Raw genomic sequence first — 72089 nt, 5'->3', positions numbered from 1 at the left:
GATATTTGTACCTGTGTTGTCGAACAGTCATTGGTGGTGTCTTTGCTTTGACCTGATGGGAGGGGTGTTAAGAGTGATTGATTCCATGTACTCCAACCCCGAAGAAAAACATAGTGCTATCATTAAAGATCTGGTACAAGTCATTAGACCTTTGCTGAGATTTAGCTTCAGTGTTATTATCAAAGTTATACTTAATCTATGTAAATTGATTTATGTTAGGTAAACGCAATGGATGTAATGTTACAGATCCAATATGGGGCTGATTGGGTAACTGGAAGGATGCAAAGTTGGAGTGTACAATCTATTCAGATTGTTGGCCGTAGAGATCAGTGAGTAATCTTTGTCATCTTGTTGTTTTAATAGTTTGAATGTTATAAGTTTATCATACGTAAATGGATGCCTATTTGTGCAGCCGGTCATGTGGTGTGATCATGCTACAATGCATTAAGGGTTGTATACGTCGATTTGTCACGAAATTTGAGTTGGTAAGTAACTTTTATTCGTCCTCTACTTTTAATATGATGAAGTTTGAGTTGCATTCTAGATTAATTGATTGGAGTTGGTTGATTTATAATATATGATTGGACTTGAACTGAAACAAGGCGACATGCTTACTGGTAGGCGGGATCTTGTACTTGATGATGCGTTCTCGGAGTACAATGAAATGAAGCCCATGTTCGATGCCTTACTTCCTCGGCCGTTGGTGGTGAAGAGGAGGGCAAGTTCAAAATGATGGTGTTTAATTGTAACAAAGAACTTATATTTTCTAACACGAGACTTAAATTTGGTAGATGTAGCTTTGGTTTTTCTTAACCTTCTAAATTTGGTGTTTTGAGCCTAGTGGTAGGCAAAACTAGATACTTAATGTTGTGTGTTATTGTGTTTAGTTCTAAATTGTCCTAAGTGTTCTAAAAATTTGTTAGTTGCATGTTTGTTAGTTTCCTTTCAAGTATGGCCTTCTCAAAATCAGAAGGCCCATGAACATATGCATGTTTGTTAGTTGCTTTCATTTCAAGTATGGCCTTCTCAAAATCAGAAGGCCCATGAACATATACATGTTTGTTATATAGTTGCATGTTTGTTAGTTTCATTTCAAGTATGGCCTTCTCAAAATCAGAAGGCCCATGAACATATTCATGATCCAAGTTTCCACATGGCCCATGAGCATATCCTATTTTGTTTCTGCCCCCCAATCCTCTTTCATGAGTATAAACATGCAATCCAGGTTAACACACGAAGCATAAGAGCATTGGAAACAACAAAGTAAACATGATTAAAAGGTAAATAAGTTCAGTTAACAACACGCATCACAAGGGGAGACAACACGCGCTCCGTCCTGAATACGATACTTAAACTTAATTAGGCTTAAAGTAGATGTTTAATAGGTTAATAATAATAGCCGATTGAATTCCGATTTAAATATCCGGATTATATATATCATTACTACACCAGCCAGCAGACCGTCCTCCATCTGACAGCTACTCCAACTCACAGCTCTAGCAACCGATCTAGTCGATTGTGGGATCGTCGTAATCCATTCCATAACTCCACCATTTCGTGTCGTCTTCTTGTGCATCCGGTGGCCTACTAGTCTGCTGAGAGATGATCCTCCTTCCCGAGGGATGAATGAGTGACTGCAATTAAAATTTAAGACTATAAGTTGTCTAACACGAATGGTACTTTAATAACAAGAATGGTACTTTCTCAACACGAATGGTATCAAGAATGGTACTTTAATAACAAGAATGGTACGTTTCTAACAAGAATGGTATTCGATAATGTAACGTTAAATTATAAAGTTTAGGGAACTATATGTGTAAGTATAATTAGAGAACTATAAGTGCATGTGATTACCTCGAAGCGGATACCAACGATTTGATCTCGTTCATGATAATTTTTGTTCCCGTAAACGGGATCAATATCCTCGTAAGCCCAGAACAACAACACACACCCCGCACGTCCCTGCCACCCAAATTGCTTGTGCTTGTACCTTCCTGGAAGTTGGCTAGCCACAGTCGGCATAGCAGGCCAATCAACCCGGGACTCGGAAATCAAGACAATTAGGGGATTGAAAGCAGTGTATATCTTGGTGAAATTTTCAGCAAATGTTGAACGGGTAGCTCCTCTGGCGATCCAAAACACGACCCGAGACCCGCGGGGAACATGAAGTACGTCTTCCGGGTATTGTTGGGTGTCACCATAGACGTCAAATTGATGGTATCTAGTCTTCCTTTTGTAGTTGTATTTATGGAAAACATCTACGTTCATGTGTGTCAAAGTGGTGTTAACCTTCATCACATGGAGTGCGTCGGTAAAAGAACCGATGAATATGTGACATTGATTGGCCAAACCCATGGGTAGGCAAAATTCAGGAGTGGCTGTTGTGTCAACTATAGGAATTGGATCTACGACACCAACCAAGAATTCAGGCAAGAGCTCGTCTTCGACGTCGTGGTTTTCCACACACCATTTGACAAACAACTCAACGGCAGGATTTCCCTTCAGATCCTCTAATAAAGACACGTAAGCTTGCTTGACTTTACCGTTCCCGGTTTGTATGAATCTTCCTTGGAAGGATCCAATTATAATCATTGTGCTTTCCATGAACGTTTGAATCACCCGCAGTAAAGGGATGCGGTTCCATAATCCTAGGTCTACATCATTGTCATGATAGTATAGCGTGTTGCTTATGTTGGTTTCGGAAGGTTGGCCTAGTACCGGGACAAAGTAAAGACAATTTTTGGGGTGGTAATTGAAACGGTTCGAGTTGGAGTTACCCACTTGGTTTCTTGAGTGCAATTGAAAAGGGTTGTTCATCTTCGAAAAAATTTGGTAAAGGAGACAAAGAAAATGGAGAGGATTTGAACCAAGAAAAAAAAAAGCTGGAGAGTGAAATTGGGTAATGAAATGGACGAAAATAAACCAAATCTAACTAACTAGAAAACTGATTTAAAGTTAAAGATAAAGGATAAGTACTTACTTTTCCATTTGAGTTAAAAAGTAAACTTTTCCTTCTTTTTTGGATTATAGGTTGTACTTTTACTTGTACTAGGTAATGAGTGGTCCACTAAAAGGCAATGAGTGGTCCAACAAAGAATATTGTCCTCTTAGATTTGATTCTCCCAATATTCAGATTTTACCCAATATTTAGAATTTAAAGTTTTTGTTGGAGATTTTCCTAAAACATCATCAAAGTGATATCTGATAACTTGTACCATTATATGATAACTTGTACCATTTTATGATAACATGTACCGTATGTACGGATAATAAATTAGTGGATAGTATACTTGTGACAATGTGGACTATTTAAGAAGAATAAGTGTAGTAGTGTGGAAAAAATATGGTTCATTCTACAATGTCAAAAAAATCAGAAAAATATTAAACTCAATGGTGAAGAGGTTATGGATTCCGGAAATAACGATTTGAAGGTGGCTATAGGCGACTTGACTATTCAACGTCGTAGCTAGTCGGGCCTGCATTGAAGGCTTTCAAATGTCAACGATTTCTAGGAGTGGGTACAACGCTGTGCAAGGTATAGATTACCATCCCGAGTATCCTTTTCTTAACCCAATGAAGATTGACAACCCCTGTTACTTCCGCAAGGAAGCATACGGGTTTATGTTTTATCTCCTGCAAAATATCAAAATATCTTTTGTTTTCAACATTGAAAAACTCCACACAACATTGGTGAAGTGTAGGACGTTTCCGAGTATGCATCGTTATTTGATAAAAAATTTCGAGCTTACCATGCCCATGCAGAAATGGGGAACAATGGCAATAAATCTACAAGTGGAGGAGTTGGAGTTAAAAGGGAACAAATGGGGAATATTATTACTAGGCCGGAACTTCGAAGGTGTTACACCGAGTGGAGAAGTGCAATGGAGTTCCGTGGTTGATTGGTTGAATTTCTCCACCAACGATCCGATGGAGATATTAGAAATTGACGAGGAGTATTACGTTGTTTTCAAAAGTAAAATGTTTGAGGTCAATGGGATGAATGAGATGAAAAATCTGAACTTAATTTCGGATTATCAACCATCGGACCATGCGTCTTATCCAGGCGATCACTTGGGAAAATTACACATGGCTCAACAAAAACATGATGAAAAAATGTGTGGAAGTGACCTAGATTCGGGTGCCGAGACGTATTCGGATTGGTCGTCAAACGGTAGTGATGCATAACTTAATAGTATTTAGGATTAAGTTACCATTTTCAGTCGTAATTTGTTAAAGGACCCATTGTTGATTAAGCACTAATCATGTTTAATTTTAAGTCCCATGATGTTTTAAGTTCCATTTTAAGTCCCATGTAAGTCCCATCAGTTGGTTAAATGTAAGTCCCATTTATCAATTTTATGTTCCATTTATAAATTTTATGTACCATTGATTTTTAAGCAACTACCATTTCAGAAGTAGGAAAAAGACAAATAAGAAAGAATCAAAATACCCTCCTACTTCTTCACGTGTATTTCAAATAGTTGTCTTGACATATTGAGTTGACATATCAGAGATGCCCTTTTGAGAATAATAAATTAGAATATAATGCTTTTTGGAGTTATCTACAAAAGGGTAATAATTGTACAATTTGGTCTTATCTTGTTCAAAAGGGTAATAATAAAAGGCGTAAATTTTGTTTTTAGCGTCAGTGGTTGTTTTTTTGTCGACATTGGTTGTTTTTTTGGGTTGCATAACTTGGATTAGTTGTTTTTTTGAGTTGGTCACATTAAAAAATTTGTACCGTCTCATTTATCTACCATTTGATTACTTGTTAATAATTTATTATTGTTTATTTGCTAACACGTTTATTATTGTTTATTTGCTAACACGTTTATTATTGTTTATTTGCTAACACGTTTATTTACGTATTAAGTATTTTCTTTTGCAGACAATTCCGAGAAAGTCGGAACTTGTATTAAAATGTTTGGGAAGGCGGTGTGTATGCGTTTCGTGTTAAAGTGTTTTTCCCTTTAGGTTGAATCAGGATGAGTGTTTTTATTAGTGAAAATTATAATTGATGCACAATTGATTTATTATTGGACAATTGAATAACTATTGTACAATTGAATGATTATAGTGTCATTTACATTTGGATGGTTCAAATATTTGCATTGTGTACCATTACAATTGAATTGTGTACCAATTGAAATACGCACCATTTAACTACCCATTACAATTGAATTGATTAGGTCAATATGAGAAGTGCATGGGCGACAAGTGTTGCGTAACTATTGCGTGATCAATCCTTTAAATATTGTTCTTCCATATTATATCTTCACACAAGTATACAAATAATATACACTACCACATGTAAGTGACTACGATGGAAGAAGCGTCTTATTGTTTTAGTGTCAAACTAAACAATCAAAACATGATCCGTATGGTAAGATCTTATTTCAATCATCTAACGTATATTACTATATTCTATATAAGTATTTAGATATTATATTTAATTTTTAATTTATTTGTTCCTTTATTTACAATACAATTACTTGTGTAACCTCTACCATTTGTTTTATGTATATTACCTATCTAACAATTCTCCTCGTTGACTAACTACTTTTCAGCAATCAGCCTGTACCGAGAAATCCAATGTATACATTAGGATCTCAGTATATTTCTACCATAGCAATACAACGGGTGAATACATAAAGGGTGTGGGAGATTCAAATTGTTTCGGATCCTCCAATATCCCCTAACCATAACTTCTCCTATCTACCGGAAGGGAGTATGACATTCCGGGATGGATGGAGTGATTTCATCAGGAGAAATAATTACAGAGTTGGGGATAAGCTGTATTTTCAATATGTGGGAAACACAACATTCAGAATAGATTCATCTAGGGACGGACAGAGCCTTGATAATTGTGTTGTTGGCGGAAATTCAACTACCACAAGGGGTCCAAGACCTCGGTGGTTAACTAATGAGGAATACTCCTTCAATGCGCAATGCTACTTGAAGTATTCAAGACTCCCTAACTTTGCCATTAAGTTAGGCGCAACTTATTATCAGTCCGGCACGCTGGTACGTTATGTCTCACTTTTTGTAGTTAATTAAGGTGGCACAAATGTGTACTTATTGAATTTTTGTTACCTATTTGCTTTGTAGACTATACTCAGAGAATTTGCGAGAACTTACATTAGACCGGGGATGTCAGAAGTTGTGTTAATGAATCGTCATGGTCCTTTTTATGGTGCCAAGTTCCATTTTTACGATAATATTTGTTTGCTCACCGGTTTTACAACTATAACTCAGTGGCCTCGTAATGCAATTCAAGTTGGAGACGTGTGTGCCTTTGAAAAGGAAGATGATTGGGAAGGAGGTGTGTATGCGTTTCGTGTCAAAGTGTTCTCCCCTTTGGAGGGAGACGTTTCACCGTGACCGGAAGAATTGTAGTTTACAAATAAGTTATGTGTTTGTGGTTGAAGGTTTTTTCCTTACCGAAAATAAATTAGATGTGGGAACAATTGTTTTTATTTTATAACATGAAGAAAAATTATTTTACCAATCTTTAATGAAATGTAGTTTACAATTAACATTTGTTCATTTGTAGAATCTACACTAAAAAGGACATGTGACTAAAATGGACAAATTCTGACTCGTCTACATCCACGTAGGTATGACAAAATCAGATATCTAAAACATGTAAAGCATAAATAATTTATTTTTATTTTAAATTAAATTTATTAACTAATTAACTATCATCCCACACCAAATTCCAGTCAAAAGGTCAAATGATATAGCAAAGCCCATTTGACCTCCCATCTCCAAAGGCCCAACTAAAAAACAAAACATAACACTTCCTCCTAACTCACCTCCCTCCCTCCCATTTACCCTAAGCTTGGAAACCCTAATGCTCTCTTCTCTCTCATCGCCTAATACTTCTTTTATCAAGATCAAGAATTTCTAGAAAAATCACGACATGGGAGGTATATTATTAATTTATTTCCAATTCATTTACAGGTCGTTGTTGAATTTCCAGTTGTTCTTACGGTTAATATTCCATGAAATTCGAATTTCTTATGAATTGCTAGTTTAATTCATTGTCGAATTGTTTGTTGAATGTTGTTTTTCCTGAAATTTCATTGTTCATTTTTTGACATTTTTCAAATTAAATTGCAAGTTACCATGTGAAATATTAAAATTATAAATTTGGATCAAGTACGTGATTAACATTTCTGAAATGAATTAATAATACTGTGGAAATTGCGAAATTCATGCTTGAAATTAATTTCATTGTATGTAACATGTCTACTTTTAAAAAGGGAAATCTGGATCTGCACACAAAGGGCATTTTAGTTGTTTAGTATCTTGTGTATTTGGGAACTAATGTGGAAATTGGGAAATTCTTGGAAACAAGGTTGTCAGAATCGGGATTCTACTTTGGATCCATGAAGGGGGGTAGGATCGGATCGGTAGAATCGGATCGTAGGATCGTAAGATCCTACTAAATAATAAAAATAATGGTTATATTATTAAAATGAAATGTAAAATCATATATTCATGTAATCTTAATACTTAAATATCATTTTTAGCTCACATAAGATTAATACTTGCGTAGATTCAAGAGCAATTAATAAGATATGCGCAAGGTTGTTGAATTATATGATTTTTTGTACTTTTAAGTGAATGAGATACTTGTTTTATAACTAATTTATTGATAGAAAAATATGATATTTGTAATGATATGTGATTATGAAGTACTTAGTAATAAAAAAATTGTTATCTTGAAATATTGTATGTTGGATAGGATCGTTGGATCGGATCGTATAATCGTAGGATCGTATTAAGATCCCACCACTCAAAATTTTTATCGAGATAGGATCGTAAGATCCTACACAAATTAAGATCCTACCTAAGATCCGGATCGGTGGCATGTTTTTGGATCGTAGAATCGTAGGACCGTAAGATCCGAATCGGGAGTTTAACAACAATGCTTGGAAATTAAAGGAGAAATATGTTTACTTTGTACGTCTACACAATGAAATGATAGTAATTATTTAAAATTGTTGACAATAAGGTGCTCAACTTATCTGTTGCTAATAATGTTTAATTTTCAAATTTGTTGACAATTTAAAGGGGCTCAACTTATCTATTGGTATTAATGTTTGCTCTGATGGTGGACTTAACAATATAGGGTCCTCAACACCACACCCTCTTTTACCGACTGCGAAGCGTTGTCACTGTTGATTCGTTATGTCCACCATCAGAGCGTGGACTAATGACAATCCGGATAGGAGATTCGTGGCATGTCCTGACTACGACCCTGAAACAGGAAGAAGGGGTTGTATATACTTCCGATGGGTCGACGTCGAAGATCCAACTAATTGGCAGACACAAGTCATCCACAATTTGATAGCCGGTAAGGAAAAACTGCAACGAGACCTGGCTTCGTACAAAGGGAACATTGTTGAAGCAAATTCCACTGCCTGAAAAGTACAGACCCAGTACATCATGCTTAAGATGCAAAGAACCGGCGGAGGATTAGGTTGTTGGATATTCGTGCCCTTCATCTGCACTATAGTCGCTTTAGCAATAACATTGTGTTTAGGTTAAGGTTGGCCAAGGTTAAGGTCATAAACTATAGCTCTAAGTTATCATCAGTGTAATGGTACTTTTCAACTGAAAATTGTACTTGTAACTTATATATGGTACTTGTTATTTTGAATGGCACTTTTAAAATCTAAATGGCACTATATAAGTTATAATGGCACTTTTGAAAATGTAAATGGCACTTTGAAAGTCAAATGACACTTTTTAACTTCAAATGACACTTTTTTAACTTCAAATGGCACTTTTTTAACTTCAAATGGCACTTTTGAAAATCTAAATGGCATTTTTGAAAAATGTAAAACCTAACCGTTTATATTATTCCGTATTTTACCATGCAATATCTACATGCAATATGTACATGGTAAATTATAAATAATTTAAAATGCTAACTGAGTTTGCATGGGGGAACACATTACCATGACCATGACATTGCATGCAATACAAAGCTACGGGTATTTTCTAACAATTTGCCACCAATTTGCCAATGCATGAATCCCAATACATGCAGAAACCATGCAACCAATGCATGAATCCCAATGCATGCAGATATGTTGCGCCAATGCATGTTATTTCCTACCACCAATGCATGTTTTGGCATGGATACAATCCCCAAGTGTTTACGTATTTGTATATATATGAACAACAACCCTCCAGATAGCATCACACAACAAACCCCCCATATCTAACCTTGTTAGTCAGTATTAACAAACACACAACACCTCAACCAAATATGAACCCAGAAAGGCCTCAATCTCACTCCCAAATGTGTGTAGATGTTACCACACTTGAAATGATGGGAATCCTAGATGAGGTTAGGGAATTGCTAAGTGTGGTGGACCTTTGGGATCACTCCCTTAGGCCAACACAAAGGTATGACCGGCTCACGGTTCAATTCTTGTTTTCTTTCAACCTCCGCCAATGCAAACACACAACATGTAATAGAAACAAGGTATGCCTCGACCCAAATGGTCCACCCGAGGACACCCCAGTTGTCGATTTTAAGCTTAACGGTGCATGTTACACCAAGAAGAAATCCTCGATAATGCATATGTTTGGGTGGCAAATGACTGATTGCACGCCAACATCACCAAGACACCCTCAATACAATCAACATAGGTTTTGGGAATCGCTAACCACCCTTCTAAGGTTTGATCCCGAAACAGCTTGCGTAACCCAGATCCATAACACATCCATTAGAATGGCGTACAAGATCATGGCATGCACTTTCTTCGCCCGAGATTTGCACCTCGACAAAGTGTACGAGGAAGATCTGTGTTACTTATTCCTCATGGTCCGGGGCATATTGAATCCAAGGGATTTTACCCCTCCGGACAACACGGCCTGACTTCTTGATTACCTCCATCGGCTACACCAAATATGGCGGCGGAAGTGGCTGCATTGCTCTAACGTAGGTAACGTAGGTCCCGAAATGCTAGCAATTGGTGGAATCGTCACCAGAATAGCACGTCAAGTTGGTATTCAACCAGAGACGTTCACCAGGGAACTTAGGCCTCCACCTCGGCCTTTAAACCTGAATGCCATCCAATCCATTTCGTATTCCGAATTTGGTTACGGTGGAAAGATCACGTGGCTAGTTAACTCTTACCCGTACTATGCGCTCCCGGACAAAGCAATCACTGTTGTTTGGCCTGGCCGTAGTCTAACTCCACCGCCTAATCTTGTATGTTACCAGAATAGGTTAAAGGGTGGTGAGTATTCCGGAGGTGGTCGTCCATGAGGTTGCGTATTTTCAATTTGTATTCCAGTGTATGTTTCTTTTTGTTTTCTTTTTATCTCTACATAATTCAAGTATGTTTCATTTTGTTTCCTTTTCATTATGAAATGACACATTTTATTTTCAAATGGAGATCAAATGGCACTATTTATGTTGAAATGGTCCCTTGATATTGTATATTTTGGTTTAGTTTTTACGGTAAATTGATTCATGACATGGGCTTTGAATCTTTGATGTCATAAAAAAGTATGTTGAACATGGACCATCTATGGCTAAATGGGCAAACATTTCAAATGATTTACAAAACACAATTTTATATTACTGTAATGGGCCAATATGTGCAAATGCTCCCTCCTTCACTTGGCATCCAACCTTTCAATGAAACTAATTAATCGCACAATTGTTCAACTGTTAACAAATACAAGCATACGGATAAAATGAAATTAAAATGTCTGCCATTATTACAACTACTACAATAAAATAAAATGTTATATAACTAAAATGAACAAGTATATAGGCATCATCCTATTTCTCCTTAACACCGGACACAAGATTCCGGATAAACAACGACAAGTGACTACTTACGAACGTCGAAGGACCCGGGGCACCCAAACTCAACCCCTGTGCCATTTCACCATGTTCCACCTCTAGCATCTGCTGTGAAAAAGACAGCACCTTCCCAGGACCAGGTTGTTCAACGCAACAACCACCACCAAGCACGGGTTCATAGAACCCACCTACACCAACGTTCCCAGACCCACCACATACTTCAGATTGGGTTTTTTCAACATAGAGTTGCTGTGGGGCTTGATGTGGGTGAATAAAACGTCTTTGTGAAAGTTGTGGTTGTTCACTATAGGGTCGTTCTTGTGGATGTTGAGGATGAAAATAACATTGTTGTTGAGGATTAAAAAAGGATTGTTCACGTGCTTGTTGTGGGTGACCATAGCATGGTTGTTGAGTTTGTTGGGGTTGAACATAGGGTCGTGGTTCAGATTGTTGAAAATAGGGTGATTGATGAGATTGTGGGGAGATAAGGAAACAAAAGGGGTCCAAGTTATCAAAATTTTCACCATTTAGGGTCCTAGTTTTTTTTTTCCACCTTTTGGGGTCTATCTTCAATTTTCAAGCAAATTAACCATATACTTAACTCACCTTTAACCATACATGAATTTAAAAATAAATATATATTTACTTTAATTAACTAATAATAATAATAACGGTTTTTTCATGAAATGCCCCTGAGGTTTCACGAAATTCACCAAATACCCTTGCGTGTTTTAAAATACATAATATACCCCTATTATTTTCGTACTGTTCACCAAATACCCCTATTTTGACTTTCCGTTAGTCCTCCGTTAAGTCATGTTTATAATTCACCAAATGCACCTATTTATAAACTTTTTGCACAATATACACCTATTTGTAAATTTGTTTGCACCAAATACCCAATTAGCCAGCTACGCCATAACTGCATATAATGATCTAATCAGGAACTTCAGTTACACCAAATGCTCGAGGAAATAAAGGGAGCAATTCCATATCATAATCAGTGTATCCTATGCCGACCTTTGAACTTATCCATTGGCCTTTGTCAGAATCATTTTGGTCAGGTATCCACACTTGAGGATTGTGAGCTTCATCAGGAATTATTATATCCCTGGAATACTCGTGTAAAAATTTGTAATATCTCTTTACAAATGATGGCACCACGAGTGAATACAGAGATTCCAAACTAAGTGGGAAAACCTCTACTTAAGAAACTTTTACTTCAATACTTTGCAGCTCATCCTTATATTCAGATACGCGGTTGCCATAGTAAATTTCATCGGGAAATGGCAAATCTGTAAACTGAAGAATATCTTTCCATTGAGACTCTATCTCCCGAAGAAATGGCAAATCTGTAAACTGAAGAACAAAATGGGCTCCTTCTTCAAACCCAATTACAACCCCCAGAACCTCTAGCTCATCTTGGTAGCCGTAGATGTCAATACCGTGGTAGGAATCATCAATTGTTGGAAGATCTATAAACAGTGAAATATATGCCCAAGATTGACTAGAAAGAATGGATTCACTAGGCCTCTAATTCGAACTTCTAATTTCATGCTAATTGTTGATGCTCATCCTCTACCTACGATGTTGCTGCTGCTATTCCTTCTCCTAATCGCAACTCAAGAACGAAAAATAAAAACAAAACACAAAAGAAATCAAAATCTGAAAACAAAATTCAAAATCTGCAGATACTAATTCAGCTTTCTATTCATCTCCTCTATCCTAATCTATACTCTACCCTAGTTCTAGTCGCTGCAGCTACTCTCCTATATCACGCAACAAAAATCAGACCCCTTATGAAATTGCTGCTGCTTCTTTTATATGATAAGAAAAATGAGTATATACATGTGTTTAACATCAATTATACATGCCCAATTACATTAAACAAATAACAAATTAAAACCCCCAAATTCGAAATCAAGGGTTAGGCTTGCAAAATCGACTCAAAATTCAACAATTTTGAACGAAATCGAGCCAAATTTGAACGAAATTATGTAACGGCTTGAATTTAAATGGTAAGAAATTACTCTCCCACAAAATTTTTAGGTTTAAAGAGAAAATAGAGTTTATGGGATTGATGATGATGATGATGATGATATGATATGAGGAAGATAGTGCACTGGGTTTTGGGAGAAATAGAGTTATGATGATATGAGGAAGATAGTGCAAAAAATTGTGCAAGTTTTTTTTTCTGTTGAAATCATCAAGAAGAAAAAGAAAAAACAGAGAGATGATGGAGAGATGATGGCAGACGGGTCAAACAACAGAGAGGGGAGGAGAGAGAAGAATATTGGGTGAGTAAGGGTATAAAGGTAAAGTAATCCTAACGGAGCACTAACGGCCGTTAAGTCTAGGGGTATTTGGTGCACTTTAAGTTTAAATAGGGGTATATTATGTATTTTGAAACGCGCAGGGGTATTTGGTGAATTTCGTGAAACCTCAGGGGCATTTCATGAAATAACCGTAATAATAAGCAATTTTTCCATTATTTTTTATTATTTTTTTGAGATAATTCCATTAATTGATTACCTAGATTCAACAAATTAGTCAAAATAATGAAAAGGTGCTCAATTCTTTCTCCAACACGAAAGAAAAGATTAAAAAAAAAAAAAAATCTAAACCCACTGCATTCCGAAAGAAACCACCGCTCAAACTAGTTCTTCTACTTCTTTGAGGGCTCAAACTACTACTTCTTCTTCTTTGAGGTGCTCCATTCTTTCCCCTCTTTGAATGGTTAGATTATAGAAATATCTAGTAAATGTTTACTCCAAATTCAGTACTGAGTAAACTGAGTTTCCTGTTTTTTATGTCTCGGATATTAAGTAATTGACAGTATAATACTACCTTTTTTTTTTGATAATCCAGTATGATACTATTGTACCGTGGTATTTACATATCCAATGTATTGGCGGACTTTATGATGGTTGGGATATTAGGATTGCAACTTCAAAATTTCCTTAAGTGGTTAGTTATAAGTTATAAGCTTGGATTGGATTGCACCCAAACGAAATTTACAGTTCTTTAAGTAAGTGTTTCGAGTAATCGTGTGCTTAGTTAAATATTGTTTCTGCTTCATGTACGATTAATGGAACTGACTAATATTTTGTTTTCAATGTTTGTCAATTTTTCTTATAATATAAATTGTTATTTATATTTTTGCAGATGGATAAGTCTACTTAATGTTATTCGTAAAATATGGGTATTTATGGTACTGAAGTCTGCAAGCAGGGGTTGTAGTATCAAAATTACTGAGAAAAGGGTGAAATGACGAGTTGCTTTAATTAATTAGTTAATAATAATAAGCAAATTTTTCCATTAATTTTATTAATTTAGATAGAGTTAGTTAATTAAATTATATGATTATAAAAGAAAGTTAATTAAATTATACATATATATATATATATATATTAAATTCATGTATGGTTAAGAGTGAGTTAAGTATATGGTTTAATTTGCTTGAAAAATGAAGATAGACCCCAAAGGGTGAAAAAAAAAACATAGACCCCAAATGGTGAAAATTTTGATAACTTAGACCCCATTTGTTTCCTTATCTCAGATTGTGGGGGTGGATGGCCAACATATTCTGGAGGTAAGAGGGTTGCGGGCTCAGAAAAATAACGAATGGTTCCATCTAACATTTGTATACCACCAAGACTTTGTTGTAACACCTGCTTATTGTTTTTCAAACATCAAAACCATACGCATATGACAATTAATTTGTAAATAACATCTAACATACGCATATGAGAATAAATTTTAAAAATAACAATACCTGTTGTTGGGGTGGTTGTTCCTGCTGTGTGGGTGGGGGGAGGGGGTGCCTGTTCCGGTTCCGTGGCCTTCTTGCCCTTCCTGGTAGCTGCCGGCTTCCTTGGAGCTGCTGGCTTCCTTGGAGCTACAGGCTTCCTCAGAGCTGCTTGCTTCCTTGGAGCTGTTGCCTTCCTCGAAGCCGGCTTATCCAAGGTCGGAGGGTGTTCACATGGGGTGGCATCATCATCATCATCATCATCATCATCATCATCATCATCTTTAACTTCAGTTTGGGTTAAGTCACAAATGAAATCACCTTTTCGATTGATCTGTTCTTTCGTTGGAGGTCTCCTTGGAAACTCAATACATGACCTATATCTGTAACTAGTGGTCCGGTGAGCAGGTGCGGGAGGCTTAAAAGGATCCAAAAGGGGAACACTACCCCATCTACACTACCAGACGGAAAACCATGCCCATCATTACTTCCACAATCAAGACCAGGAAATTCTAAACTTCCGGGAACACTATCAGCACCAACACAACTACCTTCATGCTCAGTTCCAAGTGGGGAATCGAAGACAGCAATACGTCGTCGTACCGGGAGCAATTCACCCACAGAAGAAGGGGTTACCTCAGTCGTACCCTTCTCTAGATATACAGAAGACGGGGTTCCCAACATGACCTCCTCACTTTGGGTAACATCGTTTTGCCTATCAAGCATGGATATCTTCTCATCCAACCGAATATCCAACAACTGAAATATATCAACCACTACATCAATTGTTTCTTTGCAACTCGACGCCTTCTTGCAAATGGGATCAAAAAGGACCTGCAACTTATCATACCTACACACAAGGCCAATACACAAAACCAATATAAAATCACCTACCCTTTACTAATCATATATAACAGGATTCGCAAGATTTAAGTTTGAATTGAAACAATAACTGACCTGCAAACAGCCTCTGTCTTCATGGGGTCATGGTACATTACCTTAACCTTCGTATGTTTTCGTTCAACATCTTTCCTCCAACGACGAAGTATATATTTTTCAGGGACTTCGGTTTGATTATTTAAATCATATACAACCATCATATGCCTACACATGATCCCATGGCATTCGAAGTGCTTGCAATGACAACTTACTTCTTTGGTCACATATTATAAGTCGCAATGTACTTTATCTTACGTTGCGTTAGGACCTCCTTCCTAGAGTATTTAGGTTTAACCCAAACCCTATCACCAAGCTCATACTCTTCCACGGCATCATCCAACATCTTCCTACCAAGACAGTTGACATAAAGCATTTTCGAACATTCTCTTTGAACCTCGTTGAACTTAGCATCGGTATAACATTTCTGGAACACAACTTCAATTGGAAATCCAGTAACAATTTGCCTTATATTTCCCGCCGTGCTTTCATCGGCCTTACTTTCTGCATTTGCTCTACCTTCCATTGCTTCGCAGTAAGACTCCGCAAACTCATACAAAGGCGTATGTTTGTCAACATAACAATCAAAAAAACTGTTAATGCTTTCAACCCGTTGTGTCGTCTTCATTCCAGCCCAAAATAAATGCTTTAAATAAGCAGGTACCCACATATGCCTTTCCTCGTACATATCTACACACACCCACCATAACTAAAATGCATCAGTTCATATCATTCATTTCAAGACAATCAATTCAAATTTCACTAAAACAAGACAATATTAATACTGTCCATTCTTATTTTAGCCAGACCAGAACTAAGGTTGTGTGGGGAGGTCAGATTGATCAGGTGAACATCAGATTGATCGGATCAGTCTGGTCAATCTGTTGAGTGCATTTCAGATTGATCGGTTGCATTTCATTTTAACATAACAATTTCACAATAAATAAATTCAAGTTTGCCAAAGCATATACTTATGTTTCTCAAAATGTAATAAACAAAAAAGGGTGCCAAGCATACTTATGTTTATCATAATGTGATAACAAAACATGAATGCACGCATAACAAAATCAGACTTCAGCGTCAGCTTATATGCACGCATAACAAAATCAGACTACGAGCATCAACCCAAAGAACATCTAGCAAGCGCCCATCCTCAGCTTGCCTAAACACGTGAAAAATTCAGGATTATCGTCTTTCATCTTCTCAAAGTAAGTAAACATCGCCCTAGCATCTCCCCCTTTCGACTTTTCCTTTCTCAGCTTAGCAGCATAATCCTGAAGATCCTTCTGCGAAAAGGGCATGTGCGCTTTACCATTCCTCTTCGTTGACATCAAATTATACACTTGGTTTGGCCGCAACCCAGCCTTCCTGCACACCTCAAATTCCTGACCAACGTGCGGATTATCTTCAATGAAATGCTTTCGGAAGGCAGCAATTGTTCGGGACTTACCCGGGGTTGTGTGGTGATTTGCATGTCCCATGACTGATCTGCGTATAACCCACTGCCCTATCTCATTTACACTAGCAAATACATGAACAGGACATTCACATTTCCTAGACTTGCGTACACCACTGCCAACAAGAACCATCAAATCAGAACCTTCATCACAACTAACCTTCCGCTTCCTTTCCGGTAGACCATAGCACTCACATGTCCACATAAAATTACGCTTCTGTTTAACTACTACTCCAATTTCAGAACCATCATGTGACAAGCTACTGCTAGTACATTTCTTCAACGAACCACAACGACGGACAAAACAAAATCCCTTTTGCCTCCCATACGCCTTCAGATGAGTATCAATCCCCTCCCAATCAGGGAAAACCATACCCTGCTTCACTTCGGGCACTTCCTCTTCCTCCCCATACGAAGTCACTACCAAGTTCTTGGAGGGAGTTTTGAAACCATCACCCCCATCCTAAATTTAAAACCACATACATAAATATCCATTGAAAATGAAGAACAACAACTGGTCATTTTTGCATTTTCATGTACATTATATGGCAAATTAAATTTCACTTGCATAATAAAGATTAAACGGGTTCATAATTCCAATAACATCAACTTATATACCAACTACGATCAATCATTAATAATAAATAAAAATCAGAGTATTAATTAAATAACATTACATAATTAGTATTCAATAAACATATTTATTATTCAATAAACAGGGGTGTTATTGAATAAATTTCATTAATTCCCTCCTGATAAAACACAAAATTCCTACAATTTCGTCTGTTCTAACCACATCACTACAGCAAATTAACAAGAACCTAGAAATCAGAGCACAATATTCATAACTACCATTTATTCGGTCCGAATCAAATAATATTTTTCGTGAATTTCTTAAATTCATACCAAATAACTACAACATTCAAATCAAAACAAAAATATCGTAGCAATCAAATCGAACAAATTAAACATATTTTACACCAAATAAAATACCACAAAACCCTAATTTTCCCAAGAATAACATTAAACAAAGCCTCCATTTACCTCAATCGGATCTTGTTCGTCATCGGAACACAGCGATTTCCACCTCCATTCATAAGGGCCATCTTGGTCGTTTAGTAAACGCCTGATTCTGGATCTATTTTCCTCGAAGTCATCTCGAGAGCATTAATCCGAGCTGTCAAATTTGTTTGTGGTTGCACTCAATTTCTCCTCAACTCTATGGTTTGTGTTTGAGGTTCATTCCTGGTTTGTGAATTGAAGAACCTGGGATGAGAGTTGGGGAAGAAAAAGACGATTTGGGGAAGAACATGACCAACTGAGACAATTTGAGAAAGCTCAACTTATTCCACGTAACCAGGTCTAACATGGCAGTGTGGCCATGTGTCTTTCACTATTCAATTTCATTTTCCCCCCAAAATCAGATCCCAATTTAATTTTCCTTTTTTTTGGGTCTGATATGTGTGGGGTTGCACATATCAGACATGTGCAGATACTTCCTCGCCGATCGTGTCCTGTGGCGATGGTTTAAAAGGGAACCATGTTTTCATAGGTTGGCGGCTTGGCGCTATGTTTTGATTTAAACTCAGAAACCAACCACCATTGCCGATGCCTTTTCTTCTTCTTCTTCTCTCTTCTACAAACCAAGCTTCATCGCCATGAACAAAGAAAACGAGTTGAATTCGCCGATTCCGCGAATTGAAGAAGATTCACTAACACCCGAACAAAGAGCTCGAATTTCCCTCAGGTTCAGAGCTGCTAAAGCCCTTCTTTCTCGCAAGAAGCCTCGCTTTTCCACTCCTCCTTCTGCCCCTCTCAAGTAAGCTTCTCTCTCCTCTTTTCGCATTTTAATCCATTTCTGTTTGCCTTCGATTGCTTCAATTCAATTTTTACTTCGTTGTTCCATTTCGTGTTAGGTTTTGTAATCGGTTTTGCTGATCAATTGTTTTATGAAAATGAACTTTTGCCCTCGGGCCGTCGATTTTAATGTAATTAGGATTCAGTGCTGGATGAATTGGATGTTAAGGAAATAAATTTTGTTTCACCATTTTATCATATAATAGTTGTGTAGAGATATTAAAGCTAGAGAAAGGGTTTGACAGTGTGAAAATGTATGGGGTTGGATGAATTCCGGTTTGCAATGCGGCTTAATGAATTGCATGATAGGGAAAATCAGTGTGTGAGGGAATTAAGGAAGTGGTTGGGATTATAAGAAGCTTCTAGATCGTGAATTGTTTTCGTTCAGTCTATGTAGCATTGTAGCTCGAGCGTTGTTCCTGTGAAAAATGCTAAGAGAAAATGATTTTATCTATGTGTTAGAAGATAGTGTAATGTGAATGTATGATTCATGTGATTTTTTTGACTTATTGTAGGACTTCAAGTAAAATCGGTAACAACTTCCCAACTTGGGCTCCTAAGGTAGAGAGGGTTCCTCTCAAGGAGATAAATTCGGTGTGTCTATCTGCATCAAGGGTATCCGAAAGAAGTGCCAGTAAATATGTTGGAGCTTCTTCAACTGTGAGTAATTTTGGGGATAGGTTATTTGATAGTTCTACTACAAGCGAGAGCAAGGGGTGCTTCAGGGATGAGGGGATATCTACTCCAGTCATTGCACAAGTGCAAAGATCTGAATTCTTTAGTATAAATCAGTGTTCCCCAGTTTCTTGTTCTCTTGACGACGATTTTGACTCTTCAATTTTTGAAGCAATTGATTTGTTGTGTGATGGGACTCATGGAAGTTCAGTTAAAAAAATTGAGAGGGGAGTAGATACCAATCAGGATCATATCCCGAACAATGAAGCTGATGATGGGAATGACTCCAATGCGAGGTCCGTATCTCATACCAAGCTTGAAATTCCACAGGGTGTTCAAGGTGATGTTTCACAACATCTCATAAGGAAAGAAAACATAACACACGCGAAGGAGTTCTCAGGCATGCCAGAATCTTATTCTAAATATTTGGAGTCACTAAATGAGGATCAATTGGACGCTGCTTCTACTGATGCCTCAACACCATTGATGGTTGTTGCTGGTCCAGGAAGTGGAAAGGTCTGTCGCAATCTTCTTCTTTTCACTTTTTTAAATTTCTCATTTCTAATTAGGTGTTCTTTCTTGTAGTTATTGTAAGCTGTCTGATTTAGGTCCCTTTTAAGAAATGTTAATTTTTTTTTTTTTTGCTATGCGAGTGTTTAATTTGGCTCTTAACATGGCCTTGTGTGATATTGTTCCTACTTGCAGTAACTCTATTTAATTAAAATTGAACTGTATGAGCTAGATAGATACGAAGTATTTATTCTCCGTTGGTTATTAAATATGTTTGTTTCCGCTCTTTGCGAATCGTCTGGTACAAATTTGAGAAAGGAGCGATTGTAAATTTGTCTTTTATCTTCTCCATGTTGTAAGGAAATTTCTTTCTTGTAGCATGCATTCTTTCCTATATTGTCTTTAAATGGTACACCTGTTCCTATAATCCTAACTTACCTTTTAACTTTCTCAATTCTCAGTATTCATTTTTTGATGACGGTTTCCTAAAATCTGTAACCTTCAAAGATAAGAACTTATTCTGGAATGTGGGAAGCATAGTTATTTGCTACCACTTTAGCTACATACTTTGTGTTTACAAATCAATTTAAATCATGTTTTTTTCCCCTGTATCAGACGTCGACTATGGTTGGACGTATATTGATGCTGCTAAATCAGGTATTGCACTCTTTTTCCCAAATTAATAGCTATGACTTATAACAGAACCGAGTCTCAAAGAAGACTGTTTGAAACGTTTATCAGCTTGCTTACTTCTTGGAGAACTTGTTTAGGGCATTGGTCCATCCCACATTCTGTCAATGACTTTCACAACAGCAGCGGCTTCTGAAATGAGAGATCGAGTTGCAGTAGTAGCTGGAAAGGAAGTTGGCAAAGCATTAACCATCAGCACCTTTCATTCATTTTCTCTGCAACTCTGCCGTGCTCATGCCGATAAGTATGTCTGAAATGCTTTTTCACATCTTTATATGGATTTCAGTGTATTTTAATAAAGTTGACAGGTTATTGAGCAGATAAAAATTTGTTAGAAATTCAAAGTACTCCACTATTATTTGTTTTAGCAAAAAGTGTAGTTACAATTTCCATTCTTCACCTGGTCACATTTCCTCCATCACCATCACCTATCCACCACCACAGTCACCTATTCACCTATTCACCACGGCACCATCACTTATCAGTTACCATCCTTCTCTTACTCCTATCGTTTTGCCTCTCTTCTCCCAAATTAGTGGATCTACCAGCACAGAAACCAATTCCATTAACAGACACCAAGAATTTTTTTAACAAGTGGTTTCAACAACAATTGTCGTAATTGCAAATCAACCCAAAAGAAATTTGAGCAATTGAATAAAGGAGAAGTATAAAGGAGAAGGAAGAGGCCACCAATAACAAATACAATTCATCGGAAAATTAATTTTGCATGGCTGGTTGCATGCTGCATCTCCTTGGGATTTTATCACCGGTAAATTAATTTTTATCATCATCAATTTTTTCGACACCGTACCTTCGGAAACGACAACCATAAACTACCTTCTAAAGCAAACCCAATCATTTTCTCTCTCCTCAATATCACCTTCCTTACTTCAATAAATTAAAACACTCAAATACACTGAACCCAAAATCACAAGTTGTCACAAGTTGTTCATAGTGGATTATTGCTGTGAGCTTGTGACCATTGACTAGTGTTTATGCGGTAGATCTTGGGTTGAGAGTGTGGTTTTGGAGGGTGTTCTAAGTTTTTCATGGTAGTTATGGGAAAAGAGAGTCCATGGTGCCTGGTGGAGGTGAGATAAAAGTCACCATTGGTGGAGAAGAAGGAAAGAGGTGACCACCAGGAAGAGAGAGAATATTTTTTTACATGGATAAGTGGTCTATTTCTACTTTCAGTAGGGGTGTTTTTGTCCGGCTAAAGTCCCATTAAATGAGCTTTTCAGCTCCACGAGAATCCGTTCAAGAAGCTACAAATTGTGGCTTCTGTTTCTGTTGTCTCCAGAAGTTGTTTTGGGCTTCTAGAGGAGCATAAGCTGTTTTCTTAAATTCACCTGTTTGGACCAATTTTTACTTTTCACTCCTAGAAACTTGCCCAGAACATACACTTACCATCCTTTGTCACTTGGGGTTGGTATTGGGTGGAAATTAAAATCTATGAAGGAAAACAAGGATGGGATGAAAATGCATTACCATGGACATTATGATGTTAATTTCTTTGCCAAATTATACTTAGATTCATTCCCATTCCTGCCATCTATTACCGGCTACCAAACAGGCTGCTAGTGTTTAGGAGAATTTAGGTATATAATATACCTATTCTTGTTTTTATAGCGAATAGTTAAGTTTCCTGAAATAGAAGACTCTATTTCCATTAAATAAATAGAAACTTTTCTAGTATGTTTATATCGAATTTGCTCAAGGAGCTTCATGGTGTAAAATTCAAGGGAAGAAATTAATACTGTTAAGGTGGTTCTTCTGTCGACTTAGAAAATGAATATTGAACTTTTCAATGCATGATATGCACAAAACAAGTTTTTGAGCCAAAATATTCAGACGTGTAACAGGTTGCATGGACGAAGTCGGATAAAGTCGAAATCTATATGCAGACATTTGCTTAAAATTGATTGAACTGATGTCCTAGGGGGAATTGCCATTTTAATAAGATAGGGTCAAGTGTTATGGTAACAAATTAGGAAATGGCATGGTTGAAAATGGATAAGTGGAATTTACGTGCTGTTAATTGAGTTTTAGAATAAATCTGGTGACCTTTTAAGTTCCTGTGAGTCATTACAATCTAAGTGATGTATTCTATGTCAATATGTTGTATGTGAAGAACTGAAGACTGGTTTTTACTGCCTTTTTGGGTTATTGGGCTGATCTGATAACATTGCTTGACTGAGCTGCTGAACAACTACTGTTTTTACCGTGTTACCATAATTCTGTAAATCCTGTCCGAAATAATGCTGGATTTTAGATGGTTCTCATCAAACTTTATTTCCTACAAAATGACCACTGCAGGTTGGGTCGCACATCAGAATTCTTAATTTATGGGCATGGGCAACAAAGAAGAGCTGTTGTTGAGGCAGTTCGTTTAACCGAAAGCAATAGTGGCATACAAAGTCTTGACAATTGTGAGAAAACGAACTCTTCCGTGGATATAAATATCAAGGATTTCAAAGAGAAGTCCCAAAAATGGCAGAAATTTGTGACTCAGGTATGTGGTCTTGTTAGCTTCTGTTTTCTTCTTTTCCATGTTATTACTTATTAGTCACCTTGAAAGTTATAACACAATGAAGCTTGTAATAGTATGCATGCATATTCTTGAATTCTATGGTCAAATGTTTTTTTTCTTCTTCTATAGTTTCATGATAGTATATAGGAGTAGTACGGTATATAATATCTTTTCTTTTTTCTTAGATTTGGTAGGTGCCTCATATATATACTGGTATTAATTTATTCTCTATATCTTACATACTGTAGATCTATTGATTGCTCATTTATATGTTAATGATAACTTTATAATATCTTTCTTTTCTCTTAAACTTAGTAGGTCGTAGGTGACTAGGTGCCCCATTTACGTACTAGTATCAATTTATTCTTTGTCCTACTTTACGCTTATCTTTTTCTTCTTAGAGTTTTAGGATATAAGAACTTGTAAAAAAATCTATTTGAAATAGTAACACGAAGTATAGAAGAAAACAAAATATTGTTTGTACTACACTACTACACAGTTTATGCAAGAATAAAAATAAATATTAGGCAAGTTATTGTGAAGCAAAAAACATAATATATCAGTGGAAGGCCTTCATGAAGGTAGCATGAATGCTTAAAGTTACTCGACTTCTTAATTAATGAGTTTCGTATAACTTAGAGAAATTCTGTATTTCTGCAAGGACAATGTCATACTTTGTATATGACTTATAAGTGTGCATGTAATCATTTATGCATCGTATTTTTACCTCATATCTTGGAGTAAATTCTTTGAGACATATAATTCCTGATATAGCTTGGAAGCCTCCACATTAAGTCTTTGGACAAAGCTAGAGCTTTAGGAGGAGGCATTATAGTTCTTGGGAAGAGGCCTTATCGTCAGTAGTATATAATTCGAGTTGAACTAAGATTGACACAAACCAAAGTGAGCATAGGATTACTGTAGTTGTCACACTTAGTATCTTGAGTGCTTTTCCCATTCTTTGAACTCTGGAGGGAGGCCTTATAGTCCGTGGTAGGAGGCGTTATAGTCAAAGGTATTTAAATCGAGTAGAGTGTAGAACTAAGATGGAGCATTTCAATCAAACTTAATGTGATGAACTGCCTATTTGGAGCAGAAATTTAATGGCATAAATTATGTTAAATTGCTTGAATGGATGAAGAACACAAAAGGGTTACAAAAGTAGTAGCTTGAGGCTACAAATCTCCAAGTTTAGTGACTTGAGGTCACCACTCTCCAAAGCCTAAGCTTTACTAATTTCTCAACATGCCTCTCATAACCTAATGTGCCCTTATTTATAACCATTCTAGTACACCTATCTAATTTGTCTTCTTTCTAATATTACTCACTACCTATTATGCCCTTCCCTTACACTTAATGTTCTTCTAGCACCACCACGCTTCCAGCCTTATCGATGAACTTCGTCGGAGTTGCTCTTCGCTACCAGGATGTTGGTGAAGAACTAAAATGTTGCATCACCTGGCCCTTCAGTTTGTGCCCGTCATTAAATGGCAGTCGCCGGTGTTTCCATTCGAACCACCGCCGTGCATCGCCGTCAAGCCCTATGATGACAACCTTCAACTTCTCTTCCTCATTCAATAGAAAAAGTTGGAAGAACTCCTCCAATTGAAGGATCCAGTCCTTGAAATTTCTACCATTGAACTCGTGAATTTGAAGCTCTTGTCAGATTTTCCGCTTTTCTTCTAGATCTGAAATTCCTCGATCTCTCTTGCTTGTGATGTAGGAGAAATCCTCTCTTATCCACATTTGCATTTGTCGTGCTGCACATTCTATGACCTCCATATTTTTTTTTGAAAATCAGAAAATCCGATCAACCCAAAACTGTACCACTCTGATACCAAGTGTGATGAACTGCCTATTTGGAGCAGAAATCTAATGGCATAAATTATGTTAAATTGCTTGAATGGATGAAGAACACAAAAAGGGTTACAAAAGTAGTAGCTTGAGGCTACAAATCTCCAAGTTTAGTGACTTGAGGTCACCACTCTCCAAAGCCTAAGCTTTACTAATTTCTCCACATGCCTCTCATAACCTAATGAGCCCTTATTTATAACCATTCTACTACACCTATCTAATTTGTCTTCTTCCTAATACTACTCACTACCTATTATGCCCTTCCCTTACACTTGATTCATTACACTTAAGTAATAAGAGGAGTGTTGTAGATGTCACATTTGACATCTTGGGTGTTTTGCATCACAAGATGATGCCCTTACCTAAGAGTAAATACAACTGGATGCCTACAAGCCTATTTGACTAGATTTTTCCTCATGGGTAGTGTGTTGAAAATCAAGCAAGTTGAATTCATTAGCTAATTCTAGCAAACATAAGGGTGTAATGGTAGAAAACATATTGCTCGTTTCAAATGCTCAAACTTTGCAAAACTCTCCCACAAGGTCGTATGGCGATTGAAACATTTTTATTATTTGAAGTACTAAAAAGTGCATTTGTAGTTGCATTTTTGACAACAGCACGAGTTAGAGGTGTTAGTATTCTGCCCAAGTCTGCCGGAAAAGATAAATAACTAAATGGATTATTGGGAAAGGTTCACAATTACTAAATTGAGATCTATTTCATATTTTTTCACTCTATTCTCGACCTTTTGTCTTTTTACTCGCACAAAATTTTGTCCCATGAGCCATTGGCATCAAGTCTTTGTAAGTCGCATGATCGATTACTATTCAACTTGAACATAGGAGCACAGGGGTTTTCTGTTTAACAAGTGAGGCTATGGTTACTTTTTTTCTCCCTTAATACCTCTTAGGCTCTTACCTTAGATCATAAGAAATTGAAGAAAAAGAATAATAAGTGAAATTTGGTCCGGAAAGATGCAATTCTTTTGCAGTGGCAAAGAGAGTGAACAAAGTTCGTTTTTATGGTAAGCGGAGAATATAGTTCCTTTTAAAATTTCATCAATATTGTTTTTCAGAATTTTCTAGTTTATGCTCCTTTTTCAAATTTTTGATTCTGTTTCTGTGCTGGTGTGCTATATTGCTCTGTCCCACAATTAAATCTGTATTTAATTTAAACTAAGATAAAACAGTTTTTATACTCATACTGATTACTGAAGAAGTGAAGAGCACTAGATAAAAGGATGATATATATGCCGTAGACGTCTGCTACATTTGAAGAAAGGCAACAAGGCAATAAAACCACCCGTACTAATAAAAGCACGTGGAATAAGTTGGTTGTACTTATTTCTTCTTCGAATTGTGATGCAGGCTAAAGCATCTGGTAAGACGCCAGATGAATGTCGTCAAAAGGGTGATCAATTTGGAGTAGGTTCACTCTTCATATCCTGAATCCGTATTATCCTTTTCCTTTTACATTTTCTCATTTCTGTCCTATAAAACATGATACTTTTGATCTCATTTGAAACAGGCTACAGTCCTGAGCAATTACAATGACATATTAAGATCTTGTAATGCTCTAGATTATCATGATTTGATCAGCTGCTCAGCTAAGCTGCTAACTGATTATCCTGAAGGTTCTTTTCATCTCTAAGAACTTGAGAGAATACGATAATAATATTCTTTTTAAACACAACTTTCTTACGTTTGGTTCTTTTCTTAGTCCTTGAGGAATGTCAAGCATCATGGAAAGCCATCATTGTAGATGAGTTTCAGGATACAAGTTCTATGCAATATGGCCTTTTGAAGCTTCTGGTATCCCATGGACAAATAACTATTGTTGGTGATGATGATCAGGTCAACTCTTCGTATATTTGTTTGCATTTTGTCCTCCCCTTTATCTCTATGAAAATAAAATCTCTCCCCCCCCCTGTGTGTGTGTGTGTGCATATTTGATTATCTGTGTTTCTCTGTGTGTAAATTGATTGGAAAGAGGGTGATATTGTAAATGAGGCCTATGGATTTCTGCACATTTATTTCCCTATTAAATTCAGACTATAATGGAATTGACACTCGTTAAATTGCTTACTGCAGTCCATTTTTAGTTTTAATGGGGCTGACATTTCTGGATTTGACTCATTTCGAAAAGATTTCCCCTGCCACAAAGAGGTTTGTCTTGCAATTTGTCACATGTAGTGTGCAACTGCAGATCAGATTTTGAATAACTGCTATAAGATTTATGGTTGTTCTGCATCTTGGAATAGACCTTAAGTGCATGTTATACTGTAGGTACGGCTAAAGAAAAACTATCGATCTACTCGCTGTATTGTTGAGGCTGCTGCTTCTCTAATTAAGAATAACGTAAACCGATGCCAACTGAAACAAGCACTTACGGATAATTCTTCTGGTTCTAAGGTAATTTATTCTCACCTAGTCACTTTTTATATGGACATGGGAAAGCCACTTCTTCAAGTGGAATTTTAAATTCTTTTTTCTTCTGTGCCTGTTGGTCTATTGATACTTGTCATATTTTCAGATAACATTAAAGGAGTGTTACACTGAGAGTGCACAATGTGCATATGTTGTAGATAAAATATTGGAAGCTGTGTTGAATTCTTCAGAAACTAAATGTTCTTTTGGAAATATTGCAATTCTTTACAGGAGGCAGGTTACGTTTATGCTATCCATGAATTTCACTTATTTCATTTTCTGCTTCATTATTTACTAAGAAGTCTTACTCCATAATTTATAACAGGTCTCAGGCAGAGTATTCCAAGCAACCTTCCGTGATAGGAAAATTCCTTTTAATGTCCATGGTGTTGCCTTCTATAGGAAAAAGGTTTGACAATGTTCAATGTTAAACTAATTTTTTTACAGAAAGTAAGGGCATCTTTCTTCTATTGTGAATGTTTGACTCAACAACTAGAACCAGGTAACATTGATGGCTAAATAAAAGGAATTTTTTGCCCACATTAACCTAAAGAATAGGTTGATGATGAAGAGTAAGGTAAAAAAAGATGAAACACTTTTTTGTCGAAATAAACATAGACAATTCTGTGACATTATGATTGCTTGAAATCAACATATATACCTATCATGCTTGTGCCAACAGGACATAACCCAGGTATGGACAAGGCATGACCGAATCAAGCTTGACTCCTCTATATACAAATCCGAAAAATAATACCACATGGAGCTGATGAGCCATTGATTACATTTCTTTTTAATAAATAAAAAAGTAGGACTCTATGTCAGGGATAAATACTCAGAATACTACATAGGAGAAGAAAATAAAGAAAAGAAATGTAAACCCGACAACATAATTTGATGGAAGATTGAGGTGATTTGTAAAGGGTGTGGAAACTAAGATCAAAACACAGTTTACCTGGTAAGGGAACATCTGAAATTCATCAAATCTAAGCCAATAGGCTGGGAGGCTAAGTTTTAAAAGGCGCGAGCCGCTCCAAGGAGCAAAAGCCCCTGGAGCTTAGGCGCAAGGCGAAGGCGCGCGCCTTACGTAGGCTAGCCGCACAACTTTTAATCACTCTTGTGGTGTTCAATTTATGTAGAAAAATCAAAATACTATTGTTGTTGCAGAGAGGTAGAAAAGTAATTACAGTAAAACTAAAGTCTTTTGTGAAAGAAAAAAAGGAGGAAAGTTGGGGGAGGGTTGGGGAAGGTTCACGTGACATTTTAATCACGCGCCTTTTGTAGGGCGCCAAGAGTTGCGCCTCACTGCACCTTAGCACAGGTGCGCCGTGGGCGAACTTTTTAAAATTAAGCTCGGAGGAACACTGGAATCTCCCAAATAAACAACCCAAAAATAAAAAGTTATTGTTACGTACGAGACAATGAGCCTAAGGGTGTAATGAGCTGAGTCTCTGGGGAGTGGGGACCTCAAGCTCGAACATGGCCAAAAATCATTTATGTTTGTTTATTTAAATAATTAGCCGAGCTTGAATATGTATTTAAACGAGCTTGTACACACATTTTTACTCGCTATACTAAAACTGACAAATGTGTATGATCAAGCCTGTTCGTTTTCATTAAAATTCTTGTTTTCTTTCATTTAAAGCTTGTTTGTTGTTCAAATTTTTTTTCATACATAATATTTTTATTCCTATTTCTAGATATAATCATACCTAGACTTTAATTTCCTCAATATAATTTGTATATAAAAAAAAAACTTCCCGTTAGAAATGAAAGGTATGAACGGAGCCGAACATCAACCAGGTTCTGCTCAGTTTAACTTTTTTAAGTAAGCTCGAGTTTTAGGATCAAGCTGAACTCGAATTATATTGATGAGCTTGAGCCTGGTTGAATGCAATAATTGAGGTTCGAGTTACAGTTCAAGTTCGAATTCTGGTGGTAACTTGTAAGAAAACAACATGTTATGATGGTCAATCTTTTTTAAAAAAAAAACTTATGTTTTTGCTATGTTCCATTCCAGATTTACGAGAGGACTGTAGCCTAGGTGATGCTTCCACAATTAATTATGAAATCTGCTTAATCCTTGAACAAGAGGCATCCCTTTGAGAATTTAGATGTATAAAGATAGGCCATGTTACACCATAGTGGTGCATCGAAGTATCCCTTCTTCCATGTTAATACACCCAAATATTTATATTTAGATGTCCCACCTAGAGGGTGGAAGGCTCAATATAATCTCAGGGGAGCATTATACTTGGCCTTGTTCCGGAATTCCATATTTATACACCAATGTGTTGCTTCCTCCTATTTGGCAAGACCTAGAGGTTTGACTGCTCATTAATACACACATAACTATGAAGACCGTGACCTAGCAGGCTAGCAGTAATTGAATTTCTCTTATCTAAAAGATTTCTTGTTTAGTCCTCAATGATGGCCATGCCTATAAATGCTTTATTATCATGCTACTATTATTACATGCTGATTGATTACATTTTGAGAATTTTGGAATTGACTATTTTCTGTTCTTGATAGGTAATAAAAGCAATCTTGGCTATGGCTAAGACAGCTTTGCCTGGGTGTGACGATTGCCCGTTTCGCCAAGCATTCAAAACTTTGTTGCCATATGACAAAGAAGAGAAAAAGAAGGTAATACTCTTAGTTTCTTTGTCTTACAGACTTACAGTATTTTTTTTCAAGGGTTTTTAATCACTTATTTATTGATTCTGGTATTGGTTATTGTTTATCTTGCCATTCATATTGATACATGCGATCCTTGTTTTGACTGTTGCGGGTATTATTCCCTAGGTTATAGAACACATTGATAAAATATCAACTATAAGGAAGTGCAGCTTTATTTCAGCTGCTTCAGACATATTTAATGCAAAGATATCGGGTACCTTCAAGAGGTTTTTATTCACACAATCTCTCTACGTATTTTTACAAATTATTTTGAAATCTACAGGTCCCTCTTATATATAGTACTTTACATTATTTAGTGCTGAGAATTTCAATTCTGTTTTTAGAACTCAACTCAGCCAAGGAAGAAAAGTGCTGCTGACACTAGAGATGATATCGAAACTTGTTTATCGGGTAAATATTTGTTTCAGCATATAGAATGAAAGCTGTTCATTTCTTTTAGAGTGCCAATGCGAAGTGAAAATTTCAGATTGACATCAGGATGTGATCTGATTTGAACTTGATTGTATGATTTGTATCCATGCTTAATCCTAGTAAGTAGTAAGTGGCCTGAAAATGTTTTCACGTGACACAAGTATCAACCTTGTGTTTTTATAGGCATTCGCTCATGCTAAGCTTATCTTTTTGGAGAGAATGTAGCACTTAGCAAGTTATCACTACCCTCAATTCTTATTTATTTGACCAATGCTTGCAGGAACAATCAATATCATCCGTCATTACATCTATTGCGAACCTCCTCCCTCAGGTTTTGTTGTACGAAGCTTTTCTTCATAAATGAAATATAATTCCAAAACTTTCACCGTTTGTTTATTGTCTGGTGATTTACTGTCTCAGAAATACCTTCTTGAACAACGGGCAGTAATTAGTGCTGATGGAGGAAAATTACTGAATGAGGACAATGACCTCAGATCTGTAAGTTTGTGCTTTATAAGGATCAAACAAAAGTTATTCCCTTTCAAAAGAGAAAACCTCTTTATTCGTTAAAAGTTAAAACTGACTTCATATATATTGATTGCTGACTGTTGTCTGCGATGTTGCAGGTTCTTCAATATTTACTAGATGATGTAACTGATTTTTTATCTTCCGAACTTGTTCCAAGACAACCTTTACTTGACAATATTGTGGAAAACAAAGGTTGCATTCATATGCTTCAGGCTTTTGTGGACTATATATCTGAAAGAGAGAAGGAAAATTTCCGTTCAAGGAGACAAGATAATCAAGATTCCGTCACACTGACTACCATTCACCAGGTTCTTCCCATGTTTTTAAGATGAGAAAAGCACGATGCCCTATTTATTTTTCACAGGTGCCATCGCTGACAAGGATGCATATAATGCAAGAGAAAGTAGTTTGCATAGTCTGCGTATCACCACCTAAATTATTTGTGATTTAGCTCCATTATGTTTGCTTGAGGAAACTAGAACCACTTACAAATTGTTTTATCCTCTTTTTTTTTTTGCAGTCAAAAGGTTTGGAATGGGACATTGTATTCATAGTGAAGGTAAATAAATATGTTCATTTTTGTGCGGGATCCGTTGGAGATGCATGTACCTTCATGAAAAAGAATGTATATGTTTAAATTGTGAATTCATTTGTCTTAATTGTCTAGAAATTTATCGTTACAAAAGTTATCCATGTATTTAGTTGATTCTCTTGTTGTTTTGTTGAAGTCCATCTATATTATTTCTAAAACTCAAGTCCATAGACTCCATACTCTAGAGTTATCTTTTTTGGGGCTTTCATTGCTTATTATTCAATATCTCTACTTTGAAATTAAGTTTTTTTCTTCTTATGAGATGTTATTATGTTAATAAGAATTTTCCAATTTAGAGAAGATCCTTGTTTTACAACTTTTTATGGCTTATTTAGAACAATACGAGTTAGCATTGCTTACAATTATGTTGATTCATTACTTCCATGGGTGGTTGTTAATTCGTTACATTCTTAGTTGATCTCTTTGCAATTAAGGCGTTCAAAGGTGGTAAATTGTTCCTGACCATTCATGGAAATTTATTATTGAAAAGATTGGGAGTAGTATGTTTTCCGTTTTCTAATTTTTTTCCCCCTCAAGGCCAAATTGTAGTTGTACATTGTTGCTTACAGACGTTTCTAAGGCCTTGTGGGGTGTAGTTCAGAAGTTCAAAACGATTTTCTTTGGTCAAATGTATGGGAGAAAGTGTGTAGTGGCACATGTCAACTTTAGAGAGGGGGTGACATGTGTCATGGACTCATGGTAGGCTTGGTACTTTGGTAGCATTTGTTTTCCTTGTGTTTTAGGAACAGTTTAGGTAGGTATCATTAACAAGCAGAAATTTGGCTGGATTGTTATCAGAATAGTTGTTCATTACATGCTTGAGCTTGAAATTTGGTTGAATCGTGCTTGATATTCCTATCAATTGTTTGGCTCGCATGTTCAATTTTTTTTTTGTTAAGTTCTTTGTCTTTTTTCCAGACAGATATGATTTCTTTTAAAAAACACATGATGTTGGTAAAAAATAATATTGTTCTGCATTCCAGGCAAATGATTCGGAAATTCCACTCTTACATGAGCATAATGGCATTGCCAAGGATAGAGGAAATTCTCTTGAGGTAGGCATTCATGTTCTTTTTAATGTGAACTTCAAAGGTTTTCCCATGTTTTTACTATGATTTTTCTTAACAAGATTCTACTCCCTCCGTCCCGGAATACTTGACCTGTTTTCCTTATCGGGCCGTCCCTTAATACTTGACCTGTTTCTAAAAATGGAAATATTCTAACAATATTATATTATTTCTCACTCCACCCCTATTAACCCACCTACCCCCTACTCCATACAAAAAATAATTAAAAATTCAACCCCTACTCTCCCCCAACCCCACCTCTTAACCCACCTCCCACTAACTACATTAAAATAATACCCCACTATCAACTACTACCTATTAAATTAAATAAGTCAATTCAAGTCCCTTAAACTCTGTGCCGGTCAAACCGGGTCGAGTATTCCGGGACGGAGGGAGTAATTGCTAAGGTTCTGGTTTGGACTACAAACTACAGGAAGAACGGCGACTATTGTATGTGGCTATGACTCGTGCTCGAAAAAAGCTTTTTATCTTGTATGTGACAGTGGACTCAAACTGGCAGGTGAGTACTGTGGAAAAGTACATTCTTGCTTTGGAGTTTCAGATTCTCAAACTTTAACAACAATAAATTTTTAACTCAGGTGCTTCATCCTTCTCGCTTTCTTCAAGAAATTCCTGCGCATCTACTAGAGGTTCAGGTATGTTTGTAATTGTTTCCTTTCTACGGGAAATTATGAGTGTTTTTTCTGTTCCTGTTGTTAGCTTTTAAGAAATATCTAGTACCTTTGCCGGCCTGTGTGTGTGTGTGGCGGATGCCAATGTTTATCTGTGCCTCTAGCCCTTTAATGTTTGAGCTATGGTGAACCATTAGCAATAATCTCTATTTTCACATTCTTGCACTTGTCCTTATTTTTGGGTTTTTCATTTTTTGTCATTACCATTCCATCCATCTGATTTTCGAATTAGAACTAGTTTTTTAGCCTGTGTGACGCACATATTTTTTTCTTAAAATTAAAAGCGTTCTTCTTTGTCTATCTAACAGGAAAGATAAAGGATGAAAATTAAAATTCCAAAACACAGGATGAGGATGGGTTTGAAGTTTGATAAAAGTTTCTGAAGTGAAATTGGAGGTGAAAATGTTGAAAGTAATTAATTGGGAAGTTAATGGTCAAAGGACATGGGAGGGGAGTAGTTGGAGGAGGAGAACTGGAGAAGGGAAGAGATAGGTAGAGAGGATTAACACATGATTTTAGAAAATATATAAAAATGAAAATACATGGAAATAACAATTGGCAAGAAAAATTTCCTGTTATAAAATATTAGTACAGATGTCCAGTTACAAAAATAGTTTAATTGATTACCTTCATTTCATACAATTTCCCATATTACTTAGCCTTAAAATGTAATTGATTTGACACTTGGTTTAACTGAAACCACACAAATTAAAATGATTTGGGGTACTTTTGACATGGGAATAAAAAAAGACAAGCTTGTGTGATATACTGATATTTAAAAGTTTGTGCAAGCTGAAAATGTGAACTGGTAATATTTACTGGGATAGAGGGAGAGGGAGTTATACGTTCTATAATTTTTTCGACTTGTTTTTATTTTTTATTTTTTTTATCATTGCTAATTCTCACCCTTCATTATCTTGCTTAAGTGTGATAATTATATTACATGAGTAAAAGGGATGTTAGGTAAGAAAAATCGTTTGAGAAGGTATTTTAGGGACAAATATAATTTTAGAGAACCAATATTGGATATGGTAACTTTATAAAACTCATGAAAGGAGTTGATTTTGTGGAAAGTTGGAAAGTAGAATTAGGAACATTCAATCATTTTATGTTTGAGTTAGCTTTTCTGTTAAGGTGATGGATTTCAGTAGCGCCAAATCTTTAGAATATTTGATAGACTAATATGTCAATACAGAGGTTTGATGTACTCTCAGACTCCATCAAGCATTGATTGAGGTGACATTATGATGTGATGCTATGTATGAAAGCGCCCCTAATTTCTGCAAATGAAGCTATATTGAATGGGAGTCAGTTTTGTCTGCATAGTTATTTGCTGTTATGTGCAGGCTTTTGAATTGATATATATGCCTAGAAAATAATTTATTTTTCTGTCATTAGAAAAGGTATAGGGGAAATGAGCACACAAGTTATGGGTACGCATGTTAGACTAGGGTATGTGCTCAAGTATTAGACTCGACTACGTAATGGAAATCTAACTTTTGTCTAAAATAAAGTGTCAACTGTCAGGGACTCAGGGGTCCATAGTTCCATACCCATGCTGGAGTATCAATGATTTGACATTGGTACTTAAGGTGAAAGGCAGAGTACGAAAAACATAGCACGCCTGCATGCCATTCAAATTAGAATAACTCAAGAACACTAAAAATAACTTATTAATCAGCTTAAGAATGTGATATCGCTTTGAAAACAGAATAAGAAACAATCAGTAGCTGGTAACAGAGGTAAATTACAATTTTACTATCACCAAGAGCTACAGAAACATTCATTGACAGAACTGCAGACTGTAAGTTATATGCCACCTTGTTTAATCTAGGTGAAAGCAATCACAGGTATACGATAAATTGCTATGTAGTATTAGGATAATCCCCACAACCCTTACTGTAATTGATTAATACTTTGGTAAGGAAAAACAGAGCAAGTATTTTGACAAATTGCATGTAAAAGTAGCGAGATACATGATAGTCCATCCAAATTAATTATTTAACTTCTATTTGAAGGAAAGCTTCAAATAAAAGTAAGTTGTTGTAGAGGGGAAAGGTGAGTCTTTAGTGATGATGACTTCTGTACTATTTGTCAGCCTTGATTTGTATAGTTTTGTGCTAGTGTCTTTTTGTAGAGAAGTATCTAAGCCAGTTTGTTTACAAGCATTGTTAGACAGATACAATTTTCTACTATGAGACGGCTGATGATAAGTACTTCCTCTTCGTTGTATTTTTAATATGGAAGGAATCATTAATGAGAAAATTATAAACAAACTAGGTGATCAGGAGTCCATCACTAGTCTATTGAAAAGAATCTCCTCCCAATCACGAGAGAGGACTAACTGTTGTAAGGCATCTAATTCTTCAAAAATTTACCTGTGTATACAAGCTGTGACAGGTCTGAAGAAGGAAAGGTCATATTTCATCTCAGGAGAGGAAGGTGAAAGGAATGCAGCAGAAAAAAAAATGCATATTTGATCTTGCCTACCTTAAACTTTGTCAGAATTCACAATTCAATTAGGTCAACTTGAAACTGAAAGACAAATATTTAATCTGTCAACTTTTGTGGAAGGCTGATTTTGGTTTATCATGCTTGTATAGGACAATGTTCTTTGTATAGTTATCTTTTCTTTTAGAAAGTAGGAAAGAGGAGAGGTCTATTTCTTGTTTGATGTTTAAGCATTTTGATACTTACTATGCTACTGCAGTCTCCTTAAGCAATTTTTCTTTGATAGAGTAACAACGTTTAGTCGCTCCATGCATGTTCCTGATTTGCAGGCTGACTTGAATTTAGCTGTAAAGGAAGTACCATCTGTCAAAATCCGGCCTGAAGTTGTGGAACTCGGGGGAGCTGTAATGGGAAATAATTCTCCTAGCTTCAAAATAGTTGAAGTGTCGGATGATACAAGAAATATAGAAGCATCCGAGGAGCTGAGAAACTTAGAATCGTTCAGTGGAAATAGTTTTTTGAAAAAGTAATTTCCCATGGGCACTTTTATCCGTTAATAGAATTGATAATTGTTAACTGATAATGATAGAGTTGATGTGAAACTTTATATTTGTGAACTTTTATCATAACTTCGTTACAGGTTTGATGTGGAGGACCGAGCACTTGTTTCACGTTTATTTCATCAATGGGCCAGGAAAAAGGCCTTTCAAGACCCCAAGAGGTTACTTGACAAGGTAATGTTTTGCAACAAGTAACTAGACTTGTCAATTCTGTTAAATAAATAAAAAGCACCATCTGCATTAGCAATCTCAGTTTGGAGGTAAAATGAAAATACAACACTTATGGAGCAATGCAAATACATTTGCAAAATTGTGGTATACAACGGTTTGGGTACTGGAAAAGAACAATGACTTATCATTCTTGGACGAACTGTTTGGTTTAGGGACTTGGTCAATTGGTGACAGTTGGATTCCAAATTGATTTTCTATATGGTGGACTTGGTCACATGATTTTGATGCTTATATTTTCCATGGTGGCGTAGACTTAATATTTCTTGCTTAGTCCTCAACTGAAGAATCTCTTGTTATTAAGTTGCTGGACAAATTTACATAGATTTCGAAGCCATAACTTATTTTAGGATGTGGGCAGGGAGGGATACCTAATGTTTTCTACTCGATGCTATAGCTTATCAAGGATCAATCTAAAGCCATTTATTGTAGGCAATAGTTATGGACTACAGAGTGTTTGGTTATGAGAGGTTGGAGAAAAAAGAGCTTTTTGAGGTGCATTAGAGGTTTGACCATTTCAAAAAGCTAATGGAAGTGTTTGGTTAGGAAAGGTGTAGAAGAAAGTTTTGGGATGAAAAAGCTAATTTAAAAAGCTCAACTTATGAGCTTTTTCAATCAGAGGTTTGAAGAAATGGGTGTAAAATGACAATTTTGTACAATTATTGAATAAAACTACAACCCTTACCTACCTATATCACTTTATGTCAATGACCTTAATGGTCATTTATACATTAAAACAACTAATAGCTAACAACTAATTTACCAAACCCTTTACACACGCAGCTAATTCAACGCAGCTAATTCAACCAGCTAGTCAAACCAGCTACTACAAACAACTAACATCTAATAGCTAGACAAACCAGCTAACAAGTAACAACTAACTGCTAATTGCCAAACAAGGCCATATCCGAGCTTGCTAGGTCAATTAAAAGGGAGATGTCTCATGGGCTTGTAGTGTACTTTTGTTTCTGATTACTATTTAGAAGTCAATAAAAGATCTGCCATTGTTGAGTTAACACTTTGTAGGGATAATTTAAAGCTAAAGGAATCAATGTTAAGTAGAACTAAGGAGTAATATGACGTAACTTTGTAATGGTAGAAACAAAGCTTGGAAGGATTCCATTGGGAAGAAGTTTTTCCGGTATCTTGGTGTGCATTCAAGGTCGAGGAGGTAAATGTAAAAGTTTCATTGTATAAATGATGGATGGTCAAATGGAGCATTTAGGAGTTTTATGCAATTTAAAACACAAATGAATGTGGAAGGAAGGTACTATGTGGTGTTTTTGCACTTGCTCAATTGTTAGTGTTGACAGACTCAGTTCATATCCTAATGTTTTTGAGGATGCAAGTGTTTCATTAGATAAAGTCTTTGGTAACATAAGATTATAATTGTTGAGACTAGGCTTTGATGTTACGTGCATGTTTGAAGAATGCGTCTAGACTCTAGAACTAGGTGTCTCAATGAGGCGATGTAGAAGAGTATTACAGTGTTGATGTTAAGTTCATTAGGATTGTTACTGGTGATGCGTACTACATGGTTGCTGCTTCTAGAATTAGGCTTTGATGTTAAGTTCGTTAGGATTGTTATTGGTGGAGGGGAGAGTATTTAATTTTGGTTGGCAAGGATAGGTTGATACTATCGGAATATCCCTCCGAAGTATAAAATACTTTCAACTAGTTATTTGTGCAATTCTAAGAGTTGATAATTTTTTACTTTAGGTTCTCCCATTCATCATTTATTTTTGGTTTTTCACTTGTCAGTTGTCTCAGATTGACTTTTTGTTGTTTCTGTTTGCAATAAATTAAACCAAACAATCCATTTCTTGAGTCTCATCCTTTGTCATTTTTATATTTCGATAGTTATACGCAAAACCTAACGTCTATTTACTTAAGGTTTAATAATTTCTTGTAGGTCAACTTTGTAATCAACGAACGTTTGAGAGTCAAGAAAGGGAACAACAAGGTGTGTTGTTTTTGTGATTTGCTCTTTATATCCGTAACCATCCGAATATGAATTTGTTTATCTTTCGCTTTATTTATCTAGCATTAGAGAAGCTTTTATGTCTATTTCTTGGTATGGCTATCACATCATGTGAGGGATGGGGAACGAGGTAGCACATATAATTGGGCAACAATGTTTAAAGGCATTCACTTATTAGTGAAGAGATTGTTCTTTATTGGAAATAGAAACATGTGTATTTGCTAATGTTACTTGGTAATGTGTTTATTAGATGCTATGTTACTTGGACTCGGTACTAGTGCCAGACACGATTACGTGTCCAAGTGTTTGACTTGGCTAAATTGTGAAAACTTTCCATGATTTAAGTCGAAAATGAAGTGTTTGAGTCTCCATTTCCATGTCGGAGCGTCGAGGATCCGACACAAGTAATTGAGGTAAAATGAAGAGTCCGAGAAACATAGATTAGATGTTTTAATAGATGATGTGGGAGGAATAAATTTAATTGTTATCCTCTTGTAGCTTGATGATTTTAGGTTTAGTATTCAACCAGAAAGACTTCGATAACCATTGAATTTTGATGCATTTCATGTATGCCCGTGTATTTGTGTCCTTGGATCTGCATGGTCATATTTTTGGCCTCATTTATGTTCTTATTCGCAATTTAGATGGTGGACCATGGTGCACCTTAAGAACCCTAGTACATAACTAAAAGAACATTTGCTTATGTGAAAAGAACATGAATGTATTTATTATTTGTACTTTTAATAAAAGTGGATAACATAATATTTTTTTATAACAAAAAAGTGAAATATTATATCGCATGTTCTTTTGTTGCAGTGTCATGTTCTTATGCTTATGTACATATGCTCTTTTGGCGCACCATTCTCATTGTGCACCATTGTCCACAGTCCACGAATTGCGTCTGATTTATTTTAATATATATTTTAATCCTTAGAAACTCTTTCCAAATTTTACGTGTTTCCACTTGTGCAATTTGTTCGTTGTCATTACTTGCCTGGATTCCTTCCCCCGAGAGTTTATGCACTTCTTGACAATTTTAAGCCCGGGTAAAATTATATACATTGCATGTTTAAGATGATCGACTATTGTTGGCCATGAGAGTCTGACAATATTTTTTTTTCTTTTCAGGATATTTTGGTTGCACTAAAGTCATTCTTGAAATGTGATGAAGCATTTCAATTTGCTGACTATGTAAGCTCCTTTACTTGCTGTTGGGCGGGGCTTTGGTGATGGATAGAAGGGGAGTGAAGCTGTTTTATTGTTTCTTTTCTTTGTAGAGATCTTTTCTTCTATGGTTGTTTTCTTTATACCCTTTTTTTCCTGTGATGCATGGTACTAGGTTATAAAGTGGGAACAGATACCATCTGACAAGCGCGTGCACTTGACAAGGGAAAGACAGGTAGAGCTTTCTTATTGTCTCTTCAGAATGTTAGAGAACCTTTGTTGTGTTCCGAGTGTATAAATTGGAGCGTTCTTTTGATGATTTATGATATGAACCAGTCTGGCTAAAATCTGATCATGGTGAGCAGGATTCTGCTATAGTGACCCATCAATCTCAATTCTGGATCATAATTTAACCAAATCTAGAATGAGAATGGCTAAGGAGTTTAACACTTGGCTAAGAAATTCTGTATCCTAGATATTGTACTTTGTATTTGCCAAGGTTAGTTATAGGGTTGGATTGGTACTTATATTAGATTTTGGGAAGAAACCTCTGGCCCATTTTGATCTCTGCCCTTGCATTGCCTTTTTACATTACATGATGCTTTATCTGGGAATTTTAAGTCAAAGAGGGCTATCTCTTTTCATAGGATTTCACTTAAGGTTCGAGTTAAAACATAAAGGACCCACACCTATTTTCTTTGTTTCTTAATGGTTTCTTGTGTAATTCGTACTTTCTTTTATTGGAAGTATGTTGTTATAGATGTGTAGGTGCCGGTTGGTTGGGAGCAAAGTTGGTGTAGTTGGTATACATGGGGCTACTTCGAGTTTACATGGCAACACTTTGTTAAACAATTCTTGAACTCAAACGAGTTGCTATTTCAGGGGATTAGGGTATAGCCTCATAGGCAGTGTGAAGGTTACATGCTCTATGTGCTGCCCTTGCTTCTCTGGCTCTTGATCTTTTGTGTCATCTTATTTTGGATTTCAGAATCTATATGAAATATTATATTCAACTGGATTCTTGTTATACTAATTGTGCTAAACTCTCCATTGTTTTTCTTTCTTCCCTAATTTTCTATGTTACCCGTTTTACTTGTACAGGAACATTTCCAGAAACAGCGAATGGAGACTGCAATGGGATCATCATCGCCAACTTCAAAGCAGGTAGAAGAGTACTACAATGTTGATGCATAAGAATCTGTATCATGATGAATAAGCTCTTTTCTGATATATGCTTGCTTACTGCTTGTTTATTTCATATAGATCATTTATTTAAAACTTTGCCTTCGATATTTGACTGGGGTTTGAAGTGTGATCCAAATACAATTTATCTACTACAGTTGGATAGAATCATAGAAGTATAGCTTTCACACGTCAACCGTCTTAGTAAAGATGTACTCTTCCTGACCTACACCTGCGGCCTTGTTCATTCTTGGTAGTGTACTTGAAGCGATTCTAGCGTTGATTTTGATTGTTGAAATGGATATCTAGGAACATATATTCAGCTTTGCTTGATGTTGGACATAATGCAATTCAGTTGGGTGATTTCATTGGACATCAAATAATTAACATCTGTTGAGAATACCTGATACAATAGATGCTGGTTTGAGAGTGGCACACAAAATGGGTCACTACTCTCTCTTATAAGAAGATTTTGTTACTCCACCAGTGCATCTTTTTTCCCCTCCTGAAGTCTGGAACACCCTTTCTATATAAATATAGTTTCTTCATTCGAAGTATTTTTATACTGTCTTTTTTATCAGTTTTGTTAAATACTTTTTTTTTTTTTTTTTGAGGGGAGTTTTGTAAAATACCTCTGAAACATTAATCATTTACTAAAATCGTGTGCCAGATTGGTTATCTGCATAGCTTGGGCTGTACAATCGTCCCTGAATCAAAGCTGCATGCTTCGCGGTTGATAGAGCAATACAAGACTCTTTAGGGACTATGGAAATTTGTTGTCTTGATTAATTACAGGTACGGATCAAATTCTTTGCAGCATTTAGAATTTCTTATCTTTGGTTTTCTTTGTTTATTTCTAAAAAATACTTGGAAAGAAAGTCGAAAATTTCTAAGCACGTGAAGGGTTAAAGCATAATACAGTTGTATTCTAATCTGAGATACTTAAGTAAATCTCTGATTATCTACTCGGATATCTAAAATTAAGGGTTAACAACTAACAAGTACTTGATTATCTGTCTTCTTGGGTTTGGTTTACTATCATGTCTTAACTCACTAAAGAAGTATTTTGCTTCATGTTGGGATATAGAACTCATTCCCCTAATTTGTTGTTCTTTTCAGATTTTGTGTCTTAGAACCCTCCTACTTTTGAGGTTATCTATGGTACAGTTGATATGGGGAAATCTTAGAGGGTCCAGAGAGTGTTTTTCAAATTCCTGACTTTGGTCTCAACGTCAATAGTTTTGAGAATGTAATTTTTTTTAATCTTATGAAGTTTGAATACTTTTGGGTTGATATTTTTGTTAGGTTAGTTTTATTTGATCAATCTTGATACATAATTACATTGGTATGTAGAATATATATCCAACTCTGGTGTTTACATAAATATAATACTTGTACACGAAAATTCCATCTTAAAAATGATGGTCATACAGATATGACATAGTTTCCCGGCCAAAAATTTTGTGACATGGTGAAAATTCTACGTACTAAACACATGAGGGAGAATGGTTGTAGCTACTGATTAATTGAGAGCTCTTGAACTGTGCTTAAGCATTGTTTCCTATCTTGTGATTTTGTGTGACCTTTCGCGGTTCATTGTGATACCTTTGATTTTCCGTTTCTGCATTTTTAACGAAGGATCAAAGGTCTCACAAGACATGAAATTGTGCTTAATCACTCCAAGCCCGTGATCAACTGTGTTTTAATAATATTACAATATTTGACACATAAAAAAAGTTGTATCTGAACGATTATTTATTAGATACAGACGGAGTACTTAAGAATAGAAATGTAGACGTGTTAAAGAGTCCTAAAGTAATGGGAAATAAGGTGGTGAGGTAATAGAAGTGTATGAAGCTATCTTAGAAGGGTAAAAATTAGAACAAGAAGAAGTAATAATATCAAACATGGTGCCATTAGACGGGTTTCTTACTTGAAGAGGTACTACATCTTCAAGCAAACCTTGAGGCTGCGTTGTTGTTTGTTGAGTATCTTCAAGTAAACCGTGTGGCAGCGTTATTGTTTGTTGAGTATCTTCAAGCAAACTCTTTTTTTGAGGGTGCGTTGTTGTTTGTTGAGTATCATGTATCTCTCCTATTGCTTCAACCCGAACTCGTTCATTTTTCGTGTCGTCTTGAGGGATATCTGATATTGTTTTCTTAGCCTTCTTTAAAGGTGGATAGGGTTGTTCAATCTGGGTATTAGAAAAGTATGGGTATGCAAAATGGAGATGAAGACCCTCATATGTTATAATCAGTGTGTCTGCCTCATCTATTGACCTTTCTACTTGCTTTTTGGCTCCGCACCTTGGATTTGTGCACTTGTAGTAGCTTCTGTATGTCAAACAAAACCATAACCATTAGATTATATATTTACACATTTCTTTGGTACATGCAGAAGACATTGAGGTCCATCCAGACGTCCAGTTAATCTCACTGTTAGGCGAATTAAGTATGTGGTCACACTTTCGTAAATATGTTGAAATCATATACAATCTAGAATATTTCATATAAAATGTAATTGATTTTCTTTTAAATAATATTATAATAAGAAATTAATAACCAGACTGTTTATTATGTATAAAAAATATACAAGTATATGTTTTCCAATATGCTTCGTATATACTTACGACAATGCCCGTTGATTTACTTCTTTAGCCAATCAAGAGAATTGGTTAACAATTTTTCTAGAAGAAAGTGGCAAAACCAAAAAAATTCCTTTGGTGGACAATTGTAATTGTAGTAATAAAAGTCGTTGGTAGGGGATTATTGTTAGAGAAATTTAATAGATGGTTCAAAGTTTCTAAATGAAGAATACCATACGTTATGTACTTATGTGTCAACACAAATTCATATTTATAAAGGGTGTACAATAAATATTGTACACCGAAGTAAAAGTTAACTTTAAATGCTTAAATGATAAGCATATATATGTAAAAGTTATCTATTTTTCAATGATAAATTTTTTTCATTTTAGTAAAACTTATTTCATCAAAATCACTAATAATGTATAAAATTAATCATTTAATCCTTTAAAATGTTTATCTATTAATTTTTTTTTACTAATATAAAAGTTAATCAAAACTAGGTTAAAGTTACAAAAAAAATGGTTAAAGTTATCTTGGTGTACAATAAATTTATTGTACACCTTGTGCGCACAAGACCTTTTGATGTATCAAATCTTGAACAGTTAGAGCTTAGAAGTTACCTGGTCAACTGTAATACTAACACAGTAACACATACTCCCTCCGTTCCAAAATGTTTGTTACGTTTGGACTTTTGCACGTTTATTAACGCATAATAAAGATTCTTTTGGTTTTTTATTAAAAAAATAAACCAAGTAAAACCCCAATCCACTAATAATTACAACAACCAATAAGATTGTTTTATTTATTAAAATGAACCAATAATGGAAAAGCACAAAGATTGCTAATTAACTTAACATACTTGGGAAATTGTAAAGAAATTTAATGAGTTGAAAAAATTGGACCAATTAAAATTAAAAGTTGGCACAAAAAATAATATTATAATAAGTTTATAAAAGGAAAGATTCCCCCATGTAACAAACATTTTGAAACAACCTAAAAGGAATACGTAACAAACATTTTGGAACGGAGGGAGTAGTAGAAGTCAGATTATACAGACTCCAAGGAAGAAGTAGTTTTAACAATTAAGGGTCTTTGTTTGCTAATTTTAGAAATGAATAAACTAAAAACAGACGTAAACAAAAAGAAATGCGTAAACAAAACAGGGATAGATGAAGCAGTGTTTCAAGTACAAACTAGTTTTCGATAGCTTTAGTTTAAGTTTATGTTTATGTTTATTTTTCTTATTATTACTTATTGTCATGGTTCTACTAGTTATTTACGCAACACATATGCTATTTAATTATTTGTAAGTACCGACGTCCGACAGCAATATGTTGTTGATATTCATTTTTAAAGTGTCAATAACTCATAAGTTGTTGGGGGGTTTCAAGTAATAATAAGGCTTTTCAATAAAATTTGTTGTTTTAGGAACACAAAAATGTGCATTTTGTACTCTTGGGACACCTTACAAAAAAGGTCAAACAATAGTAATATTATGATGTTACACATTAACAAATGTGAATTGATGTTCTTAAGATACCTTAAAATTTAGAAAGGTGGAACAACATAAATAGTAGATTACGGTGATGCGTCGCTATTCTTAGGACATGTTAAAACGAAGATTGGACAATAGTAGATTAAAACATCAAATTAAAAATAAAGTGATTAAAAATGTGGTTGGAATAGGTTTTAAACTAATCCTATTATGATCAGATCAACCACATGAAATTGACTACCAAAAGGTGAGGAGTTTCGATTAATACCCCCACATGCCTAAGTATTGGGTCGAATTTAATTGTTAACTAACTTTTAAAGGACAATTAATATAGCTTCTTAGCATGGACTTTCTCATTACACTCCTCTTCCCTACATTATTCATGTGTTCGATTTCTTATCAAGCTACATAACTAAATACTATACATAAATACATAATATGAATAATACACGTGTAACACACTAACACAACGTGTCTAGAGCTGTCAAAAACTGACCCGACTTGAAAACCCGACCTGAACCGACCGAACCCGTAACCGACCATGACCCGAAATTACGGTAAAACAGGTAACCCGAAACCCGACCTGTACCCGACCCGAAAAAACCGATAACCGATTTTAACCCGATGTTGTAACACCCGAATCCGAACCCGACACCCAACCCGAAAATAACCGATAACCGAACTAACCCGACCGAACAATGACTCGAACCCGATTCGATACTCGACCCGATGTCAACCCGAAACCGATTGTAACTCAATGAAACCTGCTATTGACCCGACCTGTGACAACCCGCTACCCGATTTACCCGAGTTACCAATGACACGATCAAATATTAACTTCAACGATAAATCTATTTTAATTATTTATTGCTAGATACTGAAAATTTTAACTCTAAAATAAGTTAAACAAAATTTTTTAGAATTTAAAATAATTAAAATGTATAGGTTAATTATCAGACCCGAGTTTGACCCGTCCTTGAGAATGACCCGACCTGAATTCTATTTGATTTGATTATTATCCGATCCAAACTAAGACCCGGACCCGAAAATAACTGTGTTGCAAACCGACTTAAACCCGACTCGATAAGACACGAACCCGAAATTATCTGCTACAAACCGACTTAAACCCGACCCGATAAGACCCGAACCCGAAATCAAACCTGACCGAAATGTGACCCGACCCGAACCCGACCTGAACTCGGGATAAGAAAAAACCCGACATGACCCAACCTGAAATCGACCCGACCGAACCCGAACTCAACCCGGATGGAATATTGACCCGACACGACCCGACCTGATCATGACCCGAGACCCGGGATGACCCGACCCAAACCCGACCCGATGACCTATTTTGACAAGTCTAAACGTGTCATTAGTGTATCCAGTAATCTACGTACCACATAGGTGTTCATCGGGACATGAGTGTTTAATTGATGTAACGATACCAAATATCAATTGCGAGCTTCTGTTTTTTAAGACCCCAAAAAACTATTTTGGGCTCCTATTTCTCATACCCTTGACAACTTGTTGGGTATCAGACTACTAGATCATAAATAATGTCAATGAGAATAAATTTGTCCCTAAATTAATAGGAAAAGTTAATATATATTTCCATTGTAATGTTATTTCACTTAAAATGATCTATTTTTCTTTATAAAATTTCATTATCATCCATTATCATTTGAGGAGTGGTATTAACACCAACTTTGAGAAAAAAGTTTAAATACCATGGACTCTATGATGTTATATTTCTTGCCAAATCTTAGGGCCTGTTTGAAATTAACTCCATTTTATAATGATCTTGACAGTTACCATTTGCACAAATATTAAAACAAATGAGAAAATGTGTATGAAATGTGAGTGAGTATAATACATTATGGATGGAAGAAGAGATAGAGTGTAAAAAAGTGGGTGGTTGTGTAAGAACAAAAATGAATAAAATAAAAGAAAATGTATGGAAAGATGTAAGTTTTGTGAGGGTAAGGGGTAAGATGATATATTAAATAGTTTAAATCGTAACATAAAGAATATTATGAAATAGAATGAAACGAAAAATGTACGTAAAGATAATTTTGAAACGAGGTAGCATAAATTAAGGAAAGAAAACTTAAAGGAAATAGATGAGAAGGGCATGGAGTAATATATGTTAGATAATACCATTATTAGTTGTTTGGTAACCTTAGAAAAATGAATCACTTGTAACAAATTGGGGATCGAGTAGGGTAAATATTTTGTTACTATATATAGGGACGGATTGGGATAGGTAACAACTGTTGGAAATGGTTATCCTTACAAATGAATTGTGTTACCAAGCATACCCCTCATACCAAATATATTTACACTAATATAAACCTGGTCCATGCTAACTTAGCGTGGACCAGGGCAACGGAGTAATTTTTATGGGTAACCTATGTAACTGTCACGTGACAGTTATTTTGTAATTTTAAATAGTAACTATATGCGTATTACAGTAACTATGTGTTTTAAAGAGTAACTATGTGTTTTGAAGAGTTTTAATGCGATTTGTGTCTAACCCACTTTATATACATTTTAAACTTTTTTATTTTTCAAAATTTCAGATCTACAATCTGTTCATTCTCTTTCATTTTCTCTCTCTTCATTTTCTCTCTATGCTTTTCAAAATTTAGCCCGAATTTCTAGGTTTTGTTCGATTTTCTTCGTAATTATCTTATAGTTCTTATGATTGGATCTATTAGATGAGGAAAAATTGGAGGAAGTAGTAGATCAAGAAGGAGGTTCGTCGTTGCCGAAATCGAATCGAAGGATTTGCGCTCGCCTACAAATCTTCGCAAGAATTTTTAGAGATCACATCTCGGTTTGTTGTTTTTTAACGAATTTTAAGTCTATTTTTACTTAAAATTGAAAATATTTGTTGTTTTGAAGAAATTAATGTTTGTGTTTTACCGAAGTATCGTTTTCACTTCGCGAATTCGATCGGTGACTTCACGATTTTAAATAGTAACTATATGAGTAATACAGTAACTATATGGTTTAAAGAGGTACTATGTAATTTTAATGGTTACTATATGTGTACAATAGTTACTATATTATTTTAATAGTTACTATATGTGCACAACAGTTATTATATGTCTACAATAGTTATTATTTTGTTGAGTGATTCGAAATGTTTGTTGTTTTGTTGAAATTAGGGTTAGTGTTTCACATAGTTAGTATATAAATGATATAGTCACCTTTAGTTTATGTTGCGAAATAGTGTTTTTAATAGTCACTGGAATGTTCGTTGTGTTTATGTTAGTAGTAGTTTTCAGAGTAACTATATTTTTTAAAAAAGTTATTATAACTTTAAAACAGTAACTATGTGTTTAAAATAGTCACTATATTTTTTAGAAAGTTATTATAAGTTTAAAACAGTAACTATGTGTTTAAGATAGTTATTATGTTATGAACAGTTTATAGTGACTTTTTGATAAATAATAGTTACTATACGATTACATTATGTACTATGTTATTTAGAGCATGTATTTGTCCGCTTCTTAGATAGTGACTATATGATTATAATGGTTACTATATGTGTTCAATAGTTACTATATTTTAATAATAGTTACTATATGGTTTATATAGTTACTATATATTTGATATTTGTATAAGAAAAGAATACGAAGTATCAATCACATGTTATTCCAGGTCCTAAAGTTGTACTATCTAGTGACGAATCTCCAAAAATACTTTACAATATCATTTGTATAAGAAGAAATAATGCCTTAAATTTAGAAAAAAGAGACAAAGGCTGTGAACTTTAAGAATTGATGCAGCAAAGCACAAGAGGTAGAAATAGTGTTTGTTGTTTGGGTGAAATTAGGGTTAGTGTTTCATATAGTTAGTATATAAATGATATAGTTACCTTTAATTTATGTTGCGAAATAATGTTTTTAATAGTCATTGGAATATTCGTTGTGTTTATGTTAGTAGTAGTTTTTAGAGTAACTATATTTTTTAAAAATTTACTATAACTTTAAAACAGTAACTATGTGTTTAAAATAGTTACTATATTTTTTAGAAAGTTATTATAAATTTAAAACAATAATTATGTGTTTAAGATAGTTACTATGTTAAGAACAGTTTATAGTGACTTTTTGATAAATAATAGTTACTATACGATTACATTATGTACTATGTTATTTCGAGTGTATTTGTGTCTGCTTCTTAGATAGTGACTATATGATTATAATGGTTACTATATTTGTACAATAGTTACTATATTATAATAATAGTCACTATATGTTAAGCTAGTTGTTGTGTGATTATAATGGTTACTATATGTGTACAATAGTTACTATATTAGTTACTATATGTTTGAAATAGGTACTATGTTTATTTTATCATGATTTGTTACCATATGTTTATTTTCTTCAATAGTTACTATATTATTTATATAGTTACTATATTATTTATATAGTTACTATATTATTTATATAGTTACTATATGTTTGAAATAGATATTATGTTTATTTTATCATGACTTGTTACCATATGTTTATTTTCTTTAATAGTTATTGTACGTTTCATATAGTTACTATATTTTTGAAATAAGTACTATGTTAGTTTATTATGTTATGTGCATGTTTTTATGTTATTCTATATTTTTAATGATATATTTACTGTATTATGGATAGAGTTACTATATTATTATCACATCAACTATGTCTGCAACTCTGTGACTAAATGACCATCAATAATATTTATAGGTATTATATCTTGTATTATAGTAACTATATGTTTGGTATAGTTTTTTGTGTATATTATAATGTTATTTTTATGTTCTTTGTTGTCTTCTATGTTATTAGTAATAAGAGTTACTATGTTATGATCACAACAACTATATGATCATAACAATAACTATATCTACAACCTTGCTCGTATATGACTATCATTAATATTAAGAGTTACTATATCATGTATAATAATAACTATATATTTTTAATAGTTATTATCTTATCATTATGTTCTTTTAATGATCTTTCTTTGTACTCCATGTTATTATTAATAAAAGTGACTATATTATTTTGACAGTAACTATATGACTATAACAATAACAATAACTATATATGCAATTCTGCAAGTATTTTACAATCGTTAATTGTAAGAGTTACTATATGATGCATAATAGAAACTACACGTTTTACATAGTTATTATGTTATTTTTTCATATTTAAATGTTAAATTATTAACTTAGTTTAAATATTATTGATTCAGAAATACAAAGATGATGCACTCAAAATTGAAATCGTGCAAAGAATAAATTCTGCAAGGAAAACAAAAGCAGGAGGAGAAGAAGAAAACCCTGACAACAATGGAAACCAAGAACGTGGTAGAGGAAGCACATGATGTGTTGGTGGAAAAAAGAGACGTGGTCCACGTGGACGTGTCGATAATTAGTATTTTTTAGTTCAAAAAACATTTGAGTTTAACATGGTTTATTTAATAGATGCAAAGAATTAGAATGTCGTAGCTAAAACAACTAACCAAGTAGTTAATGTTTTCTTTATTATTGTTCAAGAGTTATAATTACTGTTACTTTGATATAGTTACTCTTTTATATTTCAGTAATTATGTGATATATAATAGAAAAAATTACTATATGACCTCTAAACCATCTATATCATATTGTTTATTTTTATAATATAGTAATTGTTTTACAGCTAAAGTTATTTTTCTATATAATATAGTTAATCTTTGGATAGAATAATTGTTCTCATCGAAATTACTATATTATTATTATTATTATTATTATTATTATTATTATTATTATTATTATTATTATTATTATTATTATTTATTTCATAGTTACTATTCTGAAAATATAGTTACTTTACAGAACCTATAGTTTCTATAATTTACTCTTTTTGTCTGCAAGAATGAATATATAATAGTAATTGTTTTACAGTTAAAATTACTTTTCTATATGATATAGTTACTATTTGGATAGAATAGTTATTCTTATCATTATTATGTTCATAGTTATTATTCTGGAGATATAGTTACTTTACAGAACCTACAGTTTCCATAATTACTCACTGTTAAAATTACCTAATTAACCTGGTCCATGGTAATCTTATGGTGGACCGGGTCCATACAAGTGGAATTGTACCAAATATTAGCTAAGGAAAATAGTTAAATGATTCAATTTTCATCACTTAAATGCATCTATATATATCATTAAAACTCAAAATTAATCCAATCCATCTCGTCATCGGTCGCGATGACTTGGCATGTTATATGCAAAAATTGTTGTTTATTGTGTTCTCACAAAAAAATATTGTTATCCATCATGGAACTCATAACCTCTCACAGGTTAATGTAAAGTTTTATCCACCACACCAGCAATACAACTTATGAGTCTAAAGAAAATTATAAAGAAAAAATTTGATCTTATTAGTTTATGTATTTGAGTAACAATTTATAATAACAATTTTTTTTCATTATTATTCATTTGATCAAACATAAAGCTATTAAAATAACAGAGAAAAGATAGAAAAAAAATTATTGTGATTTTTTATAAAATTATTGTGCTTTTTTATATTTTCAAAAAAAAGTATAACACGGACTAAATGCAAGCGCATGGGAAAAAGAGATATAAAGATAAATATAATAAAATTGAAGCCCACTTGGGCACCCGATTTTCATTGCACTCGGGTTCTTCTCTCTTTCAAACAAAAAAAAAAAAAATTGAAAGGAGGAGCTAGTGACTAAAATTTATGGCCAAGAATACGGAGTAGCTATTGATTTTCTTTTCTTTTTTTTACTTTTTTTTTTTTATTGCGAATGAGTCAGAAAGGCTATGTAAATTATAAATAAGGAAAGTGGAATTCGAATTCGAAACCTATTGTACACAGGTCCATGTACAATATTAACCACTAGACCAATACATTAATAGTTGAATGGTTAATGATTAAAGGAGAGTAGGATACCTGGGATTAGGGCTGTTCTTGATAAGTTTTTGGCCATACTTTCTCCATTTGTAGCCATCATCAGCCATTCCAGTGTTACTGCTTTTGATTTTTAAGGTATATTTATTATCGGTTTTGCTCAACTCTTTTTCTAACACCACGCTGCATGTACAAATATCAGCCTCATCTTGTTAACTCAATTATAAAATCAGCTTAATTATATTCAGTAAGTACTGCAATTGGGATTGGTTGTATTTCTTACGCGTGCGCCTCTTTAGAGAGAGCCACATGTGCAATAATAATAATAATAATAATTCCCTCAAAAAAAAAAAAAAAATATAATAATAATCTATCTATTACTATATACTAAAAGAGACATCAGGAATGACATGTGTCATTTCCTGGTGCGATTTTTTCCCGCCAAAATGTTTTTTTCATTTTTTAATTTAAAATAAATAAATTACATTACGTTTTTTTAGGAAACTAAGATAAAAATATATTTTAATTACCATAGATGTATAATGCATAATATATCATTGGAGGAAAGCTAAATCAATATTATTTTTTCCTTTATGATATAATTTTATTTATGTATTATTATAACTTTTTAATCTGATAAGAAATATAAAAAATATTGATAAATGAACTTCTAATGTTAGTCTACTATTAATAATATAATACATGGTAACTGGTAAGTAAGAATGTTAATTAAAATAATAATAATAATACATGGTAAGTAGACTAACATATAAGTTTATTTATCAAGATTTTACTCAATTCAAAATATGTTGTATTTGACTAACTTGGTTATGCTCGGGTCTTTTCGAAAATTAGTCTTGAGTCATTCGGGTTTGGTTAACGTTGTTAGATCGTTCTACATACAAGCAAACGACTATAATTTTTAACTTTACATAGTAATATGCAAATTTAGTTCATTTGAATATTTTTTTTACACAACTTTGAATTTATACTTTTTCATATATCCTTTTTACTCTCATATTTTCTTAATATCACAAATCTTTTAGTTACTATTAAAATAATAAATTATTTTAGTAGTAGCCGTGCGTTGCACGGGCCTTAAACTAGTAATAATAATAAGGAGGAGGGGAAAAAAAGGGTAGATGATTCCAAGTCATAATCAGAATTGTTATTTAGCTGCATTGGTTTAAATTTGATCATTTAAATTTCCTCAAATATTTGATCATTCAAACATAAAGTTGATAATAATGAATTAATTAAGAGCAACTTCATTGGTTAACGACAAAGGTGGTGTAGCTAAAATTGTCACATTAAATTTCTAGCTACAGTTAGTGGTTTTAATCTACAAATTTACCTATTGGTTAGCTACAATATTTTGTTTAATATACAATTTTATTTATTTACCTTTTTCTATTCTTATTTCGTGAGCTATCTACTCAAAAGAGTTGCTTATGTCATTGATATATCAATGGTTAGCTACATGCTCACATATTTATATATTTTTGTTAGCAAATCTTTTTTAACTAATAGAGTTGCTCTAATTCCTAAAAGTTGGGAACCTAGCTATTTTGAAGCATATGTTCCCCATTTTATTAAATTTAACGTGGTCCAATTAATAATGTACGTATACTCCGTATTTAATCTTTTTTGAGAGAATGGTCCAATAATTACAGATGATGTTAACAAATTCGACAAAGCATTGCTGTCTTTTAAAATGTTGGGTAAACCACTTTCGGATTGCGTCGAGGAAGCTTATATCAAATGTGCGGTGAAATCAAATACGGAATAACTTTTTTGTTTTTAAGGGTTCGTTCTGTATCATTTTTGTTTTATAGAAAACATAAAAAGTGAGTACAGAATACTATTTAGCATCCCTGTTAATATTTTTTCCCGGGCCTTTATGTTTTATGATTTTGAAATTCATATGATTTAGATTTGATCATAAACTACGTACAAAACAATAATACATGTATAGTAATTATGTTGATTTTGGAAATTGAAAACTAAAATCTGAAAACAAACAAAATGATACCGAATATGGCCTACAATTTTTTTTAAAAAGGGAAAAGTCAAAACTGTAACCCAAAAATAATAACAGATGTGGCTTAATATTATGAAAACTCCAAAAAAAATAGTCTCCACTATTTTTTGGCGAGATTTCAAAATGAATAAACGGATAAAACTTTCAAGTTCATAAACATTTAAAATCAATGACTTAAAAAAATTTAGACGTACCAAACGTAACTTAATTAGCTTTTTGTTTGGAATTTATTTTTTAGGCGTCTGCATTAACGAAAGAGAGAAGGTTGCACACATGAACGCATGCACGTCAAAAAGGTAAAATTTGTAAAGTTCCATAAATGGTGATCATGACATATGGCCACCAATATACTTCATCAACCGATGATGTCTTGGCCTAGTGGTTAAGATTGAGGGTCTGTGTACAATAGGTCTCAGATTCGAATCCCCCCGCCCCATTTGTAATTTATATTGCCCTAGTGGCTCATTCGCACCAAAAAAAAAAAAAAAAACCAATATACTTCATCAATTTCCAATATATAGTCCCAGATCACTACCTATCCCTTTCCCTCACTCTAAATTGGACCCTAACAATCTACTCCGTATATAAAATCAAGCCACCATACAACTCCACAGTTTATGTATAGTGTGGACTTACGTACCAACCAAATGATGCAGTGGCGAATCAAGAAATTTTATCACGTGGATTCTTAAACTTGAAATACAAGACAGTTAAATCGATACATATAATAAAAACCTAAATAATGTCAAGTGGTCGATGAGGGCGGTGCACTGGTGCCGGGGTGATTTATGTTGTGGAAAGGGTGAGATGGGAGGTGGTTGTGGTCGAAATTTGTGAGATAAAGAGGACAAAATGGGTGGCAAGTTGGGATGTAGTTACACTAGGTGCTAAGGAGGATGTCACGTCAATTACTTAAGAATCAAATTCAATTCACGAGTTTTTTTTTTTTTATATATGTAAATTTTGGATTTCTTTGTAAAAGTAGTATTTAAAGTCCAACAAACATATTACTTAAGAATTATCCAATAAATCCAACGAATGGAAAGTCCTTTTACAAAACCATATTTGAAACCACAAATTAAAGAGGGTACAATATATGATAAAAGACAATACCCAAATTTAAGGCACTAACACCTTGTTTTTTGAAATTGATTATTGGAGAAATATGTGGAAAAACAAAATTAAAAAATTATGTAGTAGGGGAGATTTCACTTCTTTAACGAGAAAAATTATTGAAAAGCAAATATTATACTCCTACTTTAATTTCCAGGTTAGTTTAATAAGTAAAACTTTTGAAAATAATAATAAAAAAGTTAGACTTCCCTAGCTAGTTTTCAGAGTTTTTCATGTTGATTTGAAAGGAAACCATGAAAAACTACATGACTCAATTATAACAATACAAATTTTCATATATTTTGACACGTTTAATTCTCCTTAATTTTCTCCCTAAAAAAGATACTACATAGTACTCCGTACATGGTAAAATTCAGAAATTCATATTATGTTTTGAAAGACATTTAATGAGTGAACCTAACAAAATACGTAGTACATATCTATCCTGACATGACTATAATTTTTCCTAAATATAAATCATAAAAATAGTCAAAATAGAGTATATGAGTAATGTAAAAAGTGATAACGTGTCAACTAAAAAGAACGGAGGAGGAAGTATTACTTACACTATTTCTAAATTCTAAGATGCCTTATTCATAAAAGTAGGGGAAAAAAACAGTTTAAAGTGCAATATAATTATATATATAAACTAAATGGCTAGAAAAAGAATGACGAACCTGGAATGTAAGAGTTGTTTAGGAAGTGAATTAGGCGTGGGGAGTGAGAGAGCTTTCTCAATATCTAAAAGTGTAGGCCCTGAATAAACAGTCAACACTTTCTGGTGGTTCACCGGAATTTGCAAATCATTATCATTATTATTGTTGCTTTGATCAGACGACGATGAAGACGACGATGAGGCGGAGCTAATCAATAGTCGGTCATCTATTACGGTGTCCGGCATAGTAGCCGACAACCAACAGTCAGGAAGTGGTTGTCCGGCGTGTTTGAGAACATCTTGTAGTAGGTCGATATCATCCTCGACCCATTCATCAAAATAAGAAGGCAATGTTGAGCTAATAACCTCATTCATTGTTTTGTTATATTACTTTTATTTCTATTATCAACGTCAATATATATATATATATATATTAGCTAACTACGTAGTAATATATAATTTTACGTTGACATGAAATATAATAATATAGTTTTAGTTTGTATAAATGGAGATGATCGAGTTTGGAGAGAGAATTAATAATAAGACATGCAAGATCCAAAATGTGAAGTTTGTGGAGTAGATATAATGTATATAAGTAGGTTATACATTAAAGTCGGCAAATATGTTTGTGGTATAAAATTTTGTATTTGTTTCCATCAACTATAATAATTAATAATCAATAGCTTGCAGGGAATTAAGGCCATTTAAATTTGGTAGTAGTTACCATTATTATAATTAGTGCTATATGTAATTATGTTATGTAGTCATTATGTATTTCTACTACTATGGTCAACTATTTATCAAGTTTTGGAGAAATTGTGTTGGGGAAGTAATTAATTTTAACCAGAAAATCTTCACAAACTTTTCAGAAAGGCCGATTTACGATAATTTATTGTGTGGCGGCTATAAGAGGAAGGTTATCCACATTTGTTCTGTTCGTAAAGTTACCCTTATTGATTTTATTAGTTTCCTTTATTGTAGTTATAAGTTCCCTTAGCTCAAATTGTAGAGCAACATACAATATTGTACATATGTGAGTTCAAGCCCCACAAGCCTACTACCTATATTACACTTGTGTATTATCATTGTTGGTGTTGTATTGGTCATAGCTATAACTTGTAACAAACATATCACTCTTGATTATGGTTACTTCATTGTTTGTTGTTAGGGTCACTTTTTAATTGGTTAGGGTCACATTTATCATTGAGTAAGGTAACTTTAGTCCTTGAATAAGGTCACTTATATTTTCGATCGGGATCACTTTTATGTTTGGTCTGGGTCACTTTTTACCTTGAACGAGTTATATTTTTCATTTTTTATGCGCTAGGTTGGATGTACAATAAAATACTGTAGATCGGGGGCACACAAAAGTTTTTGGAAAATCTTTAATCAAATAATTTCACATCTACTATTGGTTAATGAGCCAACGATTCATGAAGTTTTTGTTGTACTAAAATTGAGGATCTGTATATGATAGGTTACAAATTCAAATTCCCGGCCAGTCGCCTCATTTGTAATTGAAATTGCGCTTGTACGTACGTAGCTTATTCGCACACAAAAAAAGAAAGAATAAATTTGGTCCACATAGTTTATTAACTCCAAGTTATACTTTTGTTGCTAAAGTATATTACTACCTCCGTTTTATAATGACCCTGTTTGGTTAGGAGCTGTTAGCTGATAGCTGGTTTGACTAGCTGTTAGCGGTTTGCATTAGCTGATTTGACTATAGCTGGTTGCATTAGTTGTTTGTGTAAAAGTGTTTGGTAAATTAGCTGATAGCTGTTGGCTGTTTAATATGTAAAATGACCATTAAAGACATTGACATACTTTGTTTCTTATTAATATTAGACAATATTTTATTGTGTTAATTTTTTCTCTCTATATTTTTCTAATAAACATTGATTAAATAAAATAATTTTTTTTAAAAAATTATTCTTTATTTAATTTTTTTAATAATATATATTTTCCAATTAGATAAATATTACTAATGAAATTTTAAGCATGATTGCAATATACTTCAATTGCTTCAAAGTACTAATATAAAATTTATTACAACAAAAAACAAATCTAGTAAATATGATGAAATGAAAAAGAAAGTGTGAGTAATGTTTTTAGGAGAAAAATATGTAGGGTACCAAGGTTGATAGTGGTTGTAATGATAGACAATAGTAGGACAGAATTGTAATTTTCATCCACTTTCTCAAACCTCTAGTTGCAAAAAGCTCCTATATTGAGCTTTTTTAAAATTGGCCTTTTCACCCCAAAACTCTCTTCCAATCCTCTCTTAACCAAACACTCCCAATAAGAGAAAGTGAATGAAAATATATAAATTTGTGGGGTAAATTACTCACAATTTCTAATTCACCCCAAAAAGCTCATTCACTTTCTCCGATCCTAACCATTCTACTATTATTATTTGCACAAATATTAAGACAAATTAGACAAAGTATGTAAAAGGTGGGTGAGTAGAATAAAATATGGATAAAATAAGAGAAAGTGAATGAAAATATATAAATTTGTGGAGTAAGGAGGATAAGATGGTACATTTTCATATCCAAAAATAGAATAAAAAAAGTGTAAAGAATTATGAAACGAACTAAAATGGAAAGTGTAAAAATCATTTTCAAACGGATGTAGTATGAACTATGAAGTAAAGTGGGTTCACAAATTCTTATTTTAGAATGGTCTACAATAAATATTACTCTAGTATAATGTGAAAGTTATCTATTTTTTAATGATAAAATTTTCCACTTTAATAAAAAATATCCTTCAAATCACTAATAATGCATACACGTAACTATGTAACCCTTCAAAATGTTTATCCATAAATAAAATATTACAATATAAAAGTAAATCAAAGTGGATTAAAAGTTACCAAAAAGTGGGTAAAAGTTATCCTGATATACATTAAATATATTGCAAGGCCGTAACAAATTGCCTGTTGGTTAAGTGGTGATTGTGGCTAAACTTGGTAGGGAGGACTCGTGTTCAATCCCCCCGCAACAATAATTAGGAGGAGATTGGAACCTATCCACCCAAAACTCGCCCCAAATCCGGATTAAAGGGTAAACCGAGTGCTAATACCAAATAAAAAACATGCAAGGCCGTTTAATTTCACAAATAGCTAGGCTTATCGAATAGAATTGGCCTATCAATATTTTGGGGTCGATCCAAGATTTTAAATGTGGTGTGACAATATATTTTATGCATATATACTACCTAAAAAAGACTACAAATTAAGACACCCTCCACACACACAAAAACAGGGTAGCAATATAATATAAATGTTTAGGAAGTATACTTTTGGATGTGATCTTATCATAATGTAGGCCGCCCCTAACCACATGAGTACTATCAATAATTTGCATATTTATTAAAAATGATTATATTTTAACCCATTAATAACTTAAAACACCAAGTATATATTTTTGAACTTATTTTATGGCACCTTTCAAAAAAAAAAAAAAAAAACCTTATTTTATGGCATTATTAGCTTTACTACTAGTTTAGATCAGCTTTCCTAATTCTTCTCTTTCTTATACGTTTTCTGATGTTAACAAAAAATTTGAAGACAAAAAGAATAATACGAAGTAGTTTTTAACCTTTTAATCAATTTTCTCACAAACATATTTTTCTGGATGAAGTCCCAACTAAATAAGTAAATATAAGTAATTAATTACTACACGAGTAGTATCCATTATGATAGTGATAGAGATGGAATTGAATGGGTCAGGTAAATTCCTAAAATAGGGATCTTCAATTTTAGTCTTTCCTATCTGTATCTGTAACAAAGAATGGTTGGTCTGTTTGACTTTACAAATGATGACAAATTGAAGAAATATCCCTATATTCGGAGCTCATATATTCACATTCTAGTGTACTACGTGTTGTTTATGCATATGACGTGTGTGTGATATTTTATATGAATATTTTTTACGGTTATTCTGTTAAAATATTAAGATAAATGAGAGAAACTGTGTAAAAAGTTGGGTGATATAATAAAATATGGGTACATTAGAAGAGAGTATGTGCATAAAGAGGTGGGTGGATATAAGAAAAAAATAAAATAAAAACAAAAAGTGTGTGGAAAGATGTAAATTTGTAGGTTAAGGGGGGTAAATAGTACGTTTTCATGTCAAAAATAGTATAATACACAATGTAAAAAACAATATGAAATAGATTAAAACATAAGTGTAAAAATCTTTGTGAAATGATTTTATATGGAATATATTTAGTTTGCAATGATACCTTTTTACAATTTTGACAGATGCAAATGAATTTATTTTTTCCACTTAAACAAATATTGTACAGGATACACCAACCATCGTTGACATGATTTACGTACGTAAACTTAAAGATTTTCTAACTTATTTTGAATAATAAAATACTTTCCCTATTTCGGAATACTCGCACTGTTTTGACTTTTTGCAATATTCACATAATTCATTTTGACCCTATTTTATTTCTAGTATATGAAAATAAATGTTAGTGTATACTCCGTACTATATTGTTGGTTTCATCTTAATATGTATTTTCAAAATATTAATATTTTATAAGTTTTTACAATATGTAATTACATATATTATTTGGTGATCAAAATTATGTAATGACATACATGTCCATTCAAAATTATGCGAGTATTCCATGACAGAGGGGTACTTATTAAGAATCGATAAGTAACAATTCCAACCAAACCCAACATATGGATGCCTTTGACTTTTAGAAAAGAGTACAAAAGGAGAAGTAATGTGATAGATAGCCGTACTGACTACTGAAAGAATTCAGGCATAATAATGTCAAATATGGCAATGAGTATTGACAAATGAAAGAGTTGAAAATGAGAGTAATTTTGAAAATGGAGTTAGTGTTCTTTCTATAAACAAACAAGAGTGGACGTCGTTGAACCTGCGCCTGACCTCTCTTTAATGGACGTTTGTGAAATGTCAACCCCTTTCTTATTCCTATTCTTGGTGTGTTCAATTATTGAGGTGATAGTAAAAGTAGAAAGAAAAAAAACTAAGAGCATATTACAAGTGTTTGTCATGCTCTTTCTCGTTCCTTGAATAAATCAGGATATCATCAATAACATAATAACGAACTTAAGTCGGAATTCGTAGAAAATCTCATTCATCAAATTCATAATTAACGCAGGTGCATTGGTTATCCCAAAAGACGTTACTCTAAATCCTTAATGACAATGGCGAATCCTAATGAGGTCTTAGGCCTTTATTAGCTATTCTCAATTGGTGGTACTTCAAACGCAAATCAGTCTTCGAGAACACACTCGCCCAATTCAATTGATCCAATATGTCATCTATCCTAGGCAAAGGATATTTGTTCTTGATGGTTACATTGCTTAGCTCCCTAAAATAGATACCCAATCTCACACTCTCATCTTTCTTCTTAATAAACAACATCAGAGCTCCCCGTGGTGATGCATTAGGCCTAATATACCCCTCATCGAACCATTCTTGAAACTATGTCTTCGATTCACTCATTTCAGGAGTTGCCATTCTATCAAGTGCTCTGGATATAGGTGTCGGTCCGGGATTCAACTCTATTGTGAACTCAAGGGCTCTAGCTGGTGACGTACTCGCAATTTCACTCGGAAACACATCAAAGAATTCATTCACCATGGGAACATCCTCGATCTTCACTCCAACTTCTTTACTCACATCTAGCACCCTACAGAAAAATAATTCACACTTCTTATCATCAATTTCCTCACTTGCATTGCAGAAATAACCCCAAGGTTCTTGGATTTCTCAAAACGTCTATATGAGGTCAAATTTCCAATAGGGTTCCTTATACTTAGTTTCTGAATTACACACTCTAACTTGGCCTTGAACAAACTTAGCCAATCCATCCCCAGAATTACATCTAGGTTTCCCAGATTAAACTCTATCAAATCATAAAGAAAACGCAATCTTTTATCTTCAAAGGCGAATTCTTAAACAACTTGGTACACCTTATGGTTACACCAGTAGACATAATAGCAGGTAAATCAATCATTCAAAATCTACTAACTTCAGACTCTTAATAACGGATGACAAAACGAAAGAATAAGTTGTTCCCGAATTACATAATGTTTTAACTAGCACAGAGTTAATAGAAAAGTACCATGAACTACGTCTGCAGAATATTCAGCTTCATTTCTAGTCATCATGAACGGTTTGCCCGGAGTCTTATTCTGGTTGTTGTTATCATTTGCTGGCTTATTATAGTTTTATTGATTGTTTCGTGCCCCTCCAGGCCTTGAATCTTGACTTCCAGACTGGTTAAACCTCACTTGATTTCCACTTTAATTACCATTTTGTTCCTTTTTCTGCTTGGTGAAGCACTCATACTCCCTATGCCCCCTTTTCTGACAATAGTTGCATGTCACTAATTCTCCCTTGCAGTTTTTACCAGGATGGTTGTTGCTGCACATCTTACAGTGATGCACTCTCTCAGATGGGTTCCTATTGTTGTGCCCCTGATTGTTCCTCCCTTGAAAATTTCCATTTCCACTCTCATTCCTATTCAAATTCGTATTTTTCTTGAAATTCCCTTGGTTTTTCCCAACATTAAACTCTTTTCTTTTCTCCCCAACAACATTTTTCTCGTCCCTTATGGACTGCAAACCATAAATATGAGCGGTTCTCTCATACACATTATCTAAAGATGTAAAAGTTTCTCCACCTAATCCCAACAGGATCTCATCGGTCAACCCTTGCCCAAACCTCTGAGCCTTTATCTCTTCTGTGGCTACAACCTCGGGTGCAAACCTCGACAGCGCTATAAATTTGCTATAATATTCAGCGATGGTCATACTTCCCATCCCAAGGTTTATGAAATCCTGCGCTTTTCGTTTTGTTATAAAAGGAGGATAAAACTTTTCCCTCAATGCAACAACAAATTAATGAGTCCCAATTAAATCCTTCAACAACACTTAGCCTAGTTCCATTATCTTTCCACCATAGACCGGCCTCGTCTTTTAGGTAAAGGACAGCTTGACCTACTTTCATATTTTCAGGACAGTTTACCGCCCAAAATAGCTTTTCAAACTCCCTAATCCAGTTTTCTAGGAAGGTCGGGTCTGCTTGCCCCTTGAAGTATGGTGGCTTAACTTTCGCAAGCCTTTCAAACATGTCCCCTGCAGAATCGGGACGCTCAGTTCTTTCCTGGGTTAGCCTTTCCGCCAAGAGGCGAATAACAGTAGCTAGGTCATTATTGATGGTCATCCTAGACCGCAACCTGTAAGTAATTTATTCTATTTAAGGTTCGAAACTTCACTTAACATTATCCTAGCAATGTAATATCACACCAACATTTAGAATTCACATACATAAACAATCATTTATGAATGATATTCGCATCCAAACACAATTTTCTTCACGTAAATGTCAACGGTTTCTATATCAAGTTTCTCGAAGGATCCTATATTGGTGTACTTGGAAAGAAACATTTTATTCCTGAAATAAACAATTCCGGGTCTCACTAACGATTTTCCAGCCAAATCATAAACAAAGTTCAATAATGCAATAAGTTTGGTGGAAGCAAACAATTCTTTATGCACATTTAAATGTAACATTAAACAATTAGCACACGCACGTACATAACAATCAATTTCTTATGCTAGCATTGACTAGCTACTAATGCGCATATAATTCTATCTTATATGCCCTTCTTATACTACCCATCTCTCACAAACTAAAGCATTGAAATAGTTTAAATAACAAAGTAAAAGGACGATAATATAATAAAATTATAACATAGAATAAAAATATAAAATAAATAAAGTAAAATAAATTTAGGAAATGCGTAGCGAATAAATTCGAAAAAAAAATTATTAATTCAAAAAAGATTTATATATATATTTTTTTTTAAATAACGAATTCTAACTCTTGAACAACTGAAAAAAAAATTGAACTCCTTTAAAAAAATGTATTCATATTATTATTATTATATTTTTTTGAATAAATAAATAATAAGAAAAATAAAAATGTCGAAAGTATCACTTTAACTTGAAAAAATAACTTGATTTCGAACTTAAATAAGAAATAATATAAAACGTAGAGAATTATCAAGGCATTATCGCCCGTGTGAAAACGTAACGGCTTATTCAGAATTTTGCAGCGGAAAACATAAAACTAACTTTAGGTTTATAAATAATCGATTACAGGTTTAGTCCCAAAAATCAACCAACGAAAATAAGGAAATATAAATAGTACGACAAGTTTAAAGTCCAATTAAACAAACCCAAGTCAACTTAGCAAATCAAAACTTAATACAAGCTCTCTATTTCCGATCCCAATGATGCAACATCTTCAAACCTGCAGATGGACAATGCTTATTGATCCTTAGAGACTGCTCACCAAAGATTGGGTCATCACAGGATCAATAAGGCATAGCCATGATCAACATGCACAAGCAAAAGCACGTAATCAGCAAAGATGAGTACTACAAACTAAATCAATAATAATCCTAACATGATTCTATTAAACGAACAACCCTAACATGATACTAATGAACACAAACAAGGGCAGACAAAACATGATAGTTTGACGACCATACTTGACCAGACTAGACTAGGCTAGACTTTTAGCAATAATATTATTTTAGTTGAAATAGACAATGGACCGAGTTGTCCATCCACAAGTCTTCACTAAGGAAGACGAGGTACGGGCGCGACTCCGTAACCTCAGTGACGTGCGATATCGAGGAACGTTTTAATAAAAATAGAACACGGTGATCAATCCGGTCCCAGAAAAGGCCATGGGCTACCACCATGAACCCCAACTCCTGTTTGTCCGTCACTTTAGACGTGCACAGTCTAAAGCTATTGCTATTCGGTTTCACTTTACATGATTTACAAATTAAGACTCTGTTACGGATCAACAATCACATAAGGCATACAATCCACATTTGTTCACAACTGTTTTTATCTTGGAATTAAGTAAGTGATCATAAAGGCATGAATCAAGACTCATTCCAATTAATCCAACCTTTCCTTTAACCATGATCAACCCCTGTATATGGGTATAAGGTTTCAACTTACTAAACAAGGTCCACAGCCCTCATAAAGTAGCGAGAAGCTAAAAAGGGAACAACAATCGATCAATCCAAACCAACAAATATAGAATAATCCAGTGTTCCCAACCAACATGTTTGCATCAATCATCCATACTAACATGTTATAATTCTCATAATGCAATATAGGTTTAACATGTTCATCCAACAGTATTAAACATGCAATTTCAACCTGACCAAGTTCATCAACAATATCAACATAACCAAGTTCATCAACAATCTCAACATAACCAAGTTCATCAACAATTTCAGCATGGTTTCAACAAATAGCACACATTCCAAGCACACAGGTATGTACGTACCTTGTGTAAACAAACTGATAGGCCACTTTAACACTTTCAAAAGTCGCCTAAAGAGAATTCTCCGCCTAAAACAACCAACAAGAATTCCCAATCAACTTCTAATCATTCACAACTATAATAGAGCATTCTAAATACATCATAAACATGTTTATAACATTCCCCAATGTCAAAACTTGAATGTTTAATTTCCTAGCATAACAATTATTGAATTAATTATTGAAATTCGTTGAAAACTCTTCAAAGCATCATACTTTAATTTCCAGCAATATAAACTCGTTTAAAACTTCGCCAATGCCAATTTGACATGCCTAGAACGTTGAAACAATAATTTTAATTATCCACAATCATCCTACCATAATTTCAAACCATTAAATACTAAAAATTCAAGCTTTAAATAATTAAAATCATTATTTCAATGCATTTATATAATTTGAAAATTAAATTTACTATTTAAACATAATATATAAGTCTGAAATTCGAATTAAATCATACAAATCCTAAATTCAATTTAATTAAAACATAACTTAAATTAATGACATAAAATTAGAATATTTAATTTAATTACTTAGGGTTCAAGAAATAAACCACTAAAGAGAAGGGGACGAAGGTGGCCGGCGGTGTGAGGCACGGCTGGAGGACGGCGGGTGTGCGGTGGCAGCGAGGGAGGCGGTTGTGCGGTGGCTGTTGTGCGACAATCAAAGCAAGAGAATGAGGAGAAGGAAATCGAAAACCGAACAGAAAAAGAACGAAAAGAAGAGGAAGGAGGAGAGGGGGACTACCGTGCGGTGGTTGGCGGTCAGGGGCTGCGCTGGCGGCTGTTCTGGCAGCGAGGAAACTCGCGGCGGTTGTGTGCACTGGTGGTGGTTGTGAGGAGCACGAAAAGGGAGGAGAGAGCGCTGGTGTTTGCAAGGCGAAGGGGGAGAGGAAGAATGGTGTCGGTTGGTGCTGGTTGGTCGGCGGCAGTGACACAGTGAGGTGGCTGGCCGACGGTGGCGGCGGCGACGGAGCAAAGGTGCTTGGTGTCGTGCAAGGGAAGTAAGGCAGAGAGAAAACGGCTGAGAGGGATGAGTTACGTGAATAGGGAAAACTTAGGTCTCTTTCTTTCTTTTCTTTTTTTTCTTTTTCCTTTGGTTTCACGTGATTTGGAAAAAGGGAGGGAGTATTTGTTTTGTGTTTTATTGGTTTGGGCTTTATCCAATTGGGCTAGGAGTAGGATTTGGGTTGTTGATTCCAAAATGGTTGGGATTGTTTTCTAATTTCAATCGAACGTGATTTCAAAATCCGAATTCAATTTAACGTAAAATTCAAAATTAAAATAATTTTTGATTTCATAAATCATTAAAATATTCAAAATGTAATAAAATAATTATATTTTAATTACATATTCATTTCTAAAATTCGTAAACTATATTTAAATATATTAAATATACGTTAAAATATATAAATAAAATATAATAAAATTACGGGGGATTACAATCTACCCCTCTTAAAAGAAGTTTCGTCCCGAAACTTGACACGAAAATTCACATATCTTTCCAAACTTTTCAACTTATTCTTATTGTAGAAGTACTTTGTGCCACTCTTGTGCACTCTTTTGCCAACTAAAAGTTACTTGCAATATTCGAGAACACATTTTCTTATGCGGAGAATCTATTTACTTGCATCAACATGTAAAGGTTGCAAAAATAAGCATAAAATGAATAAAAATACCATAAAAATAGGTAAAAAGCGCGAATTTCTATCGCATTCTACCCCCTAAAAGAAAACGAGTTACGCCCTCGTAACTCATCCCAGGGAATGACTTTGGATATTTCTACTTCAACGAATCATGCCCCCAAAGCTATATTTCCACTAAAATCGTAGCAAGTGGGATTTCTACACTTCTTTCCACACAATGCCTCAACAGGTTCCATCTTGAAGCTCGCATAGTAACTATTGTTGCAAGAAATTCAATCACTCCAGTTGGTCTTCCCAATTACCTTTAAGGTCAATAGCACAGGATCTCAACATATATTTTGTAGTAATCTGAGTCTGTCAATCGGTTGCAGGGTGGAAAGAAATACTCATTTCAATGTCGTTCCCAAGATTCACTAGACCTTTTTGCCAAAATTTCAGACTTTTATGGTCGGTAAGGATCTCAAATGTTGCCCCATAAAGATAATGTCTCCAAATCTTTCAAAGCGAACGCACTAGCAGCTAGCTTTAGGTCATGAGTAGGGTAATTGGTTTCATAAAGTTTCAATTGACGCGACAACAGGTGCGGAGGTCAAACGCTCTTTTAAAAATCTAGAAAGCTTTCTCACATTTCTCACTCCACTCGAATTTCGATTCCTCTTTCAACAAGTTGGTCAATGGTTTTGCTCTCTTCAAAAAGTCTTTCACAACCTCCTATAATGGTCATCTAGGCCTAGAAAACTTTAGATATCGGACACGTTTTTGGAATAGGTCACTCACTCACATCTTGAATCTTAGCAAGATTTACAGAGACCCCTTCTGGTCAACTTTTCCTTTTTACCAAACCTCATTATGCCTTTCATGGATGTATAACTTTTGGGCACAACTCCTAGCTCTTTCACCAATTCATATATTTCCTTTCATCTTTTCAAGACGCCAAATGATTTCTAACGATCCTGGACCACTCGAATCTTCTCTTAAATTTATTCCTTCACGTAACATAGTTTTCAATCAATTTAGTCCCTCACTTTTCCGTCGATGTCACTTATACACACATGACTTCAAGATTCGTATACTTCATTCTCATAAAAACAAAATTCTTTCTAAGCGTCTCCAAATAATCCTCAAGTGTTTGTCATGCTCTTTCTCGTTCCTTGAATAAATCAGGATATCATCAATAACATAATAACGAACTTAATTCGGAATTCGTAGAAAATCTCATTCATCAAATCCATAATTAACGCAGGTGCATTGGTTATCCCAAAAGACGTTACTCTAAACCCTTAATGACAATGGCGAATCCTAATGAGGTCTTAGGCCCTTATTAGCTATTCTCAATTGGTGGTACTTCAAACGCAAATCAGTCTTCGAGAACACACTCGCCCAATTCAATTGATCCAATATGTCATCTATCCTAGGCAAAGGATATTTGTTCTTGATGGTTACATTGCTTAGCTCCCTAAAATAGATACCCAATCTCACACTCTCATCTTTCTTCTTAATAAACAACACCAGAGCTCCCCGTGGTGATGCATTAGGCCTAATATACCCCTCATCGAACCATTCTTGAAACTATGTCTTCGATTCACTCATTTCAGGAGTTGCCATTCTATCAAGTGCTCTGGATATAGGTGTCGGTCCGGGATTCAACTCTATTGTGAACTCAAGGGCTCTAGCTGGTGACGTACTCGCAATTTCACTCGGAAACACATCAAAGAATTCATTCACCATGGGAACATCCTCGATCTTCACTCCAACTTCTTTACTCACATCTAGCACCCTACAGAAAAATAATTCACACTTCTTATCATCAATTTCCTCACTTGCATTGCAGAAATAACCCCAAGGTTCTTGGATTTCTCAAAACGTCTATATGAGGTCAAATTTCCAATAGGGTTCCTTATACTTAGTTTCTGAATTACACACTCTAACTTGGCCTTGAACAAACTTAGCCAATCCATCCCCAGAATTACATCTAGGTTTCCCAGATTAAACTCTATCAAATCATAAAGAAAACGCAATCTTTTATCTTCAAAGGCGAATTCTTAAACAACTTGGTACACCTTATGGTTACACCAGTAGACATAATAGCAGGTAAATCAATCATTCAAAATCTACTAACTTCAGACTCTTATTAACGGATGACAAAACGAAAGAATAAGTTGTTCCCGAATCACATAATGTTTTAACTAGCACGGAGTTAATAGAAAAGTACCATGAACTACGTCTGCAGAATATTCAGCTTCATTTCTAGTCATCATGAACGGTTTGCCCGGAGTCTTATTCTGGTTGTTGTTATCATTTGCGGGCTTATTATAGTTTTCTTGATTGTTTCGTGCCCCTCCAGGCTTTGAATCTTGACTTCCAGACTGGTTAAACCTCACTTGATTTCTACTTCCATTACCATTTTGTTCCTTTTTCTGCTTGGTGAATCACTCATACTCCCTATGCCCCCTTTTCTGACAATAGTTGCATGTCACTAATTCTCCCTTGCAGTTTTTACCAGGATGGTTGTTGCTGCACATCTTACAGTGATGCACTCTCTCAGATGGGTTCCTATTGTTTTGCCCCTGGTTGTTCCTCCCTTGAAAATTTCCATTTCCACTCTCATTCCTATTCAAATTCGTATTTTTCTTGAAATTCCCTTGGTTTTTCCCAGCATTAAACTCTTTCCTTTTCTCCCCAACAACATTTTTCTAGTCCCTTATGGACTGCAAACCATAAATATGAGCGGTTCTCTCATACACATTATCTAAAGATGTAAAGGTTTCTCCACCTAATCCCAACAGGATCTCATCGGTCAACCCTTGCCCAAACCTCTGAGCCTTTATCTCTTCTGTGGCTACAACCTCGGGTGCAAACCTCGACATCGCTATAAATTTGCTATAATATTCAGCGATGGTCATACTCCTCATCCCAAGGTTTATGAATTCCTGCGCTTTTCGTTTTGTTATAAAAGGAGGATAAAACTTTTCCCTCAATGCAACAACAAATGAGTCCCAATTAAATCCTTCAACAACACTTAGCCTAGTTCCATTATCTTTCCACCATAGATCGGCCTCGTCTTTTAGGTAAAGGACAGCTTGACCTACTTTCATATTTTCAGGACAGTTTACCGCCCAAAATAGCTTTTTAAACTCCCTAATCCAGTTTTCTAGGAAGGTCGGGTCTGCTTGCCCCTTGAAGTATGGTGGCTTAACTTTCGCAAGCCTTTCAAACATGTCCCCTGCAGAATCGGGACGCTCAGTTCTTTCCTGGGTTAGCCTTTCCGCCAAGAGGCGAATAGCAGTAGCTAGGTCATTATTGATGGTCATCCTAGACCGCAACCTGTAAGTAATATATTCTATTTAAGGTTCAAAACTTCACTTAACATTATCCTAGCAATGTAATATCACACCAACATTTAGAATTCACATACATAAACAATCATTTATGAATGATATTCGCATCCAAACACAATTTTCTTCACGTAAATGTCAACGGTTTCTATATCAAGTTTCTCGAAGGATCCTATATTGGTGTACTTGGAAAGAAACATTTTATTCCTGAAATAAACAATTCCGGGTCTCACTAACGATTTTCCAGCCAAATCATAAACAAAGTTCAATAATGCAATAAGTTTGGTGGAAGCAAACAATTCTTTATGCACATTTAAATGTAACATTAAACAATTAGCACACGCACGTACATAACAATCAATTTCTTATGCTAGCATTGACTAGCTACTAATGCGCATATAATTCTATCTTATATGCCCTTCTTATACTACCCATCTCTCACAAACTAAAGCATTGAAATAGTTTAAATAACAAAGTAAAAGGACGATAATATAATAAAATTATAACATAGAATAAAAATATAAAATAAATAAAGTAAAATAAATTTAGGAAATGCGTAGCGAATAAATTCGAAAAAAAAATTATTAATTCAAAAAAGATTTATATATATATATTTTTTTTAAATAACGAATTCTAACTCTTGAACAACTGAAAAAAAATTGAACTCCTTTAAAAAAATGTATTCATATTATTATTATTATATTTTTTTGAATAAATAAATAATAAGAAAAATAAAAATGTCGAAAGTATCACTTTAACTTGAAAAAATAACTTGATTTCGAACTTAAATAAGAAATAATATAAAACGTAGAGAATTATCAAGGCATTATCGCCCGTGTGAAAACGTAACGGCTTATTCAGAATTTTGCAGCGGAAAACATAAAACTAACTTTAGGTTTATAAATAATCGATTACAGGTTTAGTCCCAAAAATCAACCAACGAAAATAAGGAAATATAAATAGTACGACAAGTTTAAAGTCCAATTAAACAAACCCAAGTCAACTTAGCAAATCAAAACTTAATACAAGCTCTCTATTTCCGATCCCAATGATGCAACATCTTCAAACCTGCAGATGGACAATGCTTATTGATCCTTAGAGACTGCTCACCAAAGATTGGGTCATCACAGGATCAATAAGGCATAGCCATGATCAACATGCACAAGCAAAAGCACGTAATCAGCAAAGATGAGTACTACAAACTAAATCAATAATAATCCTAACATGATTCTATTAAACGAACAACCCTAACATGATACTAATGAACACAAACAAGGGCAGACAAAACATGATAGTTTGACGACCATACTTGACCAGACTAGACTAGGCTAGACTTTTAGCAATAATATTATTTTAGTTGAAATAGACAATGGACCGAGTTGTCCATCCACAAGTCTTCACTAAGGAAGACGAGGTACGGGCGCGACTCCGTAACCTCAGTGACGTGCGATATCGAGGAACGTTTTAATAAAAATAGAACACGGTGATCAATCCGGTCCCAGAAAAGGCCATGGGCTACCACCATGAACCCCAACTCCTGTTTGTCCGTCACTTTAGACGTGCACAGTCTAAAGCTATTGCTATTCGGTTTCACTTTACATGATTTACAAATTGAGACTCTGTTATGACTCAACAATCACATAAGGCATACAATCCACATTTGTTCACAACTGTTTTTATCTTGGAATTAAGTAAGTGATCATAAAGGCATGAATCAAGACTCATTCCAATTAATCCAACCTTTCCTTTAACCATGATCAACCCCTGTATATGGGTATAAGGTTTCAACTTACTAAACAAGGTCCACAGCCCTCATAAAGTAGTGAGAA

At 34.5% G+C, this 72089-nt stretch overlaps 2 protein-coding genes across 8 annotated transcripts; one reads left to right on the top strand and one right to left on the bottom strand.

Moving 5' to 3' along the window:
• Positions 1-18439: 18439 nt before the first annotated feature.
• On the top strand, positions 18440-50540 carry LOC110796219 (ATP-dependent DNA helicase SRS2-like protein At4g25120). 6 transcript variants are annotated; one of them, XR_008920560.1, is made up of 31 exons: positions 18442-18796; positions 19350-20025; positions 20635-20676; positions 20790-20953; positions 23026-23221; positions 26461-26517; positions 26621-26726; positions 26813-26946; positions 27184-27258; positions 27379-27504; positions 27626-27757; positions 27845-27928; positions 30052-30165; positions 30325-30425; positions 30543-30609; positions 30911-30961; positions 31051-31128; positions 31257-31466; positions 31679-31717; positions 32734-32805; positions 33251-33337; positions 33417-33473; positions 36290-36486; positions 36601-36694; positions 38661-38711; positions 39858-39920; positions 40069-40128; positions 40995-41057; positions 41746-41870; positions 47875-47993; positions 50393-50540. XR_008920560.1 is itself a non-coding variant. In XM_056827996.1 (30 exons), exons 1-29 carry the CDS (start codon positions 18636-18638, stop codon positions 41833-41835), a joined length of 3447 nt encoding a protein of 1148 aa, XP_056683974.1. In that variant the 5' UTR covers positions 18442-18635; the 3' UTR covers positions 41836-41870; positions 47875-48187. The 6 variants fall into 6 exon arrangements, 5 of the variants coding, with proteins under 5 accessions (XP_056683976.1, XP_056683975.1, XP_056683974.1 ...); XM_056827996.1 differs by lacking the exon at positions 50393-50540 and having other exon boundaries at positions 47875-48187; XM_022001252.2 differs by lacking the exons at positions 47875-47993; positions 50393-50540 and adding an exon at positions 43473-43805 and having other exon boundaries at positions 18443-18796.
• LOC110796220 (probable WRKY transcription factor 49) lies at positions 42585-56415 on the bottom strand. Of its 2 annotated transcripts, XM_022001253.2 has the most exons (3): positions 55897-56407; positions 52108-52248; positions 42585-43408 (listed from the first exon to the last, which is right to left on the bottom strand). In XM_022001253.2, exons 1-3 carry the CDS (start codon positions 56247-56249, stop codon positions 42886-42888), a joined length of 1017 nt encoding a protein of 338 aa, XP_021856945.2. In that variant the 5' UTR covers positions 56250-56407; the 3' UTR covers positions 42585-42885. The 2 variants fall into 2 exon arrangements, with proteins under 2 accessions (XP_021856945.2, XP_021856946.2); XM_022001254.2 differs by lacking the exon at positions 52108-52248 and having other exon boundaries at positions 55897-56415.
• Between the last annotated feature and the right edge of the window lie 15674 nt (positions 56416-72089).

The sequence above is a fragment of the Spinacia oleracea genome, chromosome 5 (assembly GCF_020520425.1).
Source record: "Spinacia oleracea cultivar Varoflay chromosome 5, BTI_SOV_V1, whole genome shotgun sequence".
NCBI classification, from domain to species: Eukaryota; Viridiplantae; Streptophyta; class Magnoliopsida; order Caryophyllales; family Amaranthaceae; genus Spinacia; species Spinacia oleracea.
This window is presented reverse-complemented; position numbering and strand designations above follow the sequence as displayed.

Bases quoted from the DNA above. Each gene is read 5' to 3' on its own strand.
- LOC110796219 (XM_056827996.1), top strand. From the start codon at position 18,636: ATGAACAAAGAAAACGAGTTGAATTCGCCGATTCCGCGAATTGAAGAA. The intron at 27,259-27,378 runs GTTTGTCTTGCA...GTTATACTGTAG, and splicing joins ATTTCCCCTGCCACAAAGAG to GTACGGCTAAAGAAAAACTA. The intron at 31,718-32,733 runs GTAAATAAATAT...TCTGCATTCCAG, and splicing joins ACATTGTATTCATAGTGAAG to GCAAATGATTCGGAAATTCC.
- LOC110796220 (XM_022001253.2), bottom strand. From the start codon at position 56,249: ATGAATGAGGTTATTAGCTCAACATTGCCTTCTTATTTTGATGAATGG. The intron at 52,249-55,896 runs GTTCGTCATTCT...TTGTACATGCAG, and splicing joins AAACAACTCTTACATTCCAG to CGTGGTGTTAGAAAAAGAGT. The intron at 43,409-52,107 runs GTATCCTACTCT...TTTGACATACAG, and splicing joins AAGAACAGCCCTAATCCCAG to AAGCTACTACAAGTGCACAA.